This window comes from Ambystoma mexicanum, chromosome 1p (assembly GCF_040938575.1).
Source record: "Ambystoma mexicanum isolate Mex_15411 chromosome 1p, UKY_AmexF1_1, whole genome shotgun sequence".
Classification (NCBI taxonomy): Eukaryota; Metazoa; Chordata; class Amphibia; order Caudata; family Ambystomatidae; genus Ambystoma; species Ambystoma mexicanum.
The window spans coordinates 583721123-583793211 of record NC_090921.1 but is presented as its reverse complement, the minus strand read 5'-3'; positions in this window follow the sequence as shown (position 1 = coordinate 583793211).

Below are 72089 nucleotides of genomic sequence, written 5' to 3'. Positions count from 1 at the left end.
CAATGTTGTTTCTGAACCGGCAAACTACGAGCCTGCGGGCGGGTTGCCTTTCTGTCCGCCAGGTCTGCCCTGCCGGGTGGGCGGTACGGCACCCGCCCGCAGACTTTCACTGAAACACTGGCACCGTCATTGACGTGCAGGTGTTTCAGCGGTCCCCACTCCCATAGAGTCCTGTTGGACTCTATGGGAATGAGGAAGAACATAGTTACCGACGCTTGACTAACTGACAGCCGGGCTTGCAATACCCCAGTGTTACCGGCAAGTAAGGTACCAGTAACTGTTTATGGGTCCAGCGGCAGACTGCCAGATTTACCGGCACGGCTACCGTCGGACTCGTAATGAGGGCCAATGTGTTCTAGCATGACAATATTGATCTACATTGGTGTAAAGACTGGAGGGGGTAGCTGTACCTCTGCTCTTATATGGTAGGTAAAAGGCAGGTCATCCCAGCCAAGGCTCTCAATTGGTAGCAATGGACAAGCAATCAGGGCTCAAGCTTTCAGTAGGGGATGCAGGCAGGTTCTTAAGTACAGTGAATTCCCAAGACCCCTAAACGAATTTCCACACTTTGTGTTAGGTGATAACAGAGCTTCTTTATATAAGATAAGGTTGCTACCAAAATATACACATATAAATAATAACACTTTGTACTTTGGCAATACTCATTCAAAGAATGACAAATATGAACACTCTATGTGTTACCACACAAGACTTAATAAGTAATTCTGAGTGAGGATCCCCACCTGGGCAACCTGTAATGGAAAAGTTAGGGAGCAACATATCTTGTCTTTCACAGCCCAGTACAACAATGTTGAATAACCTTGTACTTTCTTTTAAAAGGTTATACCACCACAAAGTACCTAAGAGGCCACAGGAGAACAGAATCCAAGACTGATCTGGGACCCCTGGATGGCTCCTGAGGCTAGAAGATGCTCTTTCTTATCACAGAACCTTTGGTGACTTGGTAGGCGAAGTGGCATCATTTCTCAGTTTCACTCGACGATTCCCTCTGCGGATGGACTCCTCTTGGAAGAAGGAACCACTGGGATGCTGAGACCATGAGAAAATTTAACCAAAGTCTTTCTGAAGTGTAGCAGCTTAACTCTTCGCAGTGCTCTCCTTTCGTTGACTATTTCTAGGACTGTAGAAGTCTTGAAAAGATAAAACTTGTGTGGGCTTCTTAAATGCTTGGCAGATGAGAGTAAGATGCCTGGGACCGGGGGAGTGGCTAACCAACCATGTAGAAGGCTGGGTTGATCTGGAGCTCCCGAGCATCTGACAACAATCCTGACAAAACCAGCTGTCTAAACTACACCATCCTAACCCAAAGAAGCAAGCATATGTATGGGAACACATACGGCGTGCAACCTGCAAACCGGAGCTGAATCCGATTACACTGAAAGAGTTAGACTGAACGAAAGGAAAGCTGCGCTCCAGAAGACTTTGACCAAAATGGCCACCATCCCACAGAACAAAGGACTCGGGGACAGGACGCTGCAACAGTGAGGAAGAGGGGCCCTGTGGTGAGAACCAGCAGAACAGGCTCTGGGAAGAGCTTGGTAGCGGGATTGGAGGTGCATGGGAGGAAAAGCACATCTTGCAGGCCAGTGAGACACCGCCACGCATATGCAAGAGGATCGGCGCAGAGCCACTGCAGGCGCAGAACATAGGGGCTGGCACACACTGGAAGGCTGAGCGGAGCCCCCGGGTATTGGTGTGGGAAGCGCCCAGTATTGAGCCATGGCGGTGCGCTGGAGGGGCGCAGGCAGCGTCACCAGGACAGAGAGCGTGGGGAGTGGAGGCTGCGGATGGTGTAGAAATTCGGGAGGCACTCCTTGGTAAGGAGGGGCCAAGCGGGTCTACTGAAATCTGCCTGCACGGAGCCGCCGAATGTAACAAGACGCCTCTGCATTATAGCAGGCCCCGGGCTGGATGGCACACTTTGGAATAAAACACCCCCCCCCAGCGGCCCGCCACCAGCGCGCACAAACATGAGGGAAGGAGGACAAGGCATATAAGAATCAACAATGGGATTCAGCAAGCACACACCCAGCTCCCAGTGTGGTCCGCCTGCATATCGCATATTGCCACATTGTAACTAGATTGCAGCCGGAACGAAAGAAGGGACTGTAAAGCCGACTCCCTCTGAGGCATGACCCTGGTGCACCCAAAGAGTTTGCAGAGGCACCCACGGAAGGCAAACCCCAACATCCTACAATACCAAGCTGACAATCAACTACAAATGTGTGTTGCCCCAGAGGACAATGGCTTGTGAATAAGGGCACACTGTCTACATGGCACAGCAACAAAGGGGCACTGGCCAGTGACACATGAGCGCCACTCCTCACCGGGGCTGGCCAGACCGCAGGAACACACACGACACATGCACTGGGCAATGTGTGAAGCTGAGCCGGGAAATCGCAGGGTTGCTGGCAGAGGCACAGGTTAAGGCACACACGGACATACTGCCCAAAGAGTCAAACCAGGGGGACCATCGGATATGAGTCCACCCCGGAGGGCACGCAAGGAGGATGGCCAGCCAAGACACAGCACACCTTAGGAAGTGCATTGACACTCAATTAGGAGGGACATACACCGTCCCACAGTGAGGCACCCCCACCGAAGCTGCACCGAAGAAGAAACCGGCCAAAACACAAAGAGGAGGTGCAGGTACGGGTGATAATGGCCAAGGCCACTCATAGTGCAAGCTAGAGACAAGTCAGCCGGCCCCCGGCACCACCACTCAGACAGCGATCAAAGGGTCCACCACCCGGCACCACTCAGGCAGCGATTAAAGGGAAGTGCCCGAGAGGCGCCCAACATTGTCATAGAGGGAAAAAGAAGCCAAGGCACTACCCAAGCGAGATCCAACAGACTAAAAAGGCTACCTAAGAACCCCACTCACCCCACAGGCGCGACACAGGGACGGCTCTCCCTTGCTGGCCCAGTGCTGATCAGGAGCGCACAGACATAAACTAGACGCCGGGCCCCACTACTGCTACTCTGGAACACACTGGAATGGCTTCCAAACAGACCAAGACAAAGGGGAAACAGTCTACAATGGAGGACTTCACGAAAACTCCACAACCAATGGATGGAGCCTGGAGGAAAAAACCAAGTTCTCAGATGGACGCATCCCCAGGGAGGGAAGACCAGCAGATGCTGGAAGCCATCGCCGACCTCAAAGTGGAGGCTGCCATGACTGCACTCGAAGAGACGCTGTAATTCAAAATAGATGCAGTACAAATAGACATGAACCTCCAAAGACAGGATGTAAGGACTATAGCGGAGCGCACAGGCGAACTGTAAAAAGAAATGAAGACCAAAACAGCTGCTTGCGCGTCACACACTTCAGAGATCCATACCTTAGGACAACAAGTGAGCAATCTGGAGAACAGAGCTGAGGAAGCCGAAGGACGGGCACGGAGGAACAACATAGGGATTTTGGGACTTCCGGATGGATAAGAAGGCTCGAACCCCACCAAGTACATTGAAACCATGTTGCTGCAAGAAATTGAAGGGGGAGCACTAACTCAAGGGTTTGCAGTGGAGAGGGCACAAAGAGCCCTGGCAAGGAACCCCCCCTCCCTCCGGGATCCCCCCAAGACCAATTATAGCCAAGATACTAAATTAATGTGACAGGGAAAAGATCCTGGAATATTTTTGGAAGGGAGGCACGATCCAAAGGTCATCCGCGTCAATCACTGCATACCTGGACTACACACTCCAGGTGCAACGACAGCGACTCAACTTCAGCACAGTAAAGAGGAGGCTACGCAAAATGGGCCATAAGTACATGTTGATGTACCCGGCGAGGCTAAAGGTGTTCCACAGGAACAAATCATACTTTTTTTTATACCCCCGAGGAGGCAAAGGAGTGGTTGGAGGCACAAAACTGCCTGGAAGGGACAAATGACCAGAAGGAGAGAGGCTTGGAGAAATGACGCAGAGCCTCTGGAGGCAGAGGTGCTGTATACACTGTAATATTGGGACTTGATTATAGTCTTGAGATGCAAGAGGACAGCTGGTAAAAGGTGTTGCTGCACACGATCGGGGGACACAGAGCACCCAACCTTATACCCCACTAGATAGGTTAGTCGAGTTACCAGCAGTACGGTAACCCCCTGCTGGGTACCTAGTACCGGCGTAGCCGAATAGGACCAAATGCGGGTTTGCCTGAGATCCAGGGATGGAGCTGGGCAACAGTTGGCGCTGGGAAGGGAGGAGGGTGGGGGGAGTTGGGAAGTTTGTAGTGGTAGTTGTTAGGGAACGAGCTTGCACCCATGCGCCTTTGCGCTTGATCCAAGCCAAATACACCTGGGGTGAAGGACAAAGAAGGAAGGAGAAGGGACGGGTAATGGATGACAATGGGAGACCTTAAAATAGTAACCTGGAAAGTCAGAGGACTTAATAGCTACCTGAAGAGAAATAAGGTAATGATGTACCTGAGAAGGCAAAAAGTAGATATAGCTTTATTGCAAGAAACCCACCTCACTGAAGAGAAACAAGAGATAGTTAAAAAGAAAACTAGAAAGGGACCACCATAGGAACAACATACTCGGCATATGCTAGGGGAGTAATTGTTTGGGTGGCACCACATGTGCCCTTCCAGATGCTGCAGGCCACGGTGGAGTCAGATGGGAGGATGGCAGTGATTCGGGGGCTACTAGAGAACAGAGAACTGATCATCATAAACACATATGCCCCTAACCAAGACACAGTTGCCTACTTCAAGATATTGGGCCTCATTCCGAGTATGGAGGTAGTCATGGTGCTTTTTGCGCCATGACTACCTCCCATACCGGTACCGACTCCGACCTGGTTCAATGGGGACTTACCGGTGTAGTCTGACCTTTGCGGGACCGGTAAGTCCCCAATGAAAAATCCATTTCCCATTCCCATTGAGCCCCTATAGGGCTCAATGGGAATGGGGAAGTAGCTAATAATGGTACCGCAATTTGCGGTACCGTTATTAGCTCTCTGGTCCCTTAGCAGCTCCCGCTAAGGGCGCCTGCTAAAACCAGGCGCCCATAGCAGGACCCGCTAAGGGACCTTGGAATAGGGCGCAAAGGGATTACCGGAACCAATCTCCTTAACGGTGCCCGGTATCCCTTTGCACCCTATTCAGAATGAGGCCCATTATATAGAAAAATAAGTCCCCACATAGGAGCCGCGGTTATATGGGGAGGGGACTTCAACTTTACGCTGAATCCCAAAATGGACAGATCAGATGCGAAACTAGATAAGCCCACCCCCGCCGTGAAAACGCTACACGCTACAAGCCCTGCTGAGAGACTTCGGGCTCGTAGACATATGGAGGCAGCAACACCTGAACGATAGGCACTACTCACACTCTGCCACCCCACACAACCTATTCACAAGACTGGGCTACATGTTCGCTACCCCAGAACTTGCCAGAGAGATAACGGGCACAGAATATAGGGCAAGAATATTATTGGACCACTCCCCCCTGGTCCTGGTATGGCGACACTAGCCCCCTAGGGCCAGGATACCAACATGGAGGCTTAGAGCTGAGGCACTGAATGACACAGTATTCCGAGAAGATATAAGGGAGGAGATAAGTGGGTACTTCGAAAACAACATTGGAAGCTTGGAGTCAGAGGGCACCCTGTGGGAGGCCTTTAAGTTTGTAGTGAGGGGCGCGGCCATATCTAAATTCAGAGAGCTCCAAAGGGGATAGTGCGAGAGTGACAGGAGACAGAAAAGGAACTGGAGGCAATTATGAACAAGGGGGGCACTTCACAGGAGGATGCCGAACGGACGAGCCAATTACAACTGGAATGTGGTGGGCTCTGGGAGAGGCTATGCAATCTGAATCATAAAAAATATATTGAAAGACAACATGCAGGGGGAGACAAACCATGAAGGCTGCTTGCATGGTTATACAAGAATGAGACCCCAAGATCAGCAATCAAAGAGATAGTAGGAGAAGCGGGTCAAGTCTGGAACACTCAGGAGAGAGTGAATGAGGGTTTCCTTAGATTCTTTAAACAGCTCTATGAAGATGCAGGAGAGACAGCAGAGCATGAGACCCAGGAGACACTGCAAGACATAGGATTACCTAAATTGAGTGAGGAAGATAGGGAGAGCCTGGATGCCCCAATCACAATAGACAAATTTATGACAGTGGTTATACACTTGCCTACTAGCAAGGCTCCCCAGCGAATTTTAAAAAAGTACAGGCACGAAGTGCTCCCCCCACTACTGGCAATGCTAAACGAGGCCTTCAAGAAAGGGAGGCTGCCGGAAATCGCTGAGAGAGGCAATTATAGTCCCACTTCTCAAACCCGACAAGCCAAGCACAGACTGTGAGTCATATAGACCATTATCCATGCTAAACCAAGACAGCAAGATCCTCACGTCTGTGTTGGCAAATAGACTCAAATGGGTAATAAACTCATACACCCTGACCAAAGGCTCCACCACATCATAGAACAGGCAGAGGGTGACCCAAGTGAAATAGCAATAGTCTCGCTAGATGTAGTTAAAGCCTTCGATTCTGTGAGGTGGCCTTGGATGATGGTAGCCTTGAAGGAATACGGAATGGGGCCGGAGTACCTGAGGTGGTTGAGAATGATGTATAGCTCCCCAATAGCCAGGGTTAAAACAGGAGTGATAATTTTGGATAAATGGCAACTTAGCAGGGGTACGAGACAGGGTTGCCCCTGGTCCCCGATGCTGTACATCCTTGCTCTGGAACCACTAGCGATTTGCCTGAGACAGCAGTACGAAGAAATAGGGGTCTACACCAGGGGGACCACACTTAATATCATTGCATGCAGATGATATGTTGCTATACTTACGGTACCCAGAGGAGAACTTGCCATACATTTTGGAGGTGATAGAGCGCTACGCATTTGGGTGCTGACATATTGTCCCACTCTATCATTCACTCACTGACTGGTGCATTACCAACCTCCCTCAGTCTATGCTGATACTACAAACATAATTATTGTTTGCATGAGACTCCACAAGCGGCTCTCAAGGATTAACTGCTCTTCCTGTATTTTCTCCCAGTTGTCACTTGATGGGAAGTGTCTTGCCCACTCATTTCACGCGATGGTCACTAACTGGTGTATAATCTGCCTCTCTGAATCTCTGCCGCTTCCACCAACACAAATCGCATGAACATGAGTGTCGCACAAGCTGCCTTTCGGGGTTTCCCTGCTTCTCTTACTCCTCCTCCTAAATTTCATCCAAAGTCATGTGTCTCATTATCTCACTTCTAGAAAGATGGACTGCTGTATCACCCTCCTCCCCGAATCTCTCCAGTTTGTTCTCACAATAACACTTGCGAGCGTGGATTTCGCACAAGCTACCCTCAGAGATTCCCTGCTCCTGATGTTCCCAAAACCCAGGTGTCAACTGATGGCACGTGACTTAACCACTCACTTCAAGAGATAAACGATGAGTGCTGCATCACCTGCCTCCTAATCTCTGCTACGTCATCCCGCATGCAAGCTTCAGTTTCTCACTTTCTGCTCTTGGGGTTTCACTGCTTCTCCTTCTCCTCTTTCCAAGTGCCATCTAATGGTCTAGGCCTTGTTCACTCATTTCCAGAGATCAATGCTGACTGGTGCCTCGCCTGCCTCTCGGAATCTCTGCTGCTTCCTCCCACACAAATCACACAAGCCTGTGTCTTGCACGAGCTGCCCTCAGGGATCCTCTGCTCCGCTATGGTTTGAAGCGCAAATTAACACAGGATGGTTTTCTTGTGACATGTTAGTTACTGAGACACAGACAGCCTGCTTTCTCCTCTTGTCTCCAAAAATAAATGGTATCTCTTCCTGGCTTCTTTGGGTGTCACACAAAATCAAGAGCCACGTGTGTATGCCCTTCACAGCCACACTAGCTGCTCTCCATATTAGGGATTATGGCTTCTTACACTCATCCCCTATGGCACCTGTGCTGGCCACCCACTTTAAATCACTGATTGTGTCACAAAGTGCTGCCTAAACAAAACCTACCTTAAATATGAGTCCTGAGACCCTCACTGCCTCTCCCTATCCTTCTTCATACCACACTACCCTAACTCCACTCCAATTTATTGCCCCTGCCCTGATCTGCCTAAACTTGCCACCCACAGCTACCGCCTGCCTCTCTCAAAGCTGCCTAAGACTGAAAACGAGTTGCAACCACGTGTGCCCCTTTACAGGCCACGTGATTGACCTTCTTAAAAAGGTCGATCAAATTTCAATCTGTTCGAATTAGCTGAAATTCCGAAGATTCAAGGTTCTAGCAGTAAATCCTAGTCATACAACCACCGCCACAGGCAATACTTGCGAAAGGCATATGCTGCCAAAATGGCTGCAGTTCGCTGCAGACCAGCAAGCATTGCCACCGCCAGTTCGAGCACTACAGTGTTATTAACCGATCACAGAGAAACTCTTTCAGAAAGGTCAAAAATCAAAGCTATGTGGATGATGCAATATTACATTTAAGGGGCCTGCTAGCACAGTCCACCTGTGCCTGCTTCCCAATCATGCAAGCCATTGCAGCCCAGATCACGCGAGCTCTCACGTCCCTGGTGGGAGCGAGGAGCAGGAGGAGTTTATTTTGAAGGTGACCTTGGTCTGAAAGGCCCCTGCTCTGCGCTCAAAGCACGCCTCATCTGAATGTCGAAGAGGAGCGTGGCTAATCCTCCTGGTGCACACTGCATCAAAGTAAATTGCGGTAATGAAGCATGGCCAAACGCCCTTCATCGCTGCTGGATCGAGAAGGGACTTCCCTGCGGTCCCTCTCCGACTCCGCACTCATCGTTCTCCTGTGGCCACGTGGAATACATTAGCACACACCACCCTGCCCAGGCCCTCCTCCCGTCACGTGCACAAGCCAACTTCAAAGCAGTGCCGACAGTTGACTTTGAGAGCTTCCTTCTGATCTTTCCCCAACCTTGAAGTAGCGAGTGGTAGCGGAAGGGGAGGGGTGGGGAAGTGTGCAGCAGAAAACGGCACTTGCTGTAGGTACACTGGGATAAAAAATAAAAAAATCTCCCCTCTGATGTGGGGCCTCATCCGTGTGAAGTCAATTAGACTCTCCAAGGACAACGGAAGTCAATTGTGATCCCCAATGGCAACCTCAGACTCCAAGACGGCACTCACCACCGCATGGGACTCTGAAGCTTGATGTATATCTCTAGGTTCGGGTGTTTGTTTTTTTTTTGGTTGCCAGTATTTCCCTGGAATAACTAATGTGTGTAAAGCTTAGCAACAAATTCACTTTTAATGAGGCTCGCAATCGTTTTGTTTGCGGGCATCTAACAAAGGCCATCCTCAGTTAATTCATTAATTCACCTGCGTGGCCTGCGTTGCTCTCCGCCAAGGTTACCACTGTTTTGGAAAAAGAGTCTGCACGGTGGCCAACATTCGGCAAAGCCATATTTGGGCATGTTGGCTTCTGTCTGGGCCTTGGCTCACAGCTCGATCCTTGGTTTCCAAGCCTTGTTCACCAGTGTCAATTGGTCCAACGATGGGCTTTTGAGGGTTATGTTAATATACAGTTATTTACAAAATAATTGCCAGATCTAGCATTGGCACCTTGATGCTTGGGCTCAGTAAGGATGACAGAGCGGCCGAAAGGACACGAGCTGACTGGATAAGTGTTGAGTTTCTGAAGCATATATGCTTCTCAATCCCCCTAGCTAACAGAGAAACCTACGCTAAAATAGGCCAGGTGGTTGAACCGTAAGTGGTTATCAGCGGACCAAAATGGATTGATAAAAGACGTATGGTGTACACTTTTCTTCCACAACTACTGCACGTAGTGATTGTGCAACCATTTTGCAGACTACGTATGGTAAGGTGTGAGGATAAACCATTCATTGCCTGGGGCCCGCTCAAATCAGGTGCTAACTTGTTTCTGTGCCGCAGTGGACTATACTGATATTCTAATGAGTAAATTAGCTAAGGAACCAATTGGCTGCAGCTGTGCCTTCACATTGCTGGGAACCACGTAGGGCTTCCACATAGAGTGAAATGGTATCCTTTGTATGTTGGTAGGGTAGCTATGCATCAGCCCTCATTATCGGTTTTCCGGCATCCCACCGGTAAGTCCGGCAGGATACCAGCAAACCTGCCTTACCGTCTCCGCCGCTTGATATCCTGGTATTACCAGGATATTACGGGTGGCGGAGTGCTGTAAAGCACCCATTCCCATGGAGTCGCATAGGACTCCGTGGGATGGGATTACTGGAATTACCGGCCAGGCCTGTCGGAAGATCTGTGGCCCCCACCGGCGGACTTGAAATGTGCCGGACTGTAAAAAATGGCAGATAGGGAATTGCCAGCTTTTTTTCCGGACCGGCACACTTGTATTAAGGCCCATAGACTGAAAAACATCATGCTATCTCGGAACTCTTTCAAATTTCTTGCATTGGAAGAACGCCAACATTGAATGAAACCAGAATTAACCTTTATTGTGGCTCAGATTGGATGGATCTTTCCTCCTGTGTTGTGAGCTATCTTCTGCATGTTTCAGGGGTGGGTGGTGAAAGGGCCTTAGAAATGGGGATTTACTGGCGTTTCCGCCACTTCGAATCTGCTGGTAATTCCAGCAGACTAAGTGGAGGAAACAGTATTCCAGTTTGCCGGTAACCCGCTGGTAATACCGTTGGGATACCGGCAAACTTATAAAGAGCCCCTATAGCCTTATCGCAGATGCCCTCAAAATTCCATTTGGTGCTTCCTAAGTCAAATATTTAATGTCTACTGAAAGATTATGTAAAATTAACAGGCGCACTAATAAATTACCTTCTCTCCAAACAATGTGGCCTACAACCCTGAATGTGCTAACCAGTACATGGAATAACAAGCAATGACGCACATTGGAATAAGCTGTAAGCAAGAAGTAAATGAAATTAACAGGGAGACTCAAAAGATATGGGTTCTGCGGATGCTGAAAACAGGACTTCAAATATGACTTTTTTTAAGCACGACTTTTTTTCATTCCAACCGATTTGAACAGGAGAATTAACAAAAAAGGGGTGCTATTTAACTGTGAAAAAATGGAATTCCCCCACATTTCTGGAAACCAACACACCACGTACACTTTAGCATGGTAAGAGTAATCCGTAAAAGGGCAGTAGAGGTGTTGCTCTAAATGACCCAAAACCTAAGTTCCCCGTTTATACTTTGTGACTAAAAGTACAGGACTCACTCCTTTCTTTTAAAAAGAAACCGGACCCAGATAGCTTGACTAATTGCAGGCCTGTTTCAGATCTGGTGTTTCTAGCCAGGGTTCCAGTCAGCATTGTTGCATCGTTGTTTCAGAGCATGCTGAGAGCAGCGAGGTGCTAGATCGGCCTTCGTCTGGATGACAGCTTAAGGGTTTACCAGTTGACAGCATTGGCTTCAGAGGTCGATATGGGGCTGGAAAACCTGCTGCTGCTTTTGATATGAATCTCCATCAATCACTATTTAAATACTTATTTCCCCTTAAGGTCAGGCTATACAGAGACTGGACTGGAGGCTTGGGTACCATTCAGGTACTAGAGGTCAAGTTTGGTGGCCATTCTCCATGTGGAGTTCTCGAATGCTCATGCCTCGCCCCTCTCCTTTATATCATTGAATGCTATACCCATGTTTACTGTGGTTTTTTAGAACACTTACAGCTTTTCTATTACAATGTCTTATTTACCATAATTTTGCTAAAGTATAATTGTGTGATATTTTTGCAAATAAGGAATTCCATTTAGCGGCTTAGACCATATTTGATAAATTGCATCAATGGGTGTCGTTTTAAATAAAATTCAAATCAAGTGCAGGGGACCACCAACACTTGCACATACGTGTTGTAGGTCCTCTGCACGAAAAGTTGAACACCCTCAAAGCAGAGTGTACCAGCAGTTTTCCTCACTGCTCAGTAGAAAATGAGTATGATACGATAGGTTATTTATAACGCACTTAATACCCGGAGGTTTTTAAGTGCGTACCCGGGGATCGAACATGTGTTTCTCAGCGTCATCTTGCTTGGAAGGCGAGCACGTTGCCCCTGAGCTATCCTCCCGAGACAACCCTTCTCTACGACCCCTTCTGTGCTTTGCTGTAACCCCGGTCTGCTCAACTTCCTTATTGGTAAGTCTCACTAACAAACGGCAACACAGGTGTTCTTATAAACCCTTCAATTATCTTTAAAATAAGAGATACATAAGCTGAGCAATCAGGGAAAACCTTCTGATTTGTACTGTAGCATGATGGGTGCTATTGCATCGCCTAGATGTTGCCTAGCATAGAGTTTTGCAAGACCCAGGCACATTGGAATGCTGCTCTTTCACCAGGAAAGTCCTGTTGCCTCAATGCTATTAGGAAAGCAAAGATGACTTGGTGCCATCCAACCAAACCCAGAATCCCCATGTGTGTATCGCTGACGTCTCTGTGACTGAACTGCTATGCTCAATAGCTCAAACCTGTGTCCCGATGAGGCCTGTACTGCATGGTGTGCAGTCCATGCACAGCCCCTCCTTTTGTGCATGTGTCTAAGACCTATTGGCAAGAGGTATACAGTAGAACCACGGGAAGGAGCCTGAGTGATTGTCATCCATGTGGAATGGCCTTTTCTGGGGAGTGTGAGCCATGTACATACATGGCATATAAGGCATGTGTGGATCAGTGCATCCCTGCATGCAGAAGGTGAAGGGTGCAGACATATGGGTAGACTCAGGTGTTGTGGTTGGAGGAGGAAGAGGAGTCAATGCAGTCCACTCTCTCTGGGGCACAAAGGGGTGAGTTGTATGTTGCCTCCACTGATGAACTGTAAAAGCAACACACAATGCTGAAGAGCATAATGGGCCAGGAGAACAGCAGAGAGGAGCCAGATGGGCCCGAAGAAACAACAGGCAGTGTAGCCTTAAGGTGCTGGACTCGAATGCCAGTGCAAACCTTGGAAGAACAAGTTTGAATTCTCTGGAGGGATTCAAGACTCCACACAGATGGCTCGTGAGGAAACAAGCTGAATCAGCAAATGTCCAATTCAGCTCGAGTCGGTTTGTGCCAATTCGAGCAATAGGTCAATATGGCTTGCCTTGAGTTAAAACACTTTAAAAAGTTTAAGACACGATGTGCATTTCTCCCAAAAATTTTGGACCCAAGCAATGAGCATCGAAACACTTGTGCCAAAACATGTGCTCACTGTTCTCAAAGGGCATCAGAATGTGTCCATCATAGGAACTCACATTCCTGGGTAGGCCTAACCCCACTCCGCTTCCTTTGGGTGTAGGTGATTCCGTCTTTTCCTGGTCACTTTCCCCTGTGGGGGGTGTTTCGTGTGGTAGCCGCCTTCACGATGGGCACGCACCCCAATGCTGGTCTCCGAGATCCCTCGCCTTGGCTCCCGGAATGCCCTCGGTCCCCAGGTGATTCTTCTCCAGCCTATATGAAGCCGTTGAGAATGACCCAACCGCCGGCCTCGGGTTAGTCCATCGGAAGCTACGCCACCACCGGAAGCTACGCCACCACCACGGGTTCCTTCGCCTTTGAGGCTGTCAAGATGTCGAGCGCTGTGGGGGGTCAGTCCCCCCACTTGCCCCTCTTCCCCTGCTACTACTCCCAGGCTGCCGCCTATCTGCTCCGTCCTGGATGGGACTCTCCCAGGCCCCTCCCGGTTCCAGGGCTTATATGATGGATTGAAGGGGGTCTCCTTTGCCTAACGAGGCCAACCAGATCACCATATACTAACATGCTCTCTGTGCCATTAGTAAAAAAAGTCAGAGCGGGCGGATCCAGCTTCCCATATCTCGCACCCACGCACTGGAACGCCCTACCTCCCACAATCAGAGGCGAGTCCTCCCTCAGCACCTTCCGCAAAACCTTGAAAACAATCTTATTCACATAAGATGCGTTGCACTAGTCGAATACATCTCATATATTCCTAATGCATAAACTGTACTGTAATGACATACTGTACCAACCAAAATGTCAGCTCTATGCTTTGTCGAACTCATACTGTACCTATGAATGACTATATGCCTGTAACTAAGATTTTTGCAAGTAACAGCGCCTCAATGCCCGTGGGTTACTTGCGCGCTATATAAATATAAATAAATAAATAACTTATCCACCAGCATTCCAGGCTCTGGGGTCTTTTCCAGGTTGGGGACTATCCTGATGGGTCTCCCCTGGGCGTGCACACGCCCTGGATGTGGTCTTGGGGGCCACCACCCTGGTTTGGCTACGGGTCTGTGGTCTCTGTTTTGGCTTGGATCCACAGAAGTGTCAAGTCCAGCCTCACTCCCTGGGCAGGAGAGCCCACCAACGCCCCTCCGCCCTCGCCTTTGGCTACGGGGTTGTCTGTTAATAGGCAATCTGTGTGTGGTGGTGGATCCCTCCCCTCCTTCCTTCTGTTCCAGCCGGTAAGTTCTTGACTGTGGGCTGTTAAACCCTACAAACAGTTTATGCAGGCAGATCTCTTCTCTATGCTTGGTTCCAGGGCCTGTTACATCCAAGGCCCGTTGCACCTGGTGCTTTCCACTTCCCCCAACCCCCAGTCCAGGTATCCGTAAGGAGGCTCCTCTGCTGTTTACTCTCTACCCGTGGCGATGGCGGTGGTCCCCCTACGGGCCGCGTGTCAATTCCCCACCCGAGGCCCGCACACTGTGTATGATGGCAGGGGACTGTACGGCGTGTTGGTGGTCTCTTTTCCCCATCTACGCCTCTGTGTGCGCTCCTCTGTGACCCTCATTGGGGGCCCGGCGGCTGACTCTGGGCTCACTGCATGCGGGTCCCCTCCATTTTCTCCAGCCTCGGGCTGGGGACCAATGATCTTCTGCATGCTCCCTTGCCCGATTCCACGGCTTCCCTTGTCGGTGGGTGTCACGGCCCGGGAAGTGCCCTCGCGAGGCACAGGCCGGGCCTCACCTCCGTCACTTCACCAGGCCCCCGCGGCCTCTCTCACTGTATGCCGTCTGCCCCCGAATCCTGAACTTCACACCTCGGGTGACCGACGGGGGGGTGGCAAGTTGTCCTCACCCGGCTGGAGTGCCCTCCGAGGACACACCATGATCCCACTGCGGCGCGGTCTCTCTCGCTCACCGCGCGTCACTGGGTCCCTGTTCGACGAGCTTCAGGCGAGCTCCCGCTCTCCTATGTCTGAGGCTGAAAGGGGCTCATACTCCGGGTCCCGGAGGTCCCCAGGCCTATGGTTGCTCCCAGGGGGTACCTGGGATGCTCTGCTCACGAGTCTTGCGGTACCCAATCTCTTGAGGGGTCTCTAAGGGGGGGCTCAGTCCCTTAACAGGCCAACTGGAAAGAGCACGGCACTCAGGCTGCCATTGCCTGTGCACCCCCCCCGGTGGTCTCCATCTTTTTCATTTTTAGTAGACACTCGAGCTAATCGTTCATGTATACGAGAGGGAAAATATCCAATGTCGGGAATTGCCATGAATGCTCAAGGGGTCTCTGGAGCTACGAGTCGAGTTCCTTTTACTGATGAATTACCAGTCCCTATAAGAGAGTGTGATATGACTGTTCCATTGTTGTGTTCGCGACAGACACCGGTTAACATTTTGGGAAGAGATTTGATGACAAAACTTAACATGACGATTTCTTTTACTGACAAAGGGATAGTGTATTCCACTCCTGCAATACATTACATGAATGTGGGCGAATTTATATTGGCATTCACAGGGCAAGTGGCTCTGCGAGGAGTTCCAGTGGAGCCAGAGGTTTTCCTTTATGGGGTGAGCATTCTATTGGCGTGGCTACCTAGCTTAGTGGGAAAGACTATGAGAATACCTGATGAATTTTTGTTTAGACCACAGATACCTATGAACGAAACGGGGGGGACAGACCATCCCTATAGAATTAGAAGCAGCCATAGTACGAAGGGGAATGGCGATGCTTGAAGGAACGGATGACGAGGGTAGACCATGGAGGACAGTGATAGCTATCGAAAAAGGATACAGACTGACTGTCATAACTGACGATGACATGTTTAGAGACGATCCGACAGACGGTAAAGTAGTATTCTTTATTAGCATTACATATTGGATTAAAATAGAGAAAAGGGAAATTCCACCGCAAATGGTGATAATGCGGCAGCGTCCAGCATTTTTTGATGAAGACTTGGAGAAGGTGCCAAGTGTTTTATGGACTACAGGCCCTTATGAGGTAGAGCTGTTAAAGGGGATAAGGGATGTCAAGTTAAAGCTGAATCCAGGGGCGATATTACCTCGAGCAAGACAGTACCCCATACAAGATATAAGACTGATTAATCAGATTGTAGAGGCAGAGTTTCCTTTAGTTCCTAACCTGGCAACAATACTATGCAGTATCCCAGTAGAAGCACAATATTTCACTCTGATTGATTTGAAAAATGCATTTTTCTCAATCCCATTGCACAAGGACTCACAAGACTTGACTTCATTTATGTTGCAGCAGACTCATCTGAAACACACTTCTTTGCCCCAAGGGTACTGTGATTCTCCATCAATCTTTAACAGAGTCCTACAGATGGACTTAGGCAATATTGATATGATGAACATTGTGATACAGTACGTAGATATTTTAATTTGTAGCACCACCGAAGATGAGTGGAGGCAGGACTCAATTCAGTTAATGACTTTCCTAGCAGATATGGGATACAAGGTGGACAAGGAAAAGTTTCAGTACTGTCAAGAAGATGTTTTTTTTACATAGGACAGTTGATCTCGCATGAAGGAAAGAAGGTGACACCTGAGAGAGCTGAGGCGATTATGAAACTGCAAAACCGCACACAGTAAAGCAGATGCAACAGTTTTTGGGACTTTGTAATTACCTTACAGCTTGGGTGTTTGATTACAGTTCATACACAAGACCCCTTTTGTAGGCTTTGAAGACAGCACAGGTAGATAAAGTCACAATCGAATGGACTGAGGAAATGGAGGAAGGGTTTGAAGAGTTGAAAAAAGCAATTTGTGCAGCTCCTGTTTTAGGAATTGCCCAATTATGCTGAGGAGTTTTTCTTATTTTCACACACAAATGGGACAGTCATGACTGCAGTGCTTACACAGAGAACTACATTGGGGTACACGCCTCCAGAGTACTAGAGTGGGATTCTAGACCCAGTTATGAAGGGACACTTTCCTTGTGAGCAGTCATTGGCAGCCGCCACATTCGCAATTGAGAAGCCTATACGCATTGTAATGGGCTGTTCTATGACTCTTTTTTGTGGAACATGCTTTATTTGCCATTGTTTGTTTGCCATCTCAGAAAGCTTCTGTTTCAGAAGTGATAATTTCTAATCCAGAGATTAAAATTGTCAGATGTAAAATAATGAATCCTGCCATGGTTATAGCTGAGCCAGTGACAGAAAGTTGCCATGTGCATGATTGTGCAAACTTTATGGAATACTATTAAAATATAATGCACGTAAAAGAAAAATGCGTTGTCAGGAGGGGAAATCCTCTTTATTGGTGGTTCTTCTAAAATGTATCAAATAAGTAGAGAGAGGCATTCTGGCGCATCTGTAGTGTGGCATAGAGCAAATGGCAAGTTAGAAGTTGTAACAAGTGCAAGACTACTGTCTCATTTTTTGGCGCAAATGGCAGAATTATTAGCGCTCATTGTCTCTCTTGAGAATCATGAAGGGCAGGAAGTGACGGTGTACAGTGATTCTGCCTATTTGACATCAACAGTACACGCAGGGCTAGCACGTTGGAAAAGGAAGGGCTACCTCTGAGCGGATGGCACTCCAGTGCAGCTTGTATCCTTATTGGACAGGCTTATTAAGGCACTACAGCTCCCAATAGCCATATAACGGTTGTTAAATGCGCCGCTCACACTGAGCGTACAGACTTTATTTTTTGCGGGAATGAAACAGCAGTCGCAGAAGCGAAAAGGGTTTCATATTCACCAGATATTTCAAGTTTTGATACTCCAGATATCAAAGAGAAGGTAGTCACAATTATGGTAGTAAAAGAAGGATTTAATCATTTGCAGAGAACTCAGTTAATGAAGAGTCAAGGACGTGCACCACAGGAAGAGCAGGAATTATGGAAGCAAAGGGGGGTGTTCTTTATCCCCCACTGAAGCATTATGGTGAGAGGATAGCACTGGAAAGCCGGTGATGCCCGTAGTATTGCTAAAGGTAGCGTTTGAACAGCTGTACTAACCTGCGCATGTAACTAGGGAAAATCTTGCTGTAACAATTGTGGAAGACTGGGCGAACAATTAGAAGAGTAATTGCTCGACCTAGTTGTCCTTTCCAGCATTTAAATATCAACTATGTTGATATGCTGCAGCAGTGTAGTGGATACAGGTATCTGATAGTGGTGGTGTGTCCCGTCTCTAGGTGGATTGAAGCAGGTCCGACGCCACATGCGCAGCAGAGTTTCTAGTATGTGAAGTCTTTCCAAGATTGGGAGTGGGTGAAGTGCTGAGATCGGATAATGGGCCACATTGTGTTAACAAAGTATTTGAACAGATAGCACTATTATTCAATGTAAAACACAGGTTTTCTTCTGCTTAACATCAGCAAGCAAACGGGATAAGTGAGAGACTCAACAGCCTCCTTGAAGAAAGAATTTCCAGCTCAAGCTTACGTTGAAGAAGGATTGGTTATATTGCCTGCCCTTAGCTTATATGCCCTAAGGAATCAGCCTGGTCCGGACCACCACTTCATACCCCATGAACTAGTGACAGGACGGCGAATGAGAACACATTTAACTCCTCCATAAAGGAGTAGAAGTGATGCCCAGAGTGCAGCAAAAATGTAAGGAAATGAGTTACGTGATTATTTAACATGTATGACCACTTGTTTCTCTCTCATTTCAGATCAACTGAAGCACCAGGGGGGTCGGTCTCAGAACACAGATGAAAACCATTCAGCAACCGGATCAAGTGTACTTTTATCAGCACCTAGACTATTTGTTGGTGACACTGTGCTAATTAAAAACTTCACTAGAAAGTGGCATGAGCCGAGATTTAATGGTCCGTTTCTTGTAGAAAATGTCACTCCTTCAGCAGTAAAAGTCCAAGGCAGACGAGCCTGGATACACCCAAATGAAGTCAAGCTATTTGCCGGCAATACTGCAGCAACCCCAACCATTGATTCAGAAGCAAGACAAGAAGAAGAATTTCAGCGTGTGCAGACTTGATCAATGACAAAGGAAAAAGACGATAAAGCTAACTGATTAATAAATGCAGATTTGCATTTGGACTGTGACTCCCCGTGCACACTCCTTATAGATATTATAGCAGGCATGCAATTCTTTGCTGGAGTCAAAGGAATCATTGAAAATGAACTTTTGAGAAATACTGATGTATCACGATTATGCCTAAATGACAACACTTGCTTACGAATTGGAAACGTAAACAGTACCCCGACTAGTTTCTCACTGAGCATTTATTTAGCTAGCTCTATTTTCTTGTCAGACGGAGGTGTGCATCAACTTGTACTTGCTGTTTTTGTGCTTATCCTTCAAGCTTATCCTGCTCTTGTCAGAAGAGATATGGACATCCACACTTTTATACAGGATCCTAAGAATGGGCCTGTAGTCAGAAGGCTGCTTGTAGCAAAAGTAGAGGAATTACTGCAGCTACCAAATTCATTACAGTTACTGGAGTAAAGTGGTTTTCCGTCCTTAATTTGCTGTAAAAATGAAGAATTTTGAAGCTGGTACGATTTCAGGGAATGAGCAAGCCCAAGAAACTCGAGAGTGGCACAAGTAGTGGGGATTAATATGTTGGTTCGTGATATGCATATGCACCATTATGCTTTGTGTTTTTCTGTTTCTTCTGATTCGCCCTTTCTGTCTCATTGATCCAAGCAAGGCAGAAGTCCATTTGATCCTCCCCACTCAAGGAACTCTTGTAGCTTTGCCCATTACCAATGAGCCAAAGCCCCTTGTGTTGTCTCCCCATCATAAAGCTGTGTTAGACTTGCTTCCAAGGGTTGCAAACATTTTCTTAAGGAGACACAGGAGAAATGCAGAGGAAGACAATGATGGGATGAACACTTATTTAGATAGTACAGCACACTTGGTTAATAACATGTGGTGTCAGCACATGAAAAAGGTGAGAGAGTGAACATCCAAGGAGAGCGCCTATGTTTTCACTTTCATAACTTATGCCATGGGAACTTCCAAATTATTCATAGCTACAAAAGTACCAGTGAAAAAAGCAAATTGCCTGACACATCTCCCACTCTGCATGACAAGAGGACAATTCCAGTGTCGAACAGCATCCTTAGTGTGGATGAATAAAGCGACAAATCAAAGAGAAGATAATTATGTGCAAGATTTGAAGACAAGAGAGAGGCCTGAAACAAGGAATCTAGTAATAAGATATGAACAGCCTTGAACGAACGGAGCAGGAATTAGGATGGAAGAAAACAAAATGTTACATTGCAAAAGTAAGGCTCAAGAGGAAATATGGATATGCTGGGAAAGAGGCCAACTACAAATCAGAGGAACAGTGCTCACTCGCAAAGGGTGGGCTGAAGGATTGGTTGTGTGCAAAGAGCAGCGATAACCGGAGAGTGGGAAGAAGTTGTGTTAACTGCAGAAAAAGAATGCAAGGATCAATGGCCAAAGATTGCAAAGTTGTTGACATGGGTCGACGATAAAGGAGGACCATTGAAGATAGTACCCCTGAAATGTGTGTCTTTGTGTTTCAGAAATAATGGTACGAGGAAAGTTGGAGAGAATCGCCAGTGGGGCCGAATTTTTGATGCACCAGGCATGAATGATGGAACAGCTGTCTTAATGGATCACTATTGGACGTATGGACCTACATGAAGCTGCCCAAAGATTGGGGATGGATGTGCTCCTTAGTGCTTATCCATTTTCCAGCATTAGTGATTCCTAAGAGTTACCTGAATATTGGAAAGTTTCCAAAAGCAGATGCCCATTTGAAGAGATCACTCAAATTTCTCAATTGAACAAAGACGGAGAATTACTTTTCAGTTAAATCAATAGAAGCTTTTGATGCTATTCCGTATGAGCACAGGTTCTTCAGCCAGACTTCAGAAATATTCATCACTATCTTTATGCCAGGGATCCAGATGTTGGCAAATGTGAAGTGCTTGAAAATCACTCGCTGAGAGCTCCAGCAGGCAATCAAAACTACAATAAAGGGATTCAATGCCATCAAAGAAGAATTAAGGGCCATAAGACTGATGACCCCCCAGAATAGATATGTCCTTGATATGATAACAGCGATGTATGGAGGAGTTCATGCCAAAATCAGGGAATCATGTTGCACGCTCATACCTTCTCACGATGACGAGAATGGGACCTTGACACAGGCCATAACGTTGCTGACGAATTTGTATGATCAGATGGAAGATGAGACAAAAGACATTGCAGATGACAGTTGGTTCGCGTCTTTCTTCTCATGGGTTCCACAATGGATGGCGAATATCCTCAAGTTCCTGGGTGCAGTATTAGAGATGGTGATGTTTGGATTCTGTGTAAGATAATAATTACACAGTAAGAAGACAGCAAAGAAGGCAGTAGGAATGAAGATCATGATCGAAATCGAATCAGGGTTTGGACCCGAGGAGTTGATAGATGAAGAGATCAGAAAATATATAGAGGCCAGCCTCTTAGCACCTGAAGGAACAATGTTTCTGAAGCCAAGAACCCACACGAATTATGTAGGATGATGGGTCTATTGTAGTCCGAATGGACAGTGCAGCTTCATGACCTGGAGTGTTGATGAACACGTCAAATCAGCAGGGTCCCTGAAGGGAGTGGTGAAGATCTGGACTCCGAAGAAGCACTACTTCAAGAGAGGATACCAAGATATGAAAACGGATGAAGGAGTGGTCAATGAATCAACCTGACGGAGGAGTGTAGAGGAGCAGCTGTATGCCTCTGTGGGAGATACCGCCCCATCCTTCCTATATGCTGGAAGCCAGAAATTGCGAAATGCACACCACCAATGATGGTGCCTATTCCATCGAGAGCCTTCCAGAAAAGGTATCCATTGAAAAGACACTATATGATGTATCCCTGTATAGATGACAATCTCTTGGAAGAGATCCCTGAAGGAATATAAAGATGAGAGAAAGAGAAGTGGTGACATCACAAGAAGCGAGTGTGATGCACTGAGAAGAGTGGCTGAAGAAAAGAATGTATAGACTCTACGGAATCTGATAACGAAATTAACAAACACGTAAACTTGCATATACGGAATGAAGATTGCACATGTGAAGAGCACTGCAGAAAGTGCAAGCCATTTTATGACTGTATAGAGGCAGCAACTCAAGCAGACTAAGTGCTCTGAAAGGGTGGCTATACGTAGTGAATAGACTGCAGGTGGTGACGCAATTATATAGAATTCTGGACACAGGTGTCACATATTTAGTAAGCTCAGACCTACAGAGAAGGAAGGATATGATTTGATATGATAGGGCATTTATAACGCATCTATACACAAGTGTTTCAAGGTGTGACAAGGCAAGGGAGGGGGAAAACAGAGGGAAGACAGAGACAGCGATCTTACTAGGCCAGGTGACATTGAGATCGCGCAGGTACAGGGGACAAGGAAAGGGAAAAGTATGAGGGGGGAAAAGGGAGGGGGCAGTGCAATACATAGGATAACAATAAAATAAAAAACAATAAATACAATAAGAAGTGCAGCCTAGTGGTGGCAAGTGCAGGACTAAGTGCAGGCATCATGTGTCAGGTGCTTGGTAGGGGGCTGTTGGGATACAGAAACAGCCCCCTGAGTGCAGGAGGTTTCCAGGGGGCAGTGCCGGTGTGCAGCTGGCAGGGAGGGGACCTGGGCCCGAGGACAAAGGGTAGCCAGGTGACCAGTGCAATTTCAGTTTCAGTCAGGAGAACAGCAGGGGAGAGGAGGAGAGAAAGCAGAAGCAAAGAGGAAGGTCTTGAGGTGCTTCCGGAACCGGAGGTGGTTCTCCTCAAGTTTCAGAGAGGCAGGAGGCTGTTCCAGAGGGAGGTCTCAGTCAAAGAAAGAGATCTTCCACCAACTTGTTGCTTGGAGAAGCGACTGACCGTGAGGCAGTTGGAGGTGGATGAGTGAAGGGTTTGAGAAGGAAGATATTTAGGCAGAGAGAGATGAATGTATTGAGGCCACAGGCCTCAGAAGGCCTTGTGGACAATGCCGAGGGTTTTGAACTTAAACCTCGCAGCCACTGGGAGCCAGTGCAGAAATCTCAGTCCTGGAGAGATATGATCTCTGGGCTTTAGGACAAGGACAAGTCTCGCAGTCCTGTTTTGGATGAGTTGCAGAGGGAGCAGAGTAAAGGCAGACAGATGTAGAAAGAGGCTGTTGCAGTAGTCCAGCCTACCCCAGGCCCCAGAATGCCTCCCCAGGTCCCCGGAAGGACTGGATCGGAAAACTGTGTTGCAGCAACATGAAGCTAAAAGCATAGAAAGGCCAGGAAGAGCTGTCTGGCCTGGTGTCAAAGGATAAAGAGGCCAAGAACTAGTTATCTATCTATAAAGAACAGGAACCGTGAGACATTGAATCATCTTGTGTTAAGGTGCAAAGAAAGAACACCACGAGTGCCAAGTTTATTGATTCAAGACAATTAAATGCTGCAAAACAGGCCTAAATACGGTCTCCTGTCAAATGAGCCAAGGATTGAAATAGGAGTTGGGCGTGCAGACCAGAACTGTGATAAGAGTGTGCCTATACTTCCTTATATTCCCAGGAGCAAGGATACTTTGCAAGGCCAAGTTCAAAGACAATCTGAATAGCAGAAGGCATGCACGATGAGAGATGTTGGGCTAATTGGGTGGGGAGACACGGACAATCCTCCCCCTGGCACCTGGTGTACTAGCTTACGTGCTGCTAGTGAGTTGAATGTTCCAGAAGGGTACAAGCATGGCAACCAATTGCAGAGGGCCATATAACGAAGGCCCGTGTGGTTTGAGAGCCAATGATATACTGTGTACTTATAACTGTTGAAGGTGACTTGCACTAGGGGTGGGCATAAGTGGTCCACCTGGCTGTAGAGACCCAATCACAACCCGTTCCCATATGGAAAGTATACTTAGACGTTCCCCTTCAGCGTATCACAACCCCCCGTAGGTTTTTCTTGTTTGCTACATAGTATGACATCAAGTATGACAAACATTTTGTATATAAATGTGTTTTTTATGCAAAATGATTGGGAGCTCGAGCGAACGTCCATTGATGTCCGTTGTAACTCCCTGTTTTACATAATTGATAATAAAACAGTCAGACAAGACTTTTTGCCAAAGTCCTCAACCAGTCTTAGTATGTGTGCAAGAGTTATTCTGCATCCCATCCATGCATGACTAGTTACTTATTTAAGGACCCCCCGGGTTCATGAGCACTATTGGAATAATATGAGAAAGAGTATTGGAAAGATTACCATAACTGATCAATGCATCTCCTGTCAAGGTCCTGTACATGCCGGTCCTTGCCTCTCAACCCGCATATGACAGCCACCATCCCACAGGATTGGGCCATGCAGGACAATGCAGTACTATATTGGCGATGCATATTGACCCAACAAGTAAGAAATACACACACAGGACTGCAAGAAGACATGCATACACATTGAATGTCACAGTACAACACTGCACCAAGACAATGCAACACTGGCAGAAAGTGATGCCATGTAATCTGGAAACAAAGTATGTGAAGCCATAACGGAAGGAGCACAGGCAGTGCATACATACACAATAACTCCTTATCACTCATCAGGGCACATGCATGATAGCAGCGTCTATGCCCAACACAGGCAACATGCACTCTGCAATGCCAATCACATACCCTGAAAGTGACGATTGCTGGTTGTGACCTATGTGCATGGTGTAACATGACAATGTATATGTTCCCCCATAGTAAATGACTCCATATTCAATTACTGGTATGGAAAATCATGTCATATGACAATTTAGGAAACATGCATGTCCAGAGTGTCCTTCAACATGTCTTTAGACAAGGTGTCACATCTACAATGCACTGTGACTGACACCTGTGACCTTTGCCCTTTAAGGTGACTCTGGGAACCCCAGTTAGCATGGCTAATGACACATGTGCACAGTTCACATACGCCACAGGAGGTAACCTACAATTAGGCACATGTCAGAACCCGGCTGAGCATAGAGCAGGCCTTTGTCCTGCTGAAGGATACATTTTGGTGTTTATATAAGTATATCAAGGCAACAGACCGTAGGGGCCTGGATATACAGACCAGAGAAGGTTGGACAACTATTTCTTGCCTTTGCCATGCTGCACAACATCTGCCACAGGCAACATATCCTCCTGCCCCTGATGAGGACATGCCGCCCCAGAAGACAACGACTCACTATCTGCAGATGCAGTGCTGCCACACAGTGAGTGGGAGGAGGGAAGGGACAAACTCATGATGAGTCCCTTAATCCCCTAATTTCATAGTGAAGGGTCAAAAAGATGCATCCCTAACACCCTTCCCCACCCACCATCCCTGTCCCCAACACACCATCCCCAGCACCCCTCGCCACCCACTTCCCCTGTGCCCAACAAACCAAACCTCAACATCCCTCACCACCACCTCCCCATCCCCAATACGCCATCCCCAAAGCTGCTCCACATCCACCTCCTCATCCCTAACACTACATCCGCAACACTCCTCCCCACCCACTTCCTTTGTGCCTAAGAATTTAGTGTCATAACATGTCACTTCTGTGGCATCTCGCCCTTGCCAGCCTGCTCGGCACTGTTGGGGTCAGATTGCACAATGAGTGTCACCTTGGGGTCCCAGGCAATGGCCCCTCAGTGGAAAGGCATGGATTTCTGGCCCCGGATGTGTTGTAATGTCGGGGTGCATGCATTAATTCATTAATGCATGCACTCGGCAAAGGCTGAAAGTTCCTCAGTATGCTCCCTCATCCTCTGCCCAACAGTAGTGATAGTAGCAGTTGACATGGAGAGCTGCCGGCACTGGGGGTCAAGGTGCCTGGAAATTCTCCTGGATGATCCCTGGACACTGTCCCTGATGACCTGTAGGTGCTGTAACTACAGCTGTGCTAGGTTTTCAATTGTATCCTGTCGCTGCTCCATGGCGTCTAGCCTCGCACAGATTGTGATCAGTGAGTGCTGTGTGACAGACTGTGGACTCTGTAGAGGGCCAGGAGTGAAGCAGGGTGACCTGAAGCCTGTGTCTTCCTCCTCATCTAGAGTGCCATCAGCACCAGTGTCTTCCCCAGCCTTGTGCTAGTGATGCCTATCTGACACAGGTGACAAGGCTGTACAAGGGGGCAAATGGGTGGGTGCAGGTGTGTGAATGGCACCATGTTTCAGGTTGGGGATCTCTACAGGGGTCGGCTGTGGTGTGGTTATTCCAGCTGCTGGCAGTGCAGCACCTTCAGCAGCATGTGAAGTGCCTCCTGTGCCACCTGCAAAGCTGATGGAGGGGCCACTGGGCACAGATGCGGGGCAGTACGTGTCTCCACGCTTAGCACAGCAGACTCAGTGCTGGCCTCATGTGCCTTGGTACCTCCCTCCTTCTCTACCTCCAGCTATTCACATGGCCACCTCCGCAGGGGTGGAGGTAGATCCTGGTCAGTGGAGGTCCCTACCTCCTTAGCCTGAGCTGACAGAACCTGTTGGGTGGATAATGACATGCAGTCAGCCATCATGCATACTAGTAAGTGGGCTAGCAAGACATCTATGCAACATGAAATATGAAGTTCCCACACACATTTTGTATGATGGGCAGGGTCGGTTTGAGGCCAATGAGTACAGCTAATGCACAGTGGAGTAATGTCTGCTGAGGGTGTATACAGCACATGCATGTGCACATTGTTGGCTTGCCACTATGGTTTGTTGTGGTGGCGCAGGGGGTTAACTTTGCAACATGGACTGTCACAGCACACATGTGTGCTTCTCATGGTTACATGCACAGTTCCCCTAAAATGCAAGTGTATTATGACAGTGTCCCACTTTTCCAGGTACAGGCATGTAGTCACTATGCATTTGCACTGATTGCCATGTGGTTGCCCATTCTCCTGACCGTTGTGCTCATATTTACTGGGGGACGCATGCTTTTGGTCAGTGCATTCACATCAGAGTGGGGACTGAAAGACTCGCCGCCATCCCCTTGGCTGCTTTCTCCAACTTTGGCGCCGCCAATCCCCTGCCAGTACCATCAGGCAATTCCTGTCTCCAAGCAACTGCCTCACGCATGTATGAACACTTATACTCTCCAAATAGGATAATTGCAATGTTTTACTCATGGGCACCTCAGCCGCCAATCTGGCTAAACTTCAACTGCAGTAAAATTAAGGCCTGCACGCCACCCTTGGATTTCAGCGATCTGACCACATCTTGACAACCAAACGTGAAGCCCATTGGTTACCAATCAAAGCCCGGATTGACTTTAAAACCTTATCTACTGCCCACAAGTGCATTTACAAAGAGGCTCCCTGCTATCTTAACAGCAGTCTCTCTCAGAAATTCCAGGTGCGCTCGTTAACATTTAGCACCAGCATCTCACTGTTCACCCCTTGCCACAAGCAGTGCTAGACAAGGAACAAACATGTACTGGGGGAACTGTCACCTCTTTGGAGAGGCAGGGCTGTGAGAAGGAGGGGGTGTGGTACAGGTTGCACAACACAGTAACTCTTTTGCGTTATAAATGACATATCATTATATATGATTTCTTAGAACCCAATCCTGGCAATTTGCATAAAAGCAAAGAACATTATGGGAACATCATAATGACCACAATTTTTAATGTAAACATGCCTTCTAGTGATTCAGTAAAAAACCCTTTTAAGTGAATAATGGACTCTTCTGTTTTGATTGGTCACACTATTCACCCTAACAAAGAGATGGCGGTAAGTGCAGGGCATATATATCAGTTTGAACAGCTGACCCATGTATGTGAGGCTGGCAGTTTGTGAATGCAGTGTGAGTCTTCTGAAGGCTTGTTGAACAACAGGTGGTGTGTGTGTGTGTGTGTGTGTGTGTGTGTGTGTGTGTGTGTGTGTGTGTGTGTGTGTGTGTGTGTGTGTGTGTGTGTGTGTGTGTGTGTGTGTGTGTGTGTGTGTGTGTGTGTGTGTGTGTGTGTGTGTGTGTGTGTGTGTGTGTGTGTGTGTGTGTGTGTGTGTGTGTGTGTGTGTGTGTGTGTGTGTGTGTGTGTGTGTGTGTGTGTGTGTGTGTGTGTGTGTGTGTGTGTATGGTAATGCTGATTCGGAGCTTGTTGGTTGATTTCTGTGCGAGATTCCATGGTACGGAGTGGCGTCAACGTTTGTGTCACCGCACCTACTCTCTCCCTGCAGCCATTAGAAATGAACAATCATATACAACCTTCAAAAAGCTAGTACAAACGTGGCTTTCTCATAAGTATGATTAATGCTGGTATCAAATGTTCTTCTTACTGTATCACACGCCGTGATAGCCCAGGGTTTGGGCGTTATAACATTTTTATAAATATATGTTATGATGTTGCTCTTGTAAATAGCTGTGGATTAGAATGTAAATGATGTAGGCGTATGATGCAGGTAACAATCCATTTAGAGTGTTTAACTCTGAACAGATTCCACTGGGAGTCGTTGTGTTGGTGTGTTGGTGTGTTGGGGAGAGGAAGTGCTGGTGGTCTGTTGAAGCTGTAACTGAAATAATTACTTTCACTAAGTCAGCCTGGAGTGGAGAGCCCTTCTTACAATAAATAACAAAAACCCTTCCCTGTTGGAGGATTAAGCTGCCCTTTTCCTCTCATGGACCCCGGGCGAGGGGTTCCACTGTGCCACCTCCAGTGGCAAAGGTCTCTTACCAACAAACTCATGATTAGGCCCCTAATCATTGGTGTGGTCATAATAAACTGTTGTCAGCCGATTAGATTGTGTACTCTCCCCACCGTAAATGACTCTATACCCCCAGTGCTCATTAGTCGCTTTGCAGTTTGACTGGCTACACATAGGACCTCATTATATGTTTGCCAGTCCGGTGACAACGGTACCAGTAAGCTTGCTGGTACCGTTGTTGCCGGACCGGCAAACTACGAGTTCTTCTCGCGTGTGCCTTCCCGCCCGCCAGGACTGGCCTGCCGGGAGGACCAGCACCCGCAAGCAGACCATGCCGGATGCACCGGCACCATTGCGAATGGTGCCGGTGCATCCAACCTCCCCATTGCCATTGAGCCTTATTGGGCTCAAATGGGAATGGGGAGCATTGCGCCCGCGAATGGGCAATTACTGGGTCTGGCAGGGTCATAATGACCCGGTAATTGCCCAAAAATTATACCGGCGGCAGCCGTGCCTGTTATCGGCACGGCTATCGCCGGTATTATAAAGAGCCCCACAGAGTGAAATGTCACTGAGAGTTCAGGAGACTGGGATAGGCTTTTGAGTTCCAGAGAACAAAGGGGAAGGGTGTAAGATCTGTGAGTAACCCCAGACCTCCTGCTGAACAGTCACCCTTGCGCGAGGCTCCGAACAAGGTGGTTAGTCCTTTCGAACATCATTGTCTCCCCTGGGTCTATTGCCTAGAGAAGGATGGGCCCCATGGTACTAGCGAACAGCTGCCCATGCGTGAGAAGTGAGGTTAGCAGGGTAGTCACTCACTTTCTGGCTCCTTTGGGGGATTGTGGTGGTTACTTCCTAGAAGTCTTGAAGGGGGCACTTGTGTGGCTGGATTAAAGCTTCAGCTGCACCATCTTTGATTCGTTTTATATGTTATTTTGGATTGAATGCAACATCCCGAGAGCTGTGCGTGTTATACTTTTGTCATAATCAAAATGAGGGTGAAAAGGTGCAAGCTGCAGTTCAGTGACACAATATTTGTTGTTTAATGGGGTGGTGGAAGCGTTTTATATTATTTGCAGTAGTTGCATTTTAGCTACAAGTGCCTCCAGTTGAAGTAATGCTGAGTGACATGATATAGACATGGCAATAGCTTAGGAAAGGCTGTGTTTGTATGAGTTGGCATCAACCTTCTGAAGGGATAGCAGGTCAAACTTCCGAGTCCCCAATAGTGACGGGAAAGGGCTGGGTCCATTAGATAGTTGTTATTGAGGCTGTTAACGCTGCTGTGACCCGATAACATAGGAAAGACCCTTGTACAGAGCACTGGGGGACAACTATCATTTGGCACACTTCCAAAACTACATGAACAAAGGTGTCATCCTGCTTTTCATGGGATCCTCTCCCTGTGTGAATCCCTGCCTTAGGTAATGTTTCTGCCAAGAGCAGCTGGAGCCTAGTCTTGCTTTTCTTTGAGACTCTCATCTTCTCACCATATAAAAACCCACTCTTCAGTTAGGAATTGGCGAGGACGGTGTCCGGGCCTTTCAGCCTTTTCAAATTAAAGGGGCGTCGAGCATCAGGGTGGTCCATGCAAACTGCCCCCATATTGCCTATCAGCAGCCTAATAACACAGCAATATATTCCTTTGCATATCTGTTACGTTCTAGAAGTTACAGTGTGCGCTTTGCAGCACTTGCCTTACAAGCAGCATTTGCTGGAGCCTGTCCACGTCAGCCACTTGCTTACAAATGAGGATTCATAGCTATTCAGCATGCATTCAAAGGTTCAGAATCCTGCTTGCTCGCCATCTCATGATAATTGGTGGCTTCTAACCTTATCTTTATTGCCATTACAATGTGCCTCAGGCGGCTTCCCGCTCTCAACAAGGGGGAGGGGTCCCGAACCATCATGTTGAAATGGGCCTCCACCCATCTTCAGGCGGGCCTGGGAATTGGTCAAACCTGCCATTCGGTTGCTGCCTACTATTCTGGGTGACAGTCCTTGCTTTTCTTGTTCTCCTCAAGCAAGGTCTTTGTATTGTCTACCTAAGAAATGAAGCACATCTCTCACTCCTCCACACACTTGGGGATTTAGTTGGGCCCAGCAAGTGATTGGGTTTACCCAAAGCAGCGAGTTCTTTCTTCAGAGCCAGCAATACCTTTTGTCCTCTGCCAAAGGGTGTAAGTAAAGCACTCTTACTCCCCTAGCAGTTTGGAGATATAATCCATGCCTTTGGAATAGGATGATATCTACCTGCTCACTGCACTGACACCTTGCAGCCATTTGCATTAGATCCAGATTATAGGTGGTGTGAAAGGCTTATGGCACAGGGGGGCTCATTATGAGTTTGGCGGTATTCCGGCAGTAAATCCACCAAAACTATAATTTGCCGGTGCAGGAAAAGTGGCGGTAGCGGAATTGCTGCCACTTTTCTCCCCACGCCGCCAACCGTGAAATGAGACCCAGGGTATTTGTAACCGAAGTGTTTACACTCCAAATGCTAAGAATAAACGCTGTGGGAAAGCACTGTGAAATGGCAGCAGGGATATTCCTCTGCCCTTTGCATGCTTCTTTAATGAGCTGTCCTGTCTGAATACATGCCGCTTAGCACCAGCCGCCACCTCGAAGTGTTTCCCAAAAGGATCTCTTTTATGATGTGTGAGCCTGCAGACAGATACCTTCCCTGCTGAGCCCCCCCCCCTTGCGTGCAGTTTGGAGCCCTGATGTTTTGTTGTAGTGCCTTCCCTCACTCTGGCTGTTGCCTGAGGAGTGGACTGGACAGAATCTTACACAGAGTAAGTTGTCCTTGTGGTGAGGAAAGGCCTGTTGTCTTGATGCTGTTCAGCATAACATAACGGGTTTGTTTGGAGAGGAGAGCGCACGTTCACCCCCATGGGGGTATCTTGGCGCTATTGACAGATAACAGATGTTTATTGTTACCCAACTTAATGGTACTTATTTTATCGACCTCGGAAGGATGAAGGTCTGAGTCGATGCATTAATCCACTGATCCACAGACCCAAACCCCTACATCGTGTACTGTATAGTCACTAGAAGCCAAACCTTTTTGCACCACAACCCTCCTTGTGATTGACGAGTGGAAATGCACAGCATTTGGATTAAGAAAGTGTTGTGGAGCCTTGTGGACTGATCCGTGCATTGCCTTTATGTTTGGCAAGGTTGCTTCGGACCATTGACTGTGGTACTGTGCAGGGGCGTTGCTAGGGGGGGCTAAGGGGGCTATAGCCCCTGATCTTTTGGTTGTAGCCCCAGATAGAATCTCAGGAGCTACAGCCAAAAGACTAGCTAGCCCCCAGTCCCAACAGTTCCGACATCAGCTTAGCCCCGGGTCTTTTCCAGACCTAGCAACTCCCCTGGTACTGTGGTATCCACAAAGTACTACATAGTCCCATAGAATGCAGACGTGCACACTGACTGTCGCAGTCAAACTCTTAGGCTCCGGACCATGAGTTCACCACTTAGTCACGAGAGCAAGAAGACTCACTGAGGGAGTATCCACAGGTGTTTGTGGACCGTCTCAAGATCCTTAGTTTCAAACGTTACTCGGCACTAGCCAGAGGCTTATTTGTGTGTAACGTGTTCGGAATCCCTATTGTTTTAGCAGATGGGAGGAGCTAGAGACTGCCAATGGAAGGGAATCTATTTTCATCATCACCTGATAACACCTTGTTTGTTTTTTGACATTGCATCTATGGCCCTCATTACGACCTTGGCGGAGGACCATGGTGCAATTTGCACCATGGTCCATGGCGCTAAGCTGCCAACTCCGCCATGGGGGTTGGCGGACTTACCGCCCCATTCCGAGGTTGGCGGGGCGGTAAGTCCCCAATCCCCATTTACCCTTCCCCATTCCCATTCCTGGCCCCATAGGGCATAATGGGAGTGGGGAAGGCGTTAATTACGCCACCGTAAATTACGGTGGCGTAATTAACAACAAGGTCCCTTAGCGCCATGGATTTTAACGCCTGCTAAAAGCAGGCGTTAAAATCACCATGGCGCTAAGGGAACTCGTACTCAGGCGGTAAGGTACGCCATGGTTTACGCCGGCGTAAACCCCTTACCGCCTGGGTCCTAATGAGGGCCTATGTGCTGTGCTGTCGTCTGAGCGTGGGCACCGCCTTCTGCAGAATGCAGCCTGAGCATTCAGCCCCGCGCACCAATGGTGAGTCAGATGTTATGGGAAACCCTTTGTTTGACATTAGTTGAAGATTCGAACACATTCTGGCATCAAGGAGCTGAGAAGTGAGCCCACATCTGAACCTCCACAAGCCCCCTTAGGGCTTAAGAACATGTCCCGGTCCCACAGCGCTGCACCTTGGTTCTGGCCCGGCTTCATCAGAAAGCTCTTTCTTTAGGATGGGTTCCTCTAATCAGGGTTGCTTTTCATGAGGCCTAGAGGTTCCCTACCTAGGGTCTTGCCTCAATGTCTCTTGTATTTTCTATATACGCATTCTGTAACACATCCATTTATAACCGATTCATGTCAGGTTAGACTCACCTTTGTCTCGGGAGGAAAACAACGATTCTCATAGAAAAATACTAGATGGCACGCTCACTGAAGGGACGAGATTGGGAATAAGATGTGTGCCTATTAGCAATTTATATATGGTTGCCTTATTAATCTAGCCCTGAGAAACAAGTAGCAGTTAGGTGGCAAAAAGGACTATAGTTACGTGATGATGCATTCATCCATAACAGGGAGGTACCACACTAGCGAGGGGCCAGCGCACACCACACTAGCGAGGGGCCAGCGCACACCACACTAGCGAGGGGCCAGCGCACACCACACTAGCGAGTGGCCAGCGCACACCACACTAGCGAGGGGCCAGCGCACACCACACTAGCGAGTGGCCCGCGCACACCACACTAGCGAGGGTCCAGCGCACACCACACTAGCGAGGGGCCAGCGCACATCACACTAGCGAGTGGCCAGCGCACACCACACTAGCGAGGGGCCAGCGCAGACCACACTAGCATGGGGCCAGCGCACACCACACTAGCGAGGGGCCAGCGCACACCACACTAGCGAGGGGCCAGCGCACACCACACTAGCGAGGGGCCAGCGCACACCACACTAGCGAGTGGCCAGCGCACACCACACTAGCGAGGGGCCAGCGCACACCACAATAGCGAGTGGCCAGCGCACACCACACTAGCGAATGGCCAGCGCACACCACACTAGCGAGTGGCCAGCGCACACCACACTAGCGTGTGGCCAGCGCACAACACACTAGCGAGTGGCCAGCGCACACCCCACTAGCGAGGGGCCAGCCCACACCACACTAGCGAGGGGCCAGCGCACACTACACTAGCGAGTGGTCAGCGCACACCACACTAGCGAGGGGCCAGAGCACACTGTGAAAACAAGGAAATAATATGAGGCAGGGTAACCAAAAAGGAAACACACCAAACACAGGTTACAAAGGAACATACAAAGTACTTTATTTTATACTGAATCCAGTTACAAAAGAACAGAACAAAATTCAGATAGCTATCGACCCTCAGTACAACACAGCAAACTCCGGCGTGGTTCGGTGTGCTCAGTGAGTGCAAATATTCATTGAAACAGTCAGGCTTTTATACATTTCAAGCCTGCTGTTCAGCCCTCCTTTGGGTTAACCATTCCATAAATAAGTTACTGCTCTAGTGTCCCTTGCCAGGTCAAATCTAGTTTGTTTGTTTGTTTGTTTATTTATTTGTATGGCGCACCTTACCCAGGGGCAACAGGGTGCAGGCAAAAAGATAATTCGAAGCTTACAATGTTACAGAAATATATAGTCGAAGTAAAGAATATTCAAGGATTACAGGAATAGGAAATATACAAATCTTCATACATAAAAAAAATCAATATCTATACAGGAGAGAAATATACAGGTGTGTACAGGGCTGTTAGAGGCGAGGGCAAGGCCGCAAACAAGGGTATCAATATCTATACATGGGTATAGAAAGTGCAACTAAGTACAGGGGTTATTGGAATTCAGGTGACTGATGAGGTGCCTTCTAAAGTGCAAATATGGTTGATCAGCTCTTAGGTTGTGTGGCAAAGAGTTCCAGAATGTGGCAGCTTTCACCGGGAAACTGTTGCCACCAATGGTGGAGAGTTTAAATCTGGGAATTATCAGGCAGTTTGAATTGATAGATCTTGTTTGTCTGATGGAAGACTTTCTCTTTACCTTGTCCATCAGATAACTGGGGGCGGCATTGTTGAGGGCTTTATGGGTTAGGGAGGCCAACTTTAGTTTGATTTTGTTGTCTGTGGAGAGCCATTTGTGTTGGCGTCTGGTGGTGGAGATATGATCTCTCTTATTAATGCCGAGGGCAGCTCTCAAAGCATTATTTTGTAGGATTTGTAACCTGTGGATAATGGCTTTGTTAGCACCGCTATAAAGGGCATTACAATAATCGAGCCTAGATAGTATGAGTGCTCTTGCCAGGATCATACAGCTGTCATTGGATAGGAATGGTCTGCCTGCTCTTATTAATTTGCACGTATACGCAGTGGTGGATGCTAGTGAGTTGACCTGTTTAGTGAATGACATAGTGACATCCAAATAAAAGCCGAGGGTTTTTACTTCCCTGGATACTTTGATAGAATTACCATCTATGTTAAATTCGGCATAATCAAGGCCTAGTTTGTTGATGTTAGCAGGGGTACCCAAAATGGTGGGCTCTGTCTTGTCATCATTCAGGCATAGACCATGAGATGCCATCCATGCCTGAATGATGAGATATACCCTATTCACCAGCTGTCACGCACGGCGGTCGCTGGCAGCTGTGGAAGCGCTGGCGGTGGAGCGGCCATTGACCTAGCCGTCACGCCGCCCGCGCTATCCTCGACAGCGGTCTAGTCTTCCAGCCATCCGACCGACGACGTACATTTAACGAGCGCCAACCCGGAAGCAAGCGCGTTGCAACCTTTTCGCGTTAGGCTTCCGGGTTGGTACGCTCCAGTCCTTTCCTTCGCGGCTTCTGCCGCTCTCTCTCTCCTGTTTGCCTGCCGACTTTCAAATTGCTCTCAGCTCCCCTCTGCTCTACTTTGGCTCTCTTGATCTCTCTCTCCCTTGTTCTCCTGGGTCCTCCCCCCTCAGCCCATTTCATTGGCCTCCCAGCTTTGTAATATTGTTTCCCCCCTGAAACAGTCGCCTTATTCTACTTACTGTGGTTTTGCTAATCGGTTGAAGCTACTCAGTTCTCACCTTGTATCCTGCTGCCATCTTCGTCAAGGAAGGGGTTTTTTGTGCCTCAAGGCTTTTTCCCCTTAATCGGTCTGCCCCGGAACGGGGGCCCCTTTGGCCCCTTGTCAGAGGGGCAGGGTGGCTTCCTCTCGAGGCAGACCTCATCCACACTCCAGGGAGGAGGCATTGAGAAAGAAGAGATTCGGACTCGCATCGGACGAGGAGACTACAGGTGAGCAGGAGGGTGTAAGGGGCACTCCGAGAAGAGGGGTGAAAATGACGGAATCCAGGAGTGAGCCTGACAGTTTGCAACGCCTAGAAGGGAAAATGGCCACCCCAGAACAAATACAAGAACTAGTGGCCGCAGTCCAGGCCATGAACGTAGAATTACAGAACGTGAAGGCCGATAATGCAGTCTTGAGACAGATGGTCTCTACTCGGGAACCTAGGGATTCTGACTTACCTCCTATGGCCCTATCCTCGGGCAAGTTCGATGGAACTCCGAAGCGCCTCAAGGAATTTCTGGAGGCCTGCTCCATTTATTTCGCCTTTAGACCTCAGTTGTTTCTCAATGATCACACCAAGGTGGGATTTATGATATCCAATTTAACAGGGAATGCCTTAGCCTGGGCAGCCCCTCTAGTGACCAACAATAATCCTATAATCAGAGACTACGGGGGTTTTTTGGCCTTACTGCGTCAGACTTTTGAACAGCCTGAAAGCATACATGTTGCGGCGGAAGAACTCTTGGATGTGCATCAAGGTTCCAGTGATTTGCTGACTTATATCTCCACTTTTAAACATTTGGCTTCAGAGGCTGGATGGCCAGAACGGGCCCAGTACACTATATTCCGCCGGGGTTTGAAGGAGGAGATAAAGGACGAACTGGCAAGGATAGCCCGCCCCACCACCTTGTCTGATTTATTCTCCATTGTTACCCAGATTGACTATCGCCTCATTGAACGCAAGGCAGAGAGGAAGAAGCAAAGAACCCCTGGCCCCTTTCTACCGAGTGCCCACTCATTGCCCTCCCTGCCTCATTCCAGTAACAAGGAAGAACCGATGCAAGTGGGGTCCGCTAGATCCCCCTTGACACCTGAAGAGAGAAGACGTCGGAGGGATGCTGGCCTCTGCATGTATTGTGGATCAGGCGCACACCTACTTCGGAACTGTCCAGAAGTACCGCCTAAACGGTCGGGAAACGAACAACCTTGGTACTGAAAGGGACGAGTAACCGAGGTCAGAGCGCTAGTCCCTATGTCACTATGACGGTAGCTCCACACCCAACCAAGTTGGACTCTTGCCTTATGGCCGTTCCTATCCAGTTGGAAACTCCGACAGAAGTACTTACCACCATGGCCTTGGTGGATTGTGGTGCCGCAGGGGTATTTATGGATACCATGTGGGCACACCAACAAGGACTCCCTCTGCTTAGACGGGATGAATTCCAGAAGGTAGAAGGTGTAGATGGTTCCCCGCTTTCATCAGGGCCTATTACCCATTCCACGGTATCCTTGAAAGTCTGCATATTCCAACATTCGGAACAGTTACAATTCGACTTGATCCGAGCAGCACATTTCCCAGTAATCCTTGGGATTCCATGGCTGAGGAGGCATAACCCGCTCATCGACTGGGCGCAGAACACCATGGCCTTTACCTCCTCATACTGTAAACAGAATTGTTCAGTTCATTCCTCAGAAGAATTGGTCCAAATCCTTACTCCCCAACAAGAAGGAGTAAATAAGATTTGTAAGGTTCCCCCGGAGTTGGCCGAATTCACAGAAGTCTTCAAAGACAATCTTGTCTTGGATCTACCCCCACATTGGCCGGAAGACTGTGCCATCGAGCTGGTACCAGATGCTCTGGTTCCGTTCAGCCGCATGTTTTCTTTGTCTCTACTGGAGAAGAGGACTCTTCGCAATTATTTGGATTCTCATTTGACCAACGGCCTCATTCGTCCTTCCAAATCTCCGGCTGGAGCCTCTCTATTCTTCATACCTAAGAGAGATTCCTCAGAATTAAGGCCGTGTATTGACTATCGGGGTCTGAACAAGGTCACGGTTCGTGACCGCTATCCGATGCCTTTGATAACAGACATATTGGAAGCCGTCCAGAGTTTTACCACCTTCTCTAAGTTAGACCTCCGGAGTGCTTACCACCTGCTCCGAATAAAGGATGGGGACGAGTGGAAGACTGCTTTCCGGACTCCGTTTGGCCTTTTTGAATATCGAGTGATGCCATTTGGCTTGGTTAACGCTCCTGCCATATTTCAGCGCTTCATGGATCGCCTGTTTTCTGATCTGTTATACCTCAGTGTCATAGTATACCTGGATGACATCTTAGTTTTTTCGAAGTCCACCTCAGAACATGCCTTGCATCTCCAGACGGTCCTACATCGTTTACAGTCGCAACATCTATTAGTCAAACCCGAGAAGTGTCTCTTCAATAGGTCTTCCGTTCCATATTTGGGATACATTCTTTCCCAGGAAGGTATCACCATGGACCCGAGGAAGGTATCTGCCATCCTGGACTGGCCCACGCCCACCTCTTTGAAAGACGTCCAATGGTTCCTAGGTCTGGCCAACTTCTACAGGAAGTTCATCAGCCAATTTTCGCAGATTGTGCTGCCCATTACCTCTCTACTTAAAAAGGATGCCAAACCTTTTCTCTGGTCGGAACTAGCTGATCAAGCCTTTATCGATCTCAAAAGGAGATTCTGTTCTGCTCCTATCCTATCTCAACCAGATCAAGACCAGCCTTTTATAGTCGAGGCCGACGCCTCTGCGAGCGCCTTAGGTGCTGTACTCCTTCAACTGAAGGATGGCGAAGAACATCCAATTGCATATCTTTCCAAGACTCTTTCCACAAGTCAACAGAACTACTCTGTTATCGAAAAGGAACTTTTGGCTCTCAAAGTGGCCTGTGAAGAATGGAGACACCTGCTACAAGGCGGAACGCATCCATTTACATTACGTACCGATCATAAGAATCTGAAGATCCTCCGTAATATGGAATTTGTCAATTCAAGGCAGGCTTGCTGGGCGCATTTCTTCAGCCAGTATGATTTTACCATTACCTACATTCCTGGCACCCAAAACAACGTGGCAGACGCCCTGTCTAGAAGTCGGTCTACAGACTATCACTCTTCCTCCGTTAGCCACCCTATGTTTTCCCGAAACAAGATCGTGGGGATAGTTTCCTCGTTCCTGCAAGAGACTAAGACAGTAACCAAACCTAATTTGGCAACCACTGTACCCGGTGACTTACGTTCTCAGATCCATTGGTCTGAGGGTCTTCTACTGGTGGGACAGCGTCTGTACGTTCCCTCTAAGTCTTTACAGCTTAAAGTTCTGGAATGGGGTCACAACCATGTAACCGCAGGGCACAGGGGAATCCGAGGTACCTTAGAACTAATTTCTCGGTCTTTTTTTTGGCCTTCCCTCTCCCGAGATGTAAGGCAACACTGTAAAATGTGTGTTGTGTGCGCCCAGAATAAGAACTCCACCCACAAACCCTATGGGTTGCTTCTGCAGCCGGACTTGCCAAGCCGACCATGGTCCCAAATCTCTACTGACTTTATAGTGGACCTGCCCAAATCCCAGGGGTCGACTTGTCTCATGGTTACAATTGACACGTTCACCAAGCTATCCCATTTTTCCGCATTGCGGGGAGTGCCGTCAGCCACCGAGATGGCAGACTTCTTTCTCAGGGACATTTTTAGGCTCCACGGACTTCCTGACAAGATCATTTCTGACCGGGGTAGTCAGTATACATCTCGATTCTGGGGTGCCCTATGTCAACGGTTAGGAATAGAGAGGGCTTTGTCATCAGGCTTCCATCCCCAGACCAATGGTCAGACGGAGCGGCTTAATGCTACTCTCGAGCAATACCTTAGGTGTTATGTCAATAAAAATCAGGACAATTGGGTGAACCTTCTGCCCACCGCCGAATTTGCGTATAATAACGCTGTGCACTCGGCAACCGGACTCAGCCCTTTTTTTTGTTCTTATGGCTTTCATCCTCGCAGTATTCTCCCAGTATTTTCCTCACCTACTAATATACCCACCATTGAATCCACCCTGGATCTAATAACTACAGCCCACACTACAGCTCAACAGAGTTTAGCTTCGGCTAGACGCAAGTACAAAGACCTATCCGATCGAGCTCGTTTACCCTGTCCCGACTGGAAGGAGGGCGATCGGGTCTGGTTATCTACTAAATACTTACCTAGGTGGGTACATCCGACCAAACTAACGCCACGATATATAGGACCCTTCAAGATAATCAAGAGGATTAACCCAGTGGCCTTCAAATTACAACTTCCCAAGTCCATGTATCGGGTACACCCAGTCTTTCACTCCTCCCTTCTCCGCCCAGTAGATCCAAGCACCCCAGTTAGGAAGACTACAGGGTTATTGGGAAATCCCAAGTCTATACCTGAAGAATATGAGGTATCTGCCATCTTAGATTCCAGATATCGCAAGGGTAGGTTGGAATACCTGGTGTCATGGAAGAACTATCCCAGTTCAGAGGACTCCTGGGAGCCCAAGTCGCATGTACATGCGCCTAGGCTTGTCAAGCGTTTTCACCGGACACATCCAGGGAAACCCGGTGGGTTCGGGTCTGGAGGGGGTTATACTGTCACGCACGGCGGTCGCTGGCAGCTGTGGAAGCGCTGGCGGTGGAGCGGCCATTGACCTAGCCGTCACGCCGCCCGCGCTTTACTCGGCAGCGGTCTAGTCTTCCAGCCATCCGACCGACGACGTACATTTAACGAGCGCCAACCCGGAAGCAAGCGCGTTGCAACCTTTTCGCGTTAGGCTTCCGGGTTGGTACGCTCCAGTCCTTTCCTTCGCGGCTTCTGCCGCTCTCTCTCTCCTGTTTGCCTGCCGACTTTCAAATTGCTCTCAGCTCCCCTCTGCTCTACTTTGGCTCTCTTGATCTCTCTCTCCCTTGTTCTCCTGGGTCCTCCCCCCTCAGCCCATTTCATTGGCCTCCCAGCTTTGTAATATTGTTTCCCCCCTGAAACAGTCGCCTTATTCTACTTACTGTGGTTTTGCTAATCGGTTGAAGCTACTCAGTTCTCACCTTGTATCCTGCTGCCATCTTCGTCAAGGAAGGGGTTTTTTGTGCCTCAAGACTTTTTCCCCTTAATCGGTCTGCCCCGGAACGGGGGCCCCCTTGGCCCCGTGTCAGAGGGGCAGGGTGGCTTCCTCTCGAGGCAGACCTCATCCACACTCCAGGGAGGAGGCATTGAGAAAGAAGAGATTCGGACTCGCATCGGACGAGGAGACTACAGGTGAGCAGGAGGGTGTAAGGGGCACTCCGAGAAGAGGGGTGAAATTGACGGAATCCAGGAGTGAGCCTGACACCAGCTCTCTGTCCTTACTGTGATCCCCTGAAAGTGGGAGGAGAATCTGGGTGTCATCTGCATAGTTAGTGTAGGTGACACCCAGATGGTCCAGATCGTCGAACAGGGGTTTGGTGAAGATGTTGTATAGTGTGGGGGAGACGCATGAGCCCTGCGGGACTCCGCAGGTGATAGGAGAGGGGTCTGCTGCTGCTGAAGGGGAGAAAACTCTCATTGTTCTCTCACTCAGAAAGGATTCAATCCATCTGTTTATACATTAACAAGAAGAAATGGAAATAATGTATGCTAAAGGCCTAACATTACAATGCAGGACTTAATTTATACAATATAGTTAAGCAGGTGTTCTCATTCAATTATAGATCAATTTTGGTGATACAGGTAATCCATTGCACACAGGTCAGCAGAAGGACAAGGTCTCAGCTCATGACCCTAACAAGTTACCTGCAGGCAAGTTATACATTAGCTGTACAGAGGTCATGACAATCGAGTTCTGTTCTGAATAACATAGGCTACCATTTTAGCTCACATGGTGACTTTATAGAGCAAGAAAACCTAAAATGGCGGCTTGACCCAAAATGACAGTTTACATGGTTTCTTAGGTCAGGACCTTGCAATGCGAGTTTATTCACATGTAGTTTATAAGCAGCTTGTTAGCAGCTTGATGTAGGCCAATATACATATATTCATAGCAATAGGAGGCACAATATAATTTCTACTTTGACAAACCCTCCTTTTGGCCTATGCCAAGTGCTAAACTACTTCTGATCTCCCTGCAAATAACTCCATGTGTCATCGTCCATACACTCTGAATAGCTGTCAGAAATATCTATCGCCATTAGATCTTTTACTAAGATCTCTTTCAGTACATACTCCTTAGAGGTTTTATCCGGGGCATACACTTTATGTCCTATTGTACCTATCACCTGAGCGCAACATCTCCCTAGCATTGAACATATACTTGGTAGACATTGGATACAACAACAAAGAAATAGCAGAATTCCCAAAATAATCAGCAAGACTGAAAGCACTTTCCAACCCCAAGACCGCAAGAAGTCCCAGAACCAAGCGCTAAGATCCCAATTTCCCTCGGGAACATGCACTTCTGAACTAAGAATGTGCAGATTCTGTATTGCCTTAAAAATAGTTGGGGAGGAATCCGGTACGAAAACACAGCAAGCGGACCCCACTAGTTTACATACTGCACCACGTTCAGCCAGAATGACATCTAATGCCATCCGGTTCTGAAGCGCTACCAATCTGATCGCTTTCTGCTCTAAAGTCATATTATAGAGTATATCTGTGGTCCGGTTGATGGTTCTCTCCAGTACTCTCGCTAGTTTCCTGATATCCTCGGAATTCGCTATCTGCCCAAAGAATGGAAGGAATGATTTTGCTACATCTCCTAAAACCTGTGCTGGAATGTCGCCATTCTCGTCCCGCCGTGGACGAGCCTTCGAAACCTCTACAGTACTTGCTATAAACACCCCAGGTAACAGGATTCCTAGATAACAAGTTCCCTGCCAATCCCTGGGAAACTATGGAAATGCTACATTACCGCAAACAAAATAGATAGGTTCGCCTACATACAAAGGTCTGTCTTCCCCAGTCAAATTTGCAACGTTGGCACAACCTTTAAAATCTCCCATTGACCGGGTGCCATTCCTCTGTATGCAAAAAGAAACTGAATCGAGGCTATGGTTAACAGTATAAGAAGGAGGCACGGCATCCTTATTGCCTATAGGAGCCATTTTAAAGGAAATCAAAGTTTGGAAAGGACGAGACAGTCTATCAGAAGGCCTAATAGAAGCAATATTGAGCTTACTCCTATTTGCAAAAAGCGAGCATCCCAGGGGAGTCAGAACACGTTTCTCAAAACTATTCAAATTAGTGCCATCAAAGTTCCCCGAGATGCTATTGTTCCATCGGCCAAAGAACAATGCTCTAAGTGAAGCATAACAAGCAGTTGTCAAAGGTAAAGGGTGAATATACCAACCTAGCCCCTTATCCCCATGTTGCGGTAAATGCAAGCAGATCCAACAATTGGTTCTGTTAAAGATTGCATGGGTAGCATTCATAATTAGAAGTAGAGTGTTATTTTGATAATTCCGTCTATGAAAAAGATCTCTAGGTGACAAGGTATGTAGTTGCACAGAAGGAGTGGGAACAACAGTTATATTTTCAACAGGTAGGAAATCATTCAAAGGGTACATTCTCTCCAAATACCAAAACCCACAACCAACAGTTACTAAAAGTCCCGTGATTATCACCAGTAGACAACAAAACGTTTTCGGGGCCCCCATACATATCTGCTCATTGTCTCTCCTAGTCACATTTTTGTCCAAAAGTTCAGTACGAACGGTAGCGGATGCGGGCATTGTTGTCTTCAATCGAGAAACACCAATTTTTCGTTTGCTGGCGACTCCGGTCGCGCGTCTTCTTAATGTCTTTTCCCACAACCCTTAGCCAGCAGAACCCTTTATGCAATTGGGCCAAAAAAAGGGAAGCCCTCAAATTCTTTCAATTGTACTGCAAGAGCCGTATTGCAAACCTATCTCCTTGGGCGGAGATTATACTTCACAGTTTCCGGTGCAAAAGAATCAGCAGACAGGATGTCGTCACTTCCCACAGGAGGTGGCGAGTGAACGGAAGTTGGATCAGAAGATGGATGATCCACAAACGATGCAGTGGGAGAGCAAGGAGGCAAGATGGCCGTTTTGTCGGGCCTTACAACTTCCGGAACGGCCTCCGATACTCTCTCTCCACCGTCTGCCGTTTCGGGTACGTTGGTTTCAATGTCGGAAAGGGGTTCTGCGTCTTCTGTATCGCATGGCACTGGGTGTGGGATACGTTTGGTGTGGCTGCCGTGGATCCAGTGGCGACGTCCTCCTACCCGCACCGCAGTCTTAGTGACCAGGAGCACCTGGTAGGGGCCCCTCCAACATGGTGCGAGGCAAGACGCTCTATCGAAGGATTTAACGAGGATCCAATCCCCTGGTCGTAGACTGTGACCGGGGCCCTCGTACCTCACCGGCAATGCCTCTCGCACCTGGTGATAAATTGAAAACAGGTTTTTAGTCAATTGGTTACAATAGTCGGAGAGAAGTACATTTTCTACATTGCGCAATGCGCAGCTTTTAGGCAAACCCCAAATATTAGCAGGTCTCCCCATTACCACCTCAAAGGGAGAGAGCCCAGTCTTAGTTTGAGGGGTTGTCCGCATTGAAAGTAACACGATCGGTAAGGCGTCCGGCCATTTTAGTTTGGTGCCGGCACACGTCTTAGCGAGCTTGTTTTTTATGAAACCATTGTGTCTTTCCACTAATCCGGCGCTCTGAGCATGTCTGGCCGAATGGAATCGTTTGTCAATTTGCAATGCCGTACATATCTGTAGAATTACAGCAGCGATAAAATGCAGACCATTATCCGACCAGATAACTCTCGGCAAACCTAACCGTGGGAAGAATTCCTTTAACATGGTCTTTGCAGTGGTCATGGCTGTAGCGTCTTTAACAGGGAAAGCCTCGACCCACTTACTAAAGGCGCAAATGACCACAAGGACATATTTTAGATTGTTACATCGCTCCATTTCAATAAAGTCAAAGTGAATCACTTCAAACGGGACAGAAGGACGCCCAAAGCTACCTCTTGGAGTTGCTGTCCCCTTTCCCACATTGTGTTGTAGGCAAATCATGCAATTTTGGACATAATGCTGGACAATTTTTGAAATCTTATCATTTACCCAGACGTTCTCTAACATTCTCGTGATCTGTTGAGCGCACACATGTGTGGGACCGTGTGCCATGGTAACCATCACTACTATATAGGCATTAGGAAGCAACCATTTCCCTTCAACCATGTCCACCCAACATCCATCATCATCGAGTTTCCCCAAGCCCTCAGCCCACCTCTTGGATTCTTCTAATGTGGCATCGGCTTGGATATCCCGTACAGACCCAACACCCTCATCCATTGCATAGGCATCTACAGTCTCCCTTGAAACATACATCTCCGTGAAGAGATCAGAGGCAGTTTGTCTAGCTATTTGATCAGCGAAAGCATTCACTTTTCCTACATCATCTATAATCTTGCGATGTGCTGCGCACTTAATGATTGCTAACTGATTAGGCAGTGCAAGCGCTGAAAGCAATTGTACTATCAGGGAACCATGTTGGATCTTGGTGCCATGCGAAGTTAAAAACGCTCTCTCTGACCAAAGTCTCCCAAAGTTGTGAGCCACCCCAAAGGCATACTGGCTATCAGTATATATGTTTACTGTTAGCCCTTCCGAAACACAAGCTCGAGTCAGTGCTATAATCTCTGCGTGCTGCGCAGAGTTATGCGTAATTCTCTTGGTCTCAACAACCGTACTTAATGTAGTGACTGCATAAGCAGCTGTGGATGTACCATCCAGTAGTTTGAAGCAGGAGCCATCACAAAACAGCTCCCCTTGTGGGTTATCCAAAGGAGTGTCCCTCAAATCAACTCTGCCTTTTGTATCTTGTTCAGTAGTATACAGGCAGTCATGTGACTCTTCGTCACCGCAAACAGTATTTTGCAGGAAAGGTAGGAATTCAGCCGGATTAAGAACGCAGCACCTCCTAATTTGAATGTGGGGAGCAAACGAGATTAATTCATATCTTGTCAGTCGTGCGGAAGTGAGGCGTTGCGTTTGGGTTTTGTTCAATAAAATATCTACAGAGTGAGGCACCATCAGGGTTAAATCATGGCCTAGGACCATTCCCTCACTCTGTTTTACAGACGCAGCATCAGCAGCGACAGCGCGCAAACATCTTGGCAAAGCGCATGCAACAGGATCAAAGGCGGAAGAGTAGTAACCGCATGACCTATTCTTCCCTCCATGTTCCTGCGTTAATACAGCCAAAGCACATCCATCACATTCATGCACAAACAACACAAAGGCCTTCTCATAGTTCGGTGTGCCCAAAACTGGCGCCAAACATAATGCAGTCTTGAGCAACTCGAATGAATGTTGATGCTCCGTATTCCATGGCAATGGCGAAGAAATACCCTTCTTCGTCAAGGCCAACATCGGTTTTATCACTAGTGAGAAGTTTGGGATCCATAACCTACAGTAAGAAGCCATACCTATCAAGGCTCTAACTTCCTTTTGTGTATTTGGGACAGACATGCCAGAAATGTGTTTTATCCTTTCAGGTGTCAATCTTCTTCCCTCCTTTGACAGGAGATAGCCTAAATAAGCGACCTCCTGGCAACAATATTGAAACTTTTTAAGCAAAGCTTTATGACCATGCTTAGCTACATGGATGAGCAACAACACAGTGCCCTCTTTACAAGAGCTCTCAGAGTCAGCGGCTAAAAGCAAATCATCAACATATTGAAGCAACGTACAAGTAGGGGGCAATCCAAGGGTATCAAGCTGCTCTTTCTATAAATACTAGGACTCTCAGTATAACCTTGAGGTGCACGAGTAAATGTGAATGAGCATCCCCCTAAGGTGAACGCGAACAAGTATCTACTATCCCCATGTATAAGAATACTGAAGAAAGCATTCTTTAGGTCCACAACACTGAAGTGAGTAGCCGTAGCTGGAATCATGGTTAATATTGTCGTCACATCAGGCACAATCGGAAATTGCGGAGCGGCGACTTTATTAATGGCACGTAAATCAATTATAAAACTAAATGGAATTGCATTATCACCTTTTTTGTACACGGGTAAAATCGGACTATTGCACAAACTTCCTGCAATCTCCTCAATCACCCCACGATGCACAAAATTGGAAACAATGCTCTTCAAAGCTCGCTCGCCTTCAACTGAGATCTTATACTGTGGAATACGGGGCAGCTTAATTCCATGTTTCAAAACTATTTTAACAGGCTCAATCTGCAAAACACCAACATCATTGTCATCAACTGCCCACAAACACTCTGGTACATTACTGAATTCTGGCGGCAAAGGTCTAGTCAAGAATTGCGAAACAGAACATTGCTGTGGTGAAATCGTCAAACGCACTCCATCAGAAGAACAATGTATTACTGCATTTAATTCCTTCAACAGATTCAACCCCAGCAAATTCTCTCTACAATTCGAAGTCAAGAGAAATGGACAGTGGTCCGTAAAGGGACCCAAAGAAATAGGTACCGGTGAAGAAACCGGACAAACAACTGGTGTGCCAGAAAACCCTACAGAAACATTGGTTTGCCCTGACAGTGGAATGTTTGGAACCCGAGAATGATCAATGGAGCACTTCTGTGCTCCAGTGTCTATCAAAAATTGATGTTTCCTATTTCCCACTTCCATTTCAATGTAGGGACCTTTCTGATTAATGGTAATAGGTGTAGGTTCCAAACCCTGCTTCGGGCAATCCTAACGAAACAAAATATCATCAAAAGGAAGCTCTTCAGATAGATATGCAGCAGAAGGATGATGAAATATGTTTCTAGTATCCACACTCGAAGTCTGATTATCCTGTGAAAAAGGTTGTTGGGGATCCTGCGAAAACTGGCCTCTACCAGAGCCCCCTACACCCGGGCGACCTCTGGATTGTCTACCCATATTTCCAAATGTGTTATTCGACCTCTGTAGAAGGACGGGGCATTGTGCACGCCAGTGACCCTCCTGGCGACAATAGGCACACTGGTTAATATTCACAGGACCCAAGGGCACATTCCCTTGTGGAACATACTGACCTCTAATCTGCGAACTACCCCCTCTGGGGCCTCTAACAATTTGCTGTAACAATACTTTAGTCTTCAAATCACCTTTTCTCTTCTCGACTCTATCTTTTTCATTATTGACACGGTTCTCGTAGTACTGAGCCATGTGCAGTACTTCTGATTGGGATTTCGCCTGCCAAGCGCTCTCAGAAGACATAATTTGTGACTGGATGTCAGGCAGCAATCCACGTACAAATTTGTCCAAAAATAATCTTTTCCGAGACTCTGTGCCTAAGTCTTGTCCACTGAAATCCGAGAATACCTGTTCGAACTGATTAAAGAACTCGGTAGCACCCTCAGATTTTCCTTGGACACAGGCCGTAAGCTTGTCCCAAATAATTCTCTTTTCGGGGATTATAGTTTTCAGTTTTGCAATGATTCTGTCAGGCAAAGTTAGTATCACCTGAGGTGGTCTCTCACCAGCTGGCCTTTCCCCATCAAGCCTGACTATGTTAGCCCATGTATCTCCCAACCCTGTTACATCGTCTATAGTTCTAACTTTTTTCCACAAATCTACAGGCAGGAGTACAGGGAATAGCAAATCAATGTCGCCTAGGGTAAACACTGAGGACTGCAAAACGGACTCTATCTCTTTATAGAACCCTGTCGGATTTTTCCTAATGTCAGGAATAGTTTGTCTAATAGTATTCACTTCCTGTCGTGAAAACGGGACGTGAACAAACTGCGATACATAATGTGCAGGAATGTCCACAGCAGGTGTACCTGCTGCAGCATTAGCAGGAATCTCAACCTGTGGGACAAATGTCGGAGGAACCTCTCTCATAGGCAACTGAGATGTAGGCAACTCCGAACGCTTACTAAGCAACAGAGCTAAGTCGAGCGCTAAAGCAGTTGAAGAAGTGTCAAGTGAAAAAGCTCTCTTATAAATGCTCAATAACTCTGTGGGACAACTAACCTTTCTCTTTAAACATTCATCCTGCAGGTACTCTACCATTACCTGTATCACTTTCCTCTGCATTTCTAGCGTATATTGACTGTATGTGTCATATACCTCAAATGGAGTTATCGATATGTATGAAATCCATCTAATCGCATCTTTTGTACAAATTCGCGCCTCCTCAGATGTCGATTTACGACACAGAAGAAATCGTTTCTGTACATACATACTTTCTTCTTCGTCATCCTCATTCCGTAACCTTTCCAACTCCTTTCTATACTCAAATATCCTCTCAACATGCTCATGTACCTTCTCCACAGTGTCTCTTGAAAACGCTAAAGTATTCAGGTCCCTCAACCCTTGTGGGAGGTCTGCATTATTTAATTTACCCCACATTACACATAAATGAATCCCTAAACCTTCAATGAAAACATTTTTCTCAGGAAAATTATCCATATTAGAAAGTGTGGCAAGAACATTAGCTCGATCATCTCTCTCCATACAATGCTTTGCCCATGCAAACAAATCCTGTTTCTTTTCTGTAGGAACAGTATTACGAGTAACAATCCTCGACCCCGCACCCTGATCAACTACAAGCGGTACAGAACTACTTGGGAGTGAGGGTGCAGGCAAATTCAATGGAGGTACTATTACTGGTGCAATGGGAAGAGGCAGAGGAGCAGGTGGAGGAACAACAGCCGGAGGAATAGGAACAACAGGTTGAGCAGGAAGAGCAGGAATAACAGCAGGAAGAGGTACAGCAGGAGGAAGAGGAACCAGGCCTTCGTTCGTTTAACAATTTGTCGATAAACTCATCAGAAACATGAAGATCTTTAGAAGGATAGATTTTCTGAATACCGAGTGAGAAAGCCCTGTCCATATTCCTAACCGACTCAGACTGTTTGTCCTGATCACATCACAATGCCTTTTCAGCATTTGTTTTATGACGGCGCACATGTTTTTTCCTACTTTTAAGCTGCTGCAACGCTTCTCTTTTCCAATTTTGCAAAACATCAAATGCTGCAGGTCTGGCCTTCTTTTTTAACAAGACTGACTCTAAATATTCAATACGAGGGATCTCAAAACTACCATTGACTGGCCACTGAAGTTCGGAGGCATGTCTGGTTTGTCTGTGCCAAATTTTATTAAATACTACACTTCCAATGCCATGCTTACAGTACATTGTACATGCCGGTGACCCCTCCTGTGGTGCCGGACGGCTAAATTCCAAAGATTGTCTATCGCTGCGGAATAATGCCCTAAAGCAGCTAGACAATTTCCCAGGCATTTCTCAAATACTCGGTGTTACCTGGTCAATAATTGTGTCTGCAGATACAATGCGCCAAATTCAAATTGTCAGGGTTGAATTAAGAGTCGGGTAACGACTCACCTGACCAAACCTAAGGAGGACCGATCGGTTTACAGAGGACTTACCTAACGAATTTTACCTTGTGTATGGTGATTTTGGCAAATCTGCCCGCCTCAAAAAATTGACCCTCGTCAAGATGCCGTCCCTGACCACACGGCTATCGTCCAGGGAACGGATCGTGCAGCGCTGTTGAGGTGTCGCGTCTCGTTCAGTCGGGCCCATTATGTCACACTGCAGGCAAGTTATACATTAGCTGTACAGAGGTCATGACAATCGAGTTCTGTTCTGAATAACATAGGCTACCATTTTAGCTCACATGGTGACTTTATAGAGCAAGAAAACCTAAAATGGCGGCTTGACCCAAAATGACAGTTTACATGGTTTCTAAGGTCAGGACCTTGCAATGTGAGTTTATTCACATGTAGTTTATAAGCAGCTTGTTAGCAGCTTGGCGTAGGCCAATATACATATATTCATAGCAATAGGAGGCACAATATAATTTCTAGTTTGACAACACCACACTAGTGAGGGGCCAGCGCACACCACACTAGCGAGTGGCCAGCGCACACCACACTAGCAAGGGGCCAGCGCACACCACACTAGCAGGGCAAATTAGCAAGGACTCAGTGGTCTATTTGCGCCCATGGCTAAATACAGCCAGAAAAAAAACAGCTAAATCTTCTACGATCTAGTGTTTAAGGAAATGCCTAAGGAGAGCATGGCAGATATTTAGCAATCGGGATGCAGTGCTGATATAACTGATTAAGATGCACAGACTTTCCCAGAACTTGTCATGAATCGGTTCTCCTTACTGCATCATAGGAAACTCCGCTCACGCCGCAGAACCCGTGTCTGCACCCTTTCCATGGCAGCTTGCTGGCTCCATTGCGGCCCCAAGAAGGTGGCAAGCTTGTTCCCTGTCCTCAATCCCAAGATGGCGGCTGCACTTCCAGTTCCGTTGTGCAGGATCCTGCGTTCGCCGGCAGGTATTTCTTCAGGGAGAGCTAGAGGGGCAATGAGCCTAATTGCGTACGTGATTCTGTGTACCCCCCCATTTGGACTGCTGCAGCTTCCTTCTTTGTTCTGCTTTTGCCCCCTTTTGGTTCCTGTGTTTTTCCCTGCTGTTCCTCCCTGATTTGTTCTTTGTTCTCGTTGCTTGCCTGTTCTTCTCGAAACCTGTTAGACTTCGAAGTCTTCACAAGAATCCTTCCCTGCTGGGATTTTACCTCTATTGGAGGACAGGGTCAGACTGGGCCATAACATTGTCTCGGGCACCAATGAGAAAGTGGCCACTGTTGCAAATGGCAATTCATTCCTTTTGTGACACTGTTTGATTAGTACCCAAGGGGGAGTTTTTGGATAAAATATGATGCAAATTGTGCATTTTAAAGAATATTTATTCAGCAACAATGGTCAAAACTATTAGTCACATTGGGAGTCATTATGTGTTGGCCGGTAGGGGATACTGGGCACTGGTAAGCAGACCGGTGCCGGTAATCCTTTACCGCCCAATTCCGAGGTCCCTTAGCGGGAACGGTGAAGGACGTGTGGTCTGACCACACGTCCTTTACAGGTCCCGCTAAGGGACCAGGGCGCTAATAACGGGCCTGCTATTCGTTGGCCCGTTATTAGCGCCTTCCCCATTCCCATTGAGCCCTATGGGGCCTCAATTGGGAATGGGGAATGGTTGGTTGAATGGGGACTTACCGGGTCCTCCAGGGTCGGAATGACCCATTAAGTCCCCATTCAACAAGACCGGTGCCGGACCCGGTATTGGAGGCAGCCATGGCATGGCTGCCTCCAATCTCGGAATGAGGGCCATTGTGAAGTAACTAATCAAACTGGCCCAGATCAGCCAAAAAGGTGGCCCATTTTGACCATAAAAACTGGCCCATACTATCATTTTGCATTTTTGGTTTGGTCATGGGCCTATTGCCGTATAGGCCAGTCCAAGCCTGCTGGAGGAGGTTTTTTCCCATTTCCTTGCCCCTTTTATTTGGGGTACCACACGTTAGTTTTTTCTGTGAAACTAACAGGGGGTCTTCCTCAGAAAGTAGGCCCTATTTCACAAAAATACATGCCGCAAGACCTTGGTAATACCGGCTCTTGACAGATTAAGGCACAATTTTTCACCAGCAGAGGATCAAACACCTGCAACGAATCAAGAACAATTTCTGGGGGAAGTTCAGGCCCCTACTGCTGAAGTGTAGGCTCTTAGACAAGAGAACGTTACTTTACGGCAAATGATTACAGCTCGAGAAACCGTACCAATGGAAGGCCCCCTTAATTCAGCCCGCTAGTGGAAAGTTCACAGGCGATCCCAAGAAACTGAATGAATTTCTCAGTGCCTGTATCATCCGGTTTGCATTCAAGCCCCAGTTATTTACCGCTGATCGTGCAAAGGTAGGATATATCATTCGTTATTTTACCGGGAGTGTCCTGGCATGGGCAACACCTCTAGTCACTTCCTCCAGCCCTTTGCTACATCAACATGTGGGTGTTTCCTTAATGCGTTCCGTGGTATGTTTGGAAGACCAGAATTGACATATTCTGACCAGGAAAAGTTATTCGACTGTCAACAAGTCTTTGCTTCTTTGCTAGACTATTTTACCCGGTTTAAACAGTTAGCTAAAGAAACTAATTGGCCAGAGGAGGCACGCGTTGCCTTATTCTGGAGGGGCATGAAAGAAGACCTTAATGATGAGCATGCAAGGGTTCCAAGACCCCCAACCTTTCAGGACCACATTACAATAGTCCCCCAATTAAATTACTGTCTAATGGAAAGAAAACTAGTAAGAAGAAGATCAAGAACTACCGCGTCTTCCTCTTTTTCTAAACCTACCGGCCCCGAAAGTACAGAAGACACCCTTGTACCCATTCAATTAGGAAGAATTTATGGCCTGCTCACTCCAGAAGAAAGGTCCCCCAGACGTGCTCAAGGAGGCTGCATGTATTGCAGTAAAAACACTTGGTAAAGGAATGCCCACTAGTGCCTAGGAAGAGATCGGGAAACAATCTCTCCCAGTCGTGATGGGAATAATGGCTGTGGAGACTGCCCATGATTCACAAGAAAGCTCTGACGCTTCTGTCGTACCTATGTAACCTGCTTCAACCTTGTTTGTCATCCACGTAGATCTATACTCGGAAACTTGCTATATAAGGGCCATTCCTGACTTAGTGGATTCAGGTGCAGCAGGCAACTTTGTCGAAGAACGTTGGGCACAACAGTACAACATACCTCGACAAAGGAAGGTTACTATATTTCCCATAGAATGCGTCGATGGAAGACCTTGACTTCAGGACCTATTACCGAGAACACCTCAGTCCTGGGGATGAGAATTGCTAAACACGAAGAAACCAAATGTTTTACATAATATGAATGGGTCATTTCCCCATAATATAGGGATTACTTTGGCTAAGGAGGCATAATCCTTATATTAATTGGACAGCAACACCTGTTTTTTAGGATCAGAGTTTTGCATGAAACATTTTCTGCCTAACCTAACCTAGCCTAACCTAGAGAAATTGGGCTGTGTCTCACTTCAGTTTAGACTATATCCGGGAGTCACTGTATCACATATAGGGCCTCATCACGAGTTGGGCGGTAACGCCGGTGCTATTACCGCCGGCGTTAATAGACCTACCGCCAAACCCCCCGGAATAATAGCGCTGGATCACGGGTTTGGCAGAACAGGTATTGCCCATTCCCCACTGAGCCCATTTGGGAATTCACCATTCCCCCATTGGGCTCAATGGGGAATTTTCGCGCTCTTACCACCGGTGGATTTCCCGGCGGCGGTATGAGTGCGAAATTTCGGTGGATTTCCCCCCAGCTCAAAGCTGGGGGGAAATCTGCCAAACCCGTGATTTGGCGGACCCTTAAATGCAGTGGTAATAGCGCTACCGCCGCATTTAAGGGTTACCGCCAAACTGGTGATTAGGCCGATAGAATCCATCCCACCCAAATACATCGATGTTGCTGATGTCTTCTGTGACACCTTGGAGAAAGTGTTGCAGCCCCATCGGCCCTACGACTGCAACTGACCTTCAACCCAACTCTCTTATACTGTTTGGAAAGATGGATATATCGTACGACACCGAGAAGCAAGCTCTACGTGAATATCTCAAGAACGGGCTCATTACGGTATCTAAGTCCCAGGCTGGCGCCCCTTTAGGTTTCATCTTCAAAAAGGACACAACAGAGCTGGGGCCTTGCTTGGACTATAGGGTTTTAAAACAAATTACCATCAAGGACAAGTTTCCTTCAGACCATATTCCCGATATTCTTGAAACAGTGCAAGTAGTGAAGATGTTTTTTGGGTTATCTAATGCTCCAGCAGTGTTCTAAAGATAAATGACCACATTCTTGGCAATTTGGGGTACCCCAGGATTCTCATATATCTGGAAGATATTTGTTTTTTTCTTCATCCAAGGAAGTGCATACCTTTCATGTGTGAGAGGTGTTACAGAGGCTCTGTGAACAGTGTCTTCTGGCCAAGCCTGAAAAATGTGATTTGACTGAGAAACGGTGTTGTATCTGGGTTACATCATCTCACCAGACGGTATCGCCATGGACCATAGGAAGATAACCGCCACAACATCCTGGCCCAGTCCAAAATCCATCAAGGACAAATGACGTCTTTTCAGTCTATCTAATTTTTATTGAAAGTCTATTCCTAATTTCTCTGCCTTGGCTGCTCCAATCACAGATCTCCTGCGAGGGAAGAAACCGTTTGTTTGGCCAACTCAAGACGAAGATGCCTTTTGGAATCTGAAGGATTGTTTTGTTGCAACACCAATCCTTCTTCATCCTGACGCCACCCATCATTTTGTCATGGAGACGGATGCTTCGGGCAGAACCATTGGAGCTATACCAAAACAAACAGCTGATGTTGATTTGGAACAACCCATAGCATACCTTCTAAGAAGCTGATGAATGCAACTGTTCCGCTCTGAAAAAAAACCTCCTGGCTGCAATGCAGGGCTTTCTAGAGTGGCGTCATCGGTTATTGGTGGCCGTGTTTGAAGTTGAAGTCAGAACTGAACACAGAGACCTCCAATTTTTACACCAAATGGAGTGCAGAAATAGTAGACATTCATTTGTTTCTACAGTTCCATTTTCAGATTACCTATATACAGGCACCCAACACACCATTGTGGATGCATTGTCTCGATGTTTCTCTGATACTATACCCGCAGACAATCCTGAATTCATCCTGAATTCATAATCCCTCCCACACGAATAGTTACTCACACTATGTCGTTTATGGAGCATGTCCATCAAGCAACTCAGACATTTCATGTGCTCAGTACCTGTTGGATAATGGGTGCCCTCGAGACTGCTGCTAAAGGATATCTATTTCTCCATAGTTGCCTGTATGTTCCCACCAAGTAATTACAGCTACAAGAGCTGCATGTATCCCATGACAATCCCAGTCCCGGTCATTGAGGTGTGACCTCTACCAGAAATCTGGTAGAAAGATGGTTTTGGTGGCCGTTCCTCGGCAGAGCTGTCACTGACTATCTACTGTATTGTGTTACTTGCGCTCATTCTAAGGTACTACGTCATCATCCCTGCGGTAAAATGAAACTGTTACCTGTTCCTTGGGCCCCATGGATTGTTGTGTCGACTGGCTTTATCGTGGATTTTCCTCCCTCAAATGGTTATGCCACCAGAATGGTGACCTTGGACTACTAGACCGAAAGCGCCCATTTCTTTGCTTTACTCAAATTGCCATCTGCCTGTGACATGGCTATGATCTTCTGAGGGATGTGCTTTGATTGCATGGAATACCGGACAGAATTGTATCAGATTGAGGGACACAGCATACCTCCTATTTTTTAAATCAGCTCTGTTATCTCCTTCGAATTGCGAGAACCCTGTCACCGGGATACCATCCTCCCATGAATGAGCAAACAGAGCGAGTGAATAAGTCACTAAAACAATACCTGTGCTGTTTCGCCTCTACCACTTATGACAACTGGCATAAAATGTTACCCCTTGCCAAGTATTGTTATAATAACACAACACCTATAAGAAGAAAACTTTCTACTGTACATATGGTATCAATCCCAAGACATTTCCTCTGAAGAGTCCCATGGATGATTTAGTCCGAGCCAGCAGTAAAGGAACATCCGCGCAAGTTTCAAGAGAGTCAACTAGTTGCAGCTTACACTATGGAGGACATAAAAAGGGCAAGAAAAGAGATCTCCAATCAACACCGTTCTGACAATTCACTGTATCAGATTGGAGATTTGGTATGGCTCTCTGCAAACTACTTGCCAAATATTTGGTCCCTACTAAGTGGAGTCCAGGATACTTAGGTCCATTCCCTGTGGAAAAAACGATCAGCCCAGTGGCTTTCAGAGTACGCTTACCATTCGCATCCAGACGTAGACATCCTGTTTTCTACTCTTTGCTTCTTTCTAAAACCTTTTGTGGACCGTAAAGGTAGTATGATGCCTACGTCTCCAGCCCCTAACCTGAGAAAAGGACACATGGGCCCACATTCCGAGTAGGGAGGTAGTCATGGCACTATTTGCGCCATGACTGCCTCACATACCGGTACCGACTCCGAAAGGGGGACTTACCGGTCAAGTATGACCTTGGCGGGACCGGTAAGTCCCCATTCACCAAACCATTCCCCATTCCCATTTGGGCCCCCATAGAGCTCAATGGGAATGGGGAAGTAGCTAATAACGGTACCGCAAATTGTGGTACCGTTATTAGCTCTAACGTCCCTTAATGGGTCCCGTACTTAACACCTGGTCAGACCAGGCGTTAAGGAAGGGACCTGCTAAGGGAACTCGGAATAGGGCGCAAAGGGATTACCGGCACCGGTGTCCTTACCGGTGCCGGTAATCCCTTTGCGCCCAACTTGGAATAAGGCCCATGGAGTATTTGTGACTCCCATTTCAGGAGAAGTTAGATTTGTTTCTTGATTGACTGGCAATCCTTGCGATAGGACCTTGGAATCAGTGGTACATGTCCAGGCTCCTCAACTTGTTTGTGATTTTTATCATCATCAACTGCTCAAACCCAGTGCCCTTGGGCTTGTCAGGGGGTATACTTTCATGAATCAATTCTCCTTGTTGCATCGCTGGAACATCTTGTGTATAGGCACGTTATAAATGCCATATCATATCATATCATCTTCTCTCACCGCAGTTCCTGTGTCTTTGTCCTTTCCAAGATGCAGGCTTGCTGGCTTCATTGCGGTCCATCCCATGATGGCGGCTCGCTGGCACCCTAATGCCAATTCTAAGATGGCGTCTCATTGGTTCCTAGACGCCAATACCAAGATGGCGGCTGCACATCTGGTTCTGGTGTATGGCATTCTGCGTTCGTCGGCAGGTATATCGACGCAGGGAGCCATAGGGGCAATGTGCCTTATTCTGTAAGTGATTCTGTGTGGCCCCATGGACTGCTGTACCTTCCTTCTTCGTTCTGCTTGCTCCTTTGCTCCTTGCCTTCTTTGGGTTCCTGTGTTTTTCCCTGCTGTTCCTTCCTGTTTTGTTCAGCCTCTATTTCCTGAAAATGTCACCTCCTTCTCCTTCAGTAGTTATTTTTATCTGGTTCTCCTTGGATTTCTCATTGCTTGCCTCTTCTGGAAACTTGTTCAACTTCAAAGACTTTGCAAGAATCCTTCCCTGCTGGGTTTTTCCCTCTCCTGGATGAATTTTCTTTCCCCACTTCCTTGGCCCTTTTCTTTGGGTTACCATGTTGGTGGATTCTACAAAACCCACAGGGTGGCTTCCTCAGAAGGTAGGCCTAATTTCACAACAATGAAATGCTGCAAATCACAGGTAAGACCGGCTCTTAACAGAACAGCCTTGTCATCCATTTCTCCGGCAGCCTACTACTGAAGCCCTATTCAGCCCGCAAAACTGCTATAAACCTAAATGAAACAAATTTAAAAATGAGAATAATTTAGTATAGTGCTTACTGACAGATGCTTTATGCTTCGAAGCACTGTAAGTAATAAACTGACGTGGATTCAAACTAATCACCTTATGGATCCTTTTACAGCAATAGTTGCCCAGCCACTGAGTTAGCTTAACATGTTGGGATCATCTCACTGCATGGATCTGCTTTATGGTAAAATCATTCATTCACTCTTCGGCCTCATTCTTCTGCATTGGTGTCAATAGCACCCTATGGAGTGTTCCACCCACCTGCGTGTCCTCTGGAGGCAGGTGAAGAGCATCTTGTCAGGTCTGAACATCTGTGTTCAGGACCAGGGCTGTTATAAGAGGGGTTCATCAGAATTTCCTACAGTTTCATTTGGTTGTTCTTTACTCTGTGCTGTAATCAAAAGCTGTGTTGTTAACTAAGGGCTGTCCAGCAGGGAACACCCAATTGGATATCAGTGGGGAGAGCTTAGCCTCTGCAATTATTATTTTTATGAAAGGCTTCTAACCTACACAGAAGGACTAATAGTCAGTATTTAACTATGTCATCGTCCATATGCATTTTAAACCAAATCTCCACCACAGCCCATCACAGTGGATTGGCTGATGTGTGTAGCAGGGATAGGCTAAATACTTTAAAAATATGACAATGATATCTGTTTGTTTGAAAGAAAAAACAATGATCATTCTTTTTGAACAACTGCACATTTTATTGACATAAATCCTAACAACATGTGGTAAGCGTCTTTAAAACGCTTAACCAATCAGATGATCGTTCCTGGCATTGCAACTTACAGGAGGGTATACAGAGCGCCCAGTCTCGCCCATGTCCATGTGACTGGCACAGAAATGTCTTCTTTCCTTGCATTCTTTCGCTTGTGGCCCTGCATATATGATGCAAAATTCAAAGTAACAGGAAGAAGAGGAGCCAGCAGTACAGGATACCCCACTCCCATCTAACATGGATCATAGTTAGATCTCTAGGGTTATCAAACTGAGGCACACACCCCTCTTTTAATTGTGCCCTATAGCAGGGTCTTTAAATATTGCAGGGAGATCATATCCGATGTCATGAGTGAGCAGTCCTTCCAATCCTGCCCTCATTTTAGCAAGAGTTATCCGATTCATATATTTCTTCACCTTGCTCCTTATCTGATAAAACGTTCAAGCATAGACATCCCGTTCTCGCTTCCATTTCTAATGACTTGGTGTGAAAATGTAAAGTTTTCCCAAGATGCCTTTGGTCTGTCCCTAAACCTATTGGGTGGTGTGCCACGGTTCGGAAAAACTTAAGACCCATGTAGTGAGGTTGCTTGAACATATTGCTCATTCAGAGCATTTTGAGCCCAAAACCACCTTGGATTTTCCCAGGGGGCTGGGGGGTGGGTACCGTGGAAAGATTTTTAGACAGCCCCATTGAAAGTATTGTGACATTTAATGCAGATGGCTTTTCCTGTTGGGGGCCCGGGCCCGGAGCCCCCGCGCACTCAGCGCCCCTGACCAAAACTTATTGTTTCATGGAGTGTGTCACCGTGTGTGATCCAACAATAGCATCATATGCTGCGTCATATACAAATGAGTGCCCTGTCACCTCATGCTTGAACATAACTCTTCATACTAAAAGAAAGATTGGAAACAATCAGAACACAAATGATGTAAATCAATGTGTATATATATTCAACAAAACATTTCATTTTTAAGCAGTGTCACCCACTCTAGCTCTATGCTGTTTAACAGGTTTCTGTTGGAACTGGCTCACAAGCTTTCCTCAGGACCAAGCCGCGATATTGGACCAAGCTTTGTGAGTTTAAAATTGTCACAAATCTCTGTGACAAACCGGACAGATGACTTAGTTATCTGCCCTGTGATTGCTGTTAAAATGGATTTTTTTAGCACACTTGAGATGAGGAAATCTGAAGCTTGTTTTTTTATAATGCGTGTATTGCCAACACCCTGTTATTCTGCACATCAGTCATTACTTTTGCACTGCATTCTGGTCATTGGGCAGTGCACTTTATCTTTTCATGGGTATATTTAGCTGTGACATAGTTGCATCCTGCCAAATGTGTATGACTGCGGTGGGTCCGGTGTTCCTGTAATGTGAGGTCTATCTATTCTTAAATCACTGGTACACATGTTTAGGGCCATTCCACATCGTGTTGCTGGTATAATGGTCACTAGCAAACCTTATAGTGGTTTACGCATATGTATGGGTACAAGAATAAAAAGAAACAAACAAGACAAGATGAGCCACTGAGGCCTGACATGGTGCGAGGGGATACAACCACCAAACAAAGAAGGTAGTGGCAGGAAGTAGCTGACAAGTGGCTGTCATGTGAGCCAGTCATATGTTGCATTTGCCTTACACTATTGGAAAAACACAAGTACAAGTCCAGAATGTAAACTACCACTGACAGAAAATCCAGCCCTGGTGGTGGTGGTGTCAGATAAATCCTAAGACCACGAAGTGCCCTTTCTGAAGATATTTCACGCTGTGCCATTTCCATCATGAAATACTCCACCACCCCTGGCCTCCATGCCCACATCACCTGGAAAACCTGATAGTTTTAATCTTGCATCAATTAAATGAAAATTAAATGTCAGTATCATATAAGAACGCACAATGATGTGAGCCAAATAGCCAGGGCCATCAACATATCTCTTATTCAAAATGGTACAAAACAGGGGCTTTTTTCTGCATAGATTTGAGAAATGTGTGCAAATGAAGAAATTATGTTAGATGACAAAAGTGGATATTAGTTTGTCAACATTTCCATCTTTGAAGGATCTTAAAATATTCTTAATCAGAAGTTACTTTGCATGCAGATAACTACTGTGTGGCGAAACATTCAAAGGTTTATCAATGACCCAAATTGCTAGTTGCTACACTACCAATGTTTCTGGTAAATGTGAGCCCAAGCTGTACTATATCACCCACTGATAGCCATTCTTTTCATATGAGCATTATTGATTCAGTCTAGTAAATGGTTAATTGTGAGATGTAAGCCTATTTCTTGGGTATAGTGCTAGAATGTGTTCTCATCTTAAACCGGGAAAATGTCTTTATTGCCTCTGCTTGTTATTAATATGCGTGTGATAAGTGAAGGGGTGTGAAAGAACTAGCTTTTTGATTTGTATTAATATAAAATGATGCGTGTAAGGCTGCTAATCACACTCCCCTTTTATAAAGACACCATGTCATAATTGTAGTATACATTTGCCTTTGCTGTAACCTGTCTCCAGACATCTATAGACCCATCTCTGAAGTGGCACAGAGCAGGTTCAGAAGACACGTGTCCAGTTGCCAGAATCCAAAGTTCCTGCAGGCAGTGATGGCTTTTTAATCGTCTGTGCCTCTAAGCTAAATTATAATAATGGCATGCCTTTGTCAGTATGCTGACACGTCCATTTGTAAAAATATGCCAATATGTCAATGCTAAGAGTGCGCAATCATGCAGCCACAGCACATTTGATATCACTCTAGTGTCAGCTCTGATAGCAGGGCCCAGCTATGACAGGACAGATGTATATTGTTGTCTGTCTCCACAGCTGCTATGTGGAACAATATCCAGGATACTGCCTCTCTGATTCTCCTGCAGAAAGGGTAGCACCTTCCCCCAGGAGGTAATACATACTATCCTATGCCTGTTATATTCCTATCCATCTTTTGCAAATCCCTCAAGACCACACTGTTTGAGCTCCCATACAATCTGCTTTCCCGGCATCCTCCTACCCGTAATGTCTCCTACGAAGATCATGTTACCACCTTCCCATGTAAACATTATAGTGTAACTGTTGCTTGTGATGTAACTCCAAAGCTCTACTATGTCTGCAAAAACAATGCCTGCCATGTAACCGTAAGATTTGTTCCTATGTACCCAGCTTGACTTACTTTAACAGCGCCACGATGTCTAAGGGCTGCTGTGCTCTTTAAAAATGTGAATAAATAAATAAAATACATATAAATACAGGCAGCACTGACATAGCACATCCCCTCTCACACCAGGCTCCTAATGATTGGAGACCCTTTGCATGCACCAGGCATGGGAAAGGAGCAGATTTAGAGCAGCCAGAGAGGGGAGGTGGGCTGAGGGAAGAGCCACACCATCTTGGTTTCCCTTGGGGCTCGCTTCCTTTTCCTGCCCCCTCCATTTCCTGTGGGTTCCTGTACTCTGGAAGTGGTGTCATAGAGTAAAAGGGCACTTAAACAACAACCTGGCTTGGACCTCTTACAGCTGGCTTGCTGTAGACCAATCCTCTGTGACACAGTGATCATGCCATGGTGACTCTATTGGCAAATTTTGATAGTTGCTTTCCCTCGGATAAATACATTGCAGAAGAGATGATCAACGCGGGTGCCAATTGTATTACTTGGTCAGATAGAAACATTAAGAATATGAATATAACTATGGCGAGTAAGACTGATTATCTCCACCTCTTTAGCACGTGAATTAAATAATAGAATGGTACACGAATATAATAAGTTATGTCACGCACCTGGCCCAGAAAAGTATTTATAAAGGTTGCAGAATGAAAAATAAAAGCTATGAACCTGCTTTCAGAAATGCTAAGTGCATGATGCGACAAAAGATCAGATTAATACTAAGAAATAAATCTGATCCCATACAAATCCAATCAATGATTAGGAAAGAAAGGAACGCATATTGTAACTGGGCTAAAAGATGGCACATGAGCCATAAAAATGCCCAGTGGCAAATGATGTTCAAGTTAGTCACTAGATCTGACACTAAGAAAATATGACATACGAAGCACAAAGGCATGTAAACAAATTAATCAGATCAGTGAGGAATCTTGGGTCGATTACACACATAGGGTTTATTGCAGCGGAACCCCTGATATCATCACGGAAAAGGAAGCAGAGGGGGCTCCATATGTCATTACCTTTGACATGCTCGATATCATCATAAAATTCAAGAACCTAAAGGGATACAGGGATCCCCGTCCAGACGGTCTGCCTAACCTTGTCCTGAAGAAAGATCCCAAGATACTGTATAATACGATCTGTGGGTAAGGCAAACTCCCTCTTAGTTGGAAAAAAGATATCATAATTCCTAGTTGTAAAAAAATCTAAGAGAAGCAAACATTCCAAGTATAGATTGCTTTCTATGCTCGATTCAACTGGCACACTTTTTGGCTCACTGATATTGGACAAGGTTAGAGTATGGGCTGACGGGTTCCAGCACAGTTCACAGTCTCTTAGTACTTAACACCATGATGCAAATGTCACACAAACCTGGATCTCAACCTCTGCATCTGCTATTTGTTGACTTTAAGTCAGCATTCGATACGGTTTGCCATGAGACACTGTGGGCAAAGCTGGCTGTCTGAAATATACCCGCAGGTTTGTTATGAATGTTGAGTGACTTTCACTCCGGGACCTCTGTTCAGGTATGGTTGGAGGGCATGGGCGCATGCTCTAAGCAAATTCCAATGACTAAAGGCCTCAAACAAGGCTGCAGGCTCGCCCCCATTCTATTCTCTTCTAAGGATTTCGGTGTGCCCAGGGTGACAGGTAGCAGACTCAGGCACAGAAAATACAAAAACAAAAGAAAGTAGAACTGCTACCATCAAGGCTACTACCCAATTCTTGTCAGTGAGTGAAACAAAAAATGGAAATCGGGGAGCCTGATTGGATTTTGCTAAGGGAATGAATCCCTAGGTTCGTAACCCAAGAGTTTGTCCAGAAAGAAGAAAGATCGAATAAGGAGACTCACACGTGTCAAAAGTTGTGAATGTAAAAAGTTTGTATTGAAACAAAACTCAAAGGAACACATTAGGAAACAATATATATGAGACAAATTTGTAAGGGTTGTAAACATAGAAGGTTTAAGTCAAAGAAAAAAACAACATCAAGGAAATGCATTTAAAGAAACAATGTGTCAGAGACAAATTTCAGTAATCTAGACAATGAGTAACTAAGTATACATTTAAAGAAACAATGTGTCAGAGACAAATTTCAATAATCTAAACAATGAATAACTAAGTAGCAATATGCGAAAATAAATTTCAATAATCTAGACAACTAATGGTTCTAGATTTAGGCCATGCTCCATGTGTGGTGCATGTAAGAGTCAAAAAAGTTTGTGGGACCTGTAAGTATCTAGGTCCTGGAGTTGCTTCTATTCATGGAAGCATCTCATCTTGCAGGTGCCAACGTGACAGGGGGAACTTGGTCAGCTTATAAAGTCCAATTGCTGGCCTGTGAATGTCTGTTCAGTAGATATTGGTCTAACATGTAAATCAATACAGCCCCCTTGCACATGGTACACGTTTCGGCGGGAGAGTTGTCCCATTAGGAAAAACTTCTGAGGGACACATTCTGTTCTACATGAACCGCCTTCATCAGGGCAAAGAGAAGGCCCCACAGACAACCTTGAAGAAAATCTCGCTGTAGGGCGGGCACTCCTTGTAGGTCGGGCCGGACAGGTCGCACTGGGGGTAGCCTGGTAAAGTGGAAGAGTGGCTGGATTCAGTCCACAATATTGAATCCTGCCAGAAACATCATTCTGTGCTTTGCAGCCTCCAAACAGGAACCTTAGACGGTACCACACAAGCAGAGAATCTACTTCTTGTCCCCATTCTATTCAACCTCTACATGGCTGACCTGCCGGAATGCCTGGTAAAATCATAAGGTATATCATATGCCGATGACGTGGTACTATTAGATCACACAATTGTGGGGCTGAATCATTCGGCCGAGGCATTGTATGAATCTTCTCAGGTGAACAATCTAATACTGAATCAGGAAAAAACTAAATCCATGCTAGTTGGAGGCAGAAAGGGCAATCCGAGGCAGGTATTGTACAGGTCACAGAATGCAAATATCTTGGAGTGACCATAGATTAAGACTTAAAAAACATCACAATAAAACAGGATAAAATCACTAGAGCCCAGGCATGAACCGCCTGCATAAATAAGTTCTAGGACAATACTGCTGGCGTCAGTCTAACTGGGATAGTCACAGCCTATAGACAATGCACGGTTCCTGCGATAGCATATGGACTGGAAGCACTATGCCACTCAAAAGCAAATTGGCTCAGTAGACAGGAAGGAGTTTTGTGGAGACGGATCCTGGGGTTACCTAAGTGTGTACCGATTCAGGCTATCCGCCTGGAAATAGGTATCACGTCACTTATGGGTTTGCATCACATACGAAGAGGTACTCTATACAGAAAGGCAAGAATGGAGCCTCTTTGTCCTATGCTGGCCTGCATGGGTGACATGCTGAACAGCAAGTATCAAGGATCCTTAAAGGCCTATGGTTAACAGGTTAAAACGTGTTTGCGATGACTGAGTCGACCCCATACTGGAGAAAGGATAAACAGGCTGATCGGGGAATTTACGGAAAGGGTCAAAGTATGGGACTGGGGGCGAAATCATGTACACCTGGTTACCCTTGAAACCTATGAAGAATTTGTCTCCATACAAACTACCTACCTGGCAGCACAGAGATACCTAGCTAAGTGCCCTTGACCCGTATTCAGGAGGTTCTTATTATTAATGTACCTGAATCAGTTGCCGGTCATGTAGACTTTGGGCCCCAGAGTCGGGAAATCAAGAAATGATAGGGGCTGCAGGAGGTGCCACAAGAAGCACATTCTGGAGTCAGCACGGCATGTACTCATGTACGGTTACAGGTCATTTGGTCGAGAAAAAAAAGGTTGACAGGACAAATGGTCAACGCAATTTGGTCGAAAGACAAATGGTCGAATTTTTCCTTTTTTGGATTTTCACATTTTTTTTTGGGGGGGGTCCCCCTCTCTACCCCCTTTTTTTTGCTTAAAAACCCTTTTTTTTCCTAAACAAAAACCTGAAAAATATATATAAAAATAAAAAAAAAAATTCAACCATTTGTCTGTTGACCAATTGTCTGTCGACCAAATGACCGGACAGCCTCATGTACCACATGCGCATGGGTGACCTCTATATAAAATACTTTGGGGCCACATCTACATAGGCTTATAGATATTGGGAGTGATGGCTTGTGTTGACTATGCTGTGTACAGCTGTGTGTGTCCTGCAAACTCGTTATATGCTGTGGCCTCCAGAGATGGGTGCACAGTTTGTCACAGATTGTTATTGTGTGTTTCTTGACTCCAAACTTCCAAAGGCTTTTCATTTGATCGTTTTTTCCCAAGCGCTTATTGTATCATACTTAGGACATCTGGTAATGTGCTTTGAAATATATACAGTTGTATTGATTATTAGTTCACAAATGTAACGGCTTAAGCCGAGGAGGAGGCAGAAAGGTCAAGAGGTGACGCAAGCGTGTGAGGCAAACGGTTTCTTAACCTATGCCGCGCTTTCGCTTCTGTCTGGCGGGTCTGGTGGGACCGCCATGTTGTTTCGCGTTACACTCCAGCGTAGGAGGCCATCTCCCAGGCAGGCAGTTATTCCCACGTCCCTTCTCTGCTGTCGTATTTCCATCCAGCTTCTCCGCCGGGGCCGTCACGGCTGTCGTTTCCTCTCTCCCTAAATGGCTTTTCACCTGGAGTGTAATGAGTCTGACAAGAGGACAGACCTGGCATGGAATAGCAATCAGGTCCGCGGCGCTTATGCTCATTGCTGGTAGCGCGCTTGAGGGCTTTCCGTTTGAGGATTTGTGACACTGTTTCTCGGCTTAAAGCGCGGGAAAGCCAGAAACAGCAGAATTAGAAAGTACTTGCGCAGCACAGGGAAAGTGGAGACTGTTGAGGGTGACTGAGAGACTGGAAGTTGTGAAAGATGAGTGGCTGACAAACAGATTATTGGCGAGGGACAACTATGGTACTTTTGAGGGAATGTATTAGAGAAAGCTTAGATGTGTCATAATTACGTCGCATTGAGGGGGTTTTTAGATCATCGAGCTGTTATGTAGCATACACAACAACTTGGACTACTGCTTGCTGCTCAAACGATGGACGTTATTTTTGGCCAACCCAACTATATTCATTTATTTAACCTCAGAAATAGGTAGGCCTCCATGGTATGCGAAGATGAGACCAGTAGGTTCCACAGAGATCACTTCATTGGGCACATAACCCGCTGAGCTATCCTTAAGGACATGACATTGGGCCTCATTACGACCCAGGCGGTAAGTTACCGCCTGGGTCGTACCTTTACCACCATGGCGTAAACTACGTTTACGCCATGGTGGTTGGCGGACTTACCGCCCCATTCCGAGGTGAGTGGGGCGGTAAGTCCCCATTAACCCATTTACCCTTCCCCATTTTTGCCCCATAGGGCATAATGGGAGTGGGGAAGGCGTTAATTACGCCACCGTAAATTACGGTGGCGTAATTAACAACAAGGTCCCTTAGCGCCATGGATTTTGGTGTTAAAACCTCCATGGCGCTAAGGGACCTCGGAATCAGGCGGTAAGGGTCGGCGCTGTTTACGCCGCCGTAAACCCCTTACCGCCTGGGTCCTAATGAAGCCCATTGTATGCACACCAACTAGGGGCAGCATCGAGTAACAGTACACAAATACATATGGCAATGTAGTAAGAGTGAAGGGTACTCTGGGTTCGCGGGGAGGGCGAAGAGAAGACCCCTCATTAGGACCTGGCGCTAAGTGTTTAACAGCGCCGTAAAAGGCTGCGGCGCAGTTAAACACTTAGCGCTTTACTACGAGGTCCCTTTGCAGGACCCGACCTGAACGGCTGGTCTAGACCAGCTGTTAAAGTAGGGACCCACAAAGGGACCTTGGTTCTAAGTACGGTACAGCAATTTGCGGTACCGTACTTAGCGCCTTCCCCAGTCCCACTGAGCCCTATGGGGCAAAAATGGGAATGGGGAAGGGCCAATGTTCAATGGGGAATTACCGCCCCGCCAACCTTGGAATGGGGTGGTAATTCCCCATTGAACATTGGCGGACTCGTTACGATACCGGCACCAACCATGGTGCTAATAGCGCCATGGTTTAGCGCCAGTATCGTAATGAGGGCAACTCAAATTGATTCGACATGATCTTTGCTTCCCGTGGCAGGAACGCGACTGGAGCCACCGGCGCCATGTCACACAGAAAACTATTTCAAAGAAGTCCTATCAACTGTTTCCATTGTGTTTGAGGCAAATGGCTATAGTGTGTTAACTCTTGAAAATCGGGTTTTCTGTTAAATATCCGAGCTGCATTTACTGAGCTGCCTTTAGTACATTTCTTTAACGGAATGCCATATCCACTTCTGTATTCCTGCAGGTTGGGTCGTCTCCTCACGTTTTTTCTGTTCTAATGATGTGTCCTTTTATTTGAAAATTGATTTTGATTTTTAAGATTAAATTACAAAGGCCCTCATTACGACCCTGGCGGTAAGGGGTTTACGCCAGCGTTAGCTGCGCCGACCCCTTACCGCCAACTACGAGTTCCCAAAGCGCCATGGTCACTTTTCCGCCCGCTTTTTGCGGGCGTAAAAATCCATGGCGCTATGGGACCTTGGTGTTAATTACGCCACCGTAATGTACGGTGGCGTAATTAACGCCTTCCCCACTCCCATTGAGCCCTATGGGGCCGAAATGGGAATGGGGAAGGGTAAATGGGTCAATGGGGACTTACCGCCCCGCCAACCTCGGAATGGGGCGGTAAGTCCGCCATCCGCCATGGCGTAAACGGACTTTACGCCATGGCCGAAAAGTCCGTCGATGGCGGAAAAAATCCGCCAGGGTCGTAATGAGGGCCAAAGTCTTGATTCCATTAAATTAGTTCAAAGAAGGGCATTATCCGGGTTTACTCTTTTCGTCAATGATGTAAGCAGTAAGAAAACAAAACAAAAGGCTAACACTCACATGAACCTCCCCGTCTCAGTGATCTTCATCACTTTCTGCAGCTCTCCAGCCGGAAGTCTTCTCCTCCTTCACTTATCCACTTTTCTGCTGCCGCTGCTGCCTAAAAGCCTGTCATCAACCTTTGGCAAGGACATCCGCAGAGCAAAGGCACTCAGAAACCAAACGACACTCGTTGCGAAAATCATACGCCCTCAAAGTAACTGTTGTCCGTCGAAATTATCGACTATAACAAAAGGGTTTTGTGGACGAGCCAATACTCTCTTCTTGAGTGCCAAAGACGAGATTGCTCGTCCTAAATGCATGGGGAATCCCGTTAGGATTATGTTTTTCTTGGCATTTAAGTGGTTAATAGAATCCCGACAACAATATCACGGAAGATGTGGAATTAACAACAGGTTTAAAGTAAAACTTATGAAACACCTCCTCATTGGATCAGTCAGCTCCCTTGTGTCTTCTAATCTGGCTCTGGTCAAAAAGGGCTTGGATGCTCTTGCCCCCACCCTCTCGAAGAATGAGTGAAAAAGATGGACATATCCACCCCTACCTAACCCATGAGTCACCATGCTGACTGGACAGTCATCACTCTTTTAGACAATGCACCACCTATGACATTCATTGAACACAGGAAATGCAATGCTAGTGGGCGGAGTCAATATTTGTATGTTTAGAAATCCTGAAAGACACACTTCCGAAGTGAAAGATCTACATGAGCAATCCTAATCTCACACATGAGAAACCTTGCAAAAGGAGATCAGACAGATGGGCATGACCAACTTGGCTGAGAGTTTTTGAAGGGAGAACAAAATATTATCCAGCCAACTCCGGAACACGGATAGCGCCACATTACATTCCAAAGTTCTGAATACTGTCGCCTAAGTAGCTTCGCAGGTGGTACCCCTTTCAACACTCAGTAAACCATGGGATGGGACCCCGCTGACGAGTCTGCAATCGGGCCATGAAAAGATGAAACAGCCAATATGTACACATTGACAGAGTGGTACAAGTGTTTAGAATACAGATATGCCCAAAAGTGTTCCACCTGCGCTACATCTGTAGTAAAGTGGTCCAAGGTAATTCGAGCGCACAAACAAACCCAAGCTGCAAAAGAACACTTGTATTATTTGACAGTGTTCATGGCCCATGACTGTTTAATGTGGCCCAAAACGTCTGTAAAAAGTCCTCTGGCTGTCCAACTAGTCATTAGATTGTCCAGGACAAAAGGGGAAGGAACTTGTCAAAATCAGGCACTGAGGTTCGGTGTCATTGTTCAGTAGATGGTTCCTGAGAGACAATAGAATCATTGGAAAATAGCGATTTCCATCACCAGAGTCTGCGAGAAGAGGGTAATCGGGACCAAAAAGCACTTTTCCTTCTGGACACAATAAGGTGTCATTGCAATCATGATAAAGGTAGAAAAGGCGCAATGAACCCCCTCATTCCTCATTGAAGGAAGGTGTTTGATTCCAGTGTGAACGGATATGGCTTCCAACTGAATAAAAGGGATAGCTGGCAATTGATCCTGGAGTCAATAAAAAAAGCTGAAAGTGTCTTCACCAAGTCTCGGTATTAAGAACAATGTCCCTCTATAGTTTGCAAATGCTGGAGCCTGTCCATTGTCTGGAGAACCAAGCAAGGCACCAGATTATGATACCCTGACAGAAATTCCTCCCATACCTTAATGCTGTGCTTCAGACAAATATTTCCGAACCATATCCCTAAATCCTGCAGGGCCTTTGGCTTCATGCCTCCTGGCTTGTTAATATTCCATACTGCTGATTGGCTATCCATGCCCAGGCTCGTAATGCCATGAAAAAGCCCCCTTCTGAAACTGATGACTGCATAGGTCCCGGCAAGAATCTGTCAACAATTTCGATGCCAACGTGGCTCCTGTCGAGATCATTAATCCCCCCACCCCAGTGCATAGTGAACCACACCTTGCCCCGCTGATTAGGCTGGCATCTGACTCTAACCATAAATCTTGGGCAGAGGCAACGTTTGCCCTCCCATTACAGGCTTCCACATTACTTACCTACCAGACATTCTCTTCCTCTACGTCTATGGAAAGAGGCTTCCAGACTGAATACCTCAACCCTTTTCACAGAGCTGCGATCTTTTTTCTTTAAAGAGCCCTGTAGTGTAGAGAAGCTGAAAAGAGATGGATTTGTTGTAAGGCCGGGAATTGCTAATCTCCCTAACTACAAGCAAGAGGAACTGGGCCTGAGGAAATCCCCACACTCAAAAAATGGAAGAGTCCAATAATGCGACAAATTGTACTGTTTATTGAAAACTTCCATAACAGGTATCAAGTTATGGACAGCGCAGCATTCTCCAAGACTTTCTCATCGGGTACAGGCTTGACACAGGGTTTTAATGAATGGTCACCAAATAATGATGCATTGCAAAAACCTTAAGGTGAAATGAGATTGGCTAGTGAGGTAGGCTACAAATGGAATATATATGGGGTTAGTACCTTTAGTGGTTAAACCATATCTGGTGGCTCCTCCTGTGACCACCTTCTAAATGTTGCAACTACAACATTGGTATGGCAGGTTAGCGAGCTGTCATTGAGCCGTGCAACAAAGTGTGAGATAGCATGGAAGGTGAACAAGGATTGGTTAGAGATGGTCTTCTCAGCCTTGTTGCTTTGGAAAGTTACCCACCTATGTGCAACTATTCAAGGTGGTTAAAACAGTCCCAAAGATGCTGTATGCACCCAACATGTTACCATCTCCGATCCTCTATGCCTTGAAACAGAACATTAGACTTTGAACCTGGTATTACTTGTGTATCATCCTGCCTTCGATTGGATGGGAATGATGTTCTCTGCCTGGCTCGGATTAATAGGCTTTGTCTTCCAGGTTTAGATCACGTGTGTAGGGAACACAAAGTTGATTTTCTTGCCTGGATTTATGTGGATTTTCAGCGTTTACACATGCAGGTGTCCTATCTCTTCAGCTAAAAAGAAACTTTCTCTCCCTCTGTGTCCTTGACAAGAACATGCGCACTGGCTGTACTGACAGCCTTGTCTGTGTGACTCTGCAAAATCAGCATGTCCGGCATCTCTCTCTGTACTCTCAAGTCCTTAAGTGTCTTCCATTCATTTAAATGCGGCTCTGGCTTCCATCTTGATTTACATGGCTGCTCATCTTAGTTGCGTTCAGCCTCAGCAAGCCGTTTATAGGTATTCTTATGCAACTTGTGC